At 33.5% G+C, this 72,089-nt stretch overlaps 1 protein-coding gene and 1 long non-coding RNA gene across 2 annotated transcripts; both read left to right on the plus strand.

Moving 5' to 3' along the window:
- The first annotated feature begins 7,688 nt into the window (after positions 1-7,688).
- LOC133174093 (nucleolar protein dao-5-like) lies at positions 7,689-51,679 on the plus strand. Its single transcript, XM_061309135.1, has 22 exons — positions 7,689-7,740; positions 20,535-20,579; positions 21,805-21,861; positions 25,140-25,187; positions 26,245-26,408; positions 28,298-28,375; positions 33,887-33,913; positions 34,061-34,086; positions 35,068-35,200; positions 38,146-38,259; positions 38,894-38,925; positions 39,103-39,235; positions 39,394-39,477; positions 39,917-40,114; positions 40,765-40,826; positions 42,973-43,006; positions 43,364-43,591; positions 44,209-44,436; positions 45,177-45,278; positions 47,937-48,065; positions 50,619-50,741; positions 51,081-51,679. Exons 1-22 carry the CDS (start codon positions 7,689-7,691, stop codon positions 51,147-51,149), a joined length of 2,166 nt encoding a protein of 721 aa, XP_061165119.1. The 3' UTR covers positions 51,150-51,679.
- An 11,386-nt stretch (positions 51,680-63,065) lies between these two features.
- Positions 63,066-65,484, plus strand: LOC133174392 (uncharacterized). Its single transcript, XR_009719131.1, has 2 exons — positions 63,066-63,117; positions 65,081-65,484. It is a non-coding gene; the product is annotated as an uncharacterized LOC133174392 (long non-coding RNA).
- The last annotated feature ends 6,605 nt before the right edge of the window (positions 65,485-72,089 follow it).

Below are 72,089 nucleotides of genomic sequence, written 5' to 3' on the forward strand. Positions count from 1 at the left end.
AAAAATGAAATAATATCAAAGTCTCTTTGAAGACTTCATATACAGTTGGACTGCTTCAAAAATTGAACAATTAGTTTTATTTGCTAATTGCCTATCACCAAACATCAAAATATGCATCATTTGATCAAGATTGAGGGTTTCTAATTTTATTATACTCTGAAGACTTTCAAAAAAGTATCATTCTCTGATTATTATAGGCTGGGCATCCTAAGAAAAAATGATAGTTATCCTCGCTTTGATATCCGCACTTAGTACAAGATGCTGTTTCACTTAAGTACTGATTAAACAGGTGAGCATTTAAATTACTAGATTCATTTCTTAGTTGACAGTGTATAATGTTTTCCTTGCGATTACCATGATTAAAGATCTTGACATTCTTTATTCTATCTATACAGTAGGTCTCTTTAGGATATTCTTAAATCTTGAAAAGGAATCAATAATTTTGTTTCTAATGGTAAATTGTTCCATAATTGTATAGTAGAAGGCAGAAAACTGTTGAAATATGACACTGTCCTTGCTTGAGGTATGACAAAATTAAAATTACCAATATTCCTAAGATTGTAACCATGATTTGGTGAGTTAAATGGTAGGACCATTTCTTGCAAATAGAGAGGGGCTATACCATACACAATTTTATAAAATAACAAGAGTTTAGTCTTTCCCTTCTCTTATTTAATGATTCCCAACCTAACTCTAAACACCGAACATTACTTGATGAAACGTTATAGTTTTGTTTGAATTTTAAATTCAGATCTCTGAATCATTTGTAAATAATAATAATAATGTAGAGAAGACCAAGAAACCTAAAAATGAACTTTTTGGGAAAAATATCACATATCGTAAATGCGCTGTTCCATAATCATTTTAAAACCGATAACCAGTATACGTTGTATATATACAACAGTGATCATATGTGTTGCCTGGAATAAATGACTTAAAGTTCGATCATTGCATGGAGCAATTATATTTTTAAAAAGAACTATCAATTATTACGTCAAATTGATTTTATTTATTACGATATTAAAATTTAAAGCACAGAGCCAAAACATATTTTCCCATCCTAATGAAATTTAACACTTTGTAAATTAATGTATTTAACTACATGCCTTTGTTTTCATGCGGTCTTTCTGGGCATTTGATTGGTTGAAAAAAAACAGCTTGCCTCTAGTATCTTGCACTGGTCACTTCATTTTACATTATCTGTGGGTGGGAAAAAAAATCATTAAAATTTACCGCGGCGGGGGGGGGGGGTAACAATAAAGAATACAAGTTTTTTAAAAAATCTCTGTATTCTATCTAAAAGATAAAATATTCAACCGTTCAAATATACTAGCTGTTACTCTATATAAATTACAAACCGTACATTAAATTTAATTCAGCCCAAAATTCTTCTTTTATTTTATGATTTGCAATTTTTTTAATTAAGTACATTCGTCATCTTTGGTACGATATATAGAGATGTTAATAATTAATTACAATTTAAAGATATAAGATTCGTAATCTGTCGTCTATAAAAGTTATGATAGAACTGAGACCTTTCTGTTATTTGTGAATTTTCGGAATAATTCTGTTTTTGTTTGTTTGTTTGTTTTTTAATCCAATTTAGCATAACAGAAATAAGAAAAAAACAACCATCCTTTCTCAATTTTTTTTATTTTTCCAGAAAAATTTACTTTTTTCCGGCTATATAAGCTAGCGTTAGTTCCTTCATCATATACTTCATTGGGTCTGTATGGCACCCACCATTATTTGTAAATATATCGGGATCGGCATTTCTGCCGCACATGGTTGCACGAATGTCAGACACCTCGGCCCAACGACACCTCGGCCCATTGACATCTCGGCCCAATGACACCTCGGCCTCGACTGGTCGGCCCAATACTGAAGACACCTCGGCCCATACATAAGACACCTCGGCCCAAGCAAATTTTTATTGTGAGGTATTATATATTTCCAATCTGCGACTTCAATAAAATTTTGACCGAAAAAAAGTAAATGATCAAGATTATTTTTAGTAATAAAAAAACCTTCCACAAGCTACATGATTGACTATAATCAAGGAATAAAAAAACAATTAATTATAATTTTGAAAGTACTAACCGATAAACAAACAAGATGCCGCGGCGAATCCTTTGAAATCTCCAGTGCGTGTCATATTGGTGACAATGAGGGAATAATTACGAGGAGAGTTAATTGTGAGACAGTCATTCAGAACATTTACATCCATTTATTTCTTAAGAATTCAACTTACATTAAAAACTAGTTCGAGCCCTGATTTTTAAAAAAAATATATTATTTTTAGCTGTCTGTATTAAACTATGATTTTAAATCAATGAACAAGATGAAACATACGATGAAGTTCAGATCAATAATGCAATTATTTTACGTACTTAAACTATTATTTTATACGATTATTTATACTGACATAAGAATAAACAATAAAATGTCCTTTTTTAAAATATCGATCGTTTAACCGTCAGAAAGAATAATTACATTGATAATAATAATAATTCAGACACTGGATTAATTTTTTATATCACAAAATTCCGCTTAAATTGGGCCGAGGTGTCTTTTATATGGGCCGACGTGTCAATAATTTTGGGCCGACCTGTCAGGGCCGAGGTGTCAGATGTCACGGGCCGAGGTGTCGTTGGGCCGAGATGTCTGTCTACCGGTTGCACCAGGTGGCGCTATTAAAGCCTATTCGAAAGTAGGAGCGTAGAGACTCTCAGACTGTGAAGTGCGAACTAAACATAGAAGTTCTTTGCATCAATAATAGTAATCACCAGCAGAATTAGGATGAAGCGGAAAGGAGAAGGTAATATGAAGGAATTAATGAAAATATACATTACTTTTACAGACCTTTTCATGGTAGCAAAAGTGGGGTTTGTGTCTGAATTTGTAAACACGTGTGCTTGGTAGTTGGTAAGTCTAATCATTCTCTGGTCAAATTATTAAATCCATAGAACAGGTTGGGAACAATTAGCTCATCAATATTCACAGGAACATAGTCAAGCATAACTAATAAACAACACAAAACAGTTTAGTATGAATTATTTTTTTATAACACAGACAGAGAAAACAAAAGTGTGAAATTGTTGAGTGATCATTGCTTTCCACGTGTTGTGTTAGTTTGAGGAGGTAGGCCCTAAGTGTTCGTATTTCAATGACATAAATTCTTAAAACTTTTTTTTTTTCGGTGGCAATGAACAGTTCCACGTTTGAGGACACTTATGATCATGTTGGGATTCTGCATAACAAGTGTAAATTTTAACAGTGCATCAGATACTTTCCAATACAGAGGTTGCATAGGAGAACCCAGGCCCTTAGAGTTTTTTTTTCGAAAAGGAGGGGAGGGGCCTTCCCAAAAATTTGACCAAAATAAATAAAAAGGGTCCAAGGGAATAAACACTTTTAAAGATACGCATTTATTTAGAAAGAAGATTTACAAACACTAACATCATTTTATTATTCCTACAATGAAAATTATATTTTTATTGAGGTATCAAGGGGGGTTGTCACGTATAAGCGATGATTTGCAGGTTATAAATGGCTTCCTGTAAGTTGAGTCATACTTGAAGGTCACCCTTAAGACTATATGAATTAAATTGGCAGTGAATTGAAAATGGTCAATGTTGATAGCTTTTACCATCCATTTGTTTTTGAACTTCGGTATAAATCTAAAGAAATCTAGTAGCCTACCTACAGCATTTGTTCCTTGCAATTGTCATCCCCCCATCTACCATCTCTTGCCGCTGAAAATTTGTAATTTTTCCAAAATAACATGTACAGTCGTATTCTGAGAGCAATACAATAGTATGATCTAATTGAGATATTTTTGTAGGACGAGAAACTGAAATTTACACTAATGGTTTTTTTTTTCATTCACCAGTGAAATATACAACAGAATAAATATATAGAAGATCCTGCAAACATTGACGAGTGTAACAATGAGCTCACGAAATGATACTCCTGCTCCCACATGTGTACATGTATCATGAATAAGTCCATTTGTTGTTATGGGAAAGTCCAAATATCTGTCTGATAAAAAGATAAATTAGGAGGTCACAATTTTAAAAAAAAATCTGTAAAAGTATCATTACATTTTATTTAGTGGTATAAGATTAAGAGGAGTTACTGGTAAGAGATGGGTACCCCAAATCGTAATGGACGAACGGACAGCTTTATAGACAGACTAACTGACGGACCACTCATCACAATATACCCCCCGCTTTTTAAAACAGGGTTATTAAAAAAAATAAGGCGAAAGATTTACGTACATCTGCAATAAGCAAGTTTATTCGTACTGATATTTATCACTTGTGGTCCTCCGTAGAAAGTCTATACAATTGTGCATGATCTTATTCAAATTTCCAAGCTATGCAGCAGTAGAGGCAATATTTTAAAGCAAATATATTGAGATGAGACAATAAATATTTAACAAATCGGTTGACATGCTTCTGGATTTTCCTTTGACAGTAGTTAACACTAAGGGCGAAACGATTACGCATGTAAACGGTGACGTTTCGATTACATGCTCTAAATGTTTACAAATTGAGTAAACGTTTACACGAAGGTCATTATCAATGTCTATCAGAAATAAAGTTTAATAAAAACAAGTTGTTTTATTTCATATTTACCAAAGAAAACAGTCTATTACAAACTGTTTTAAACAATATTGTTTTCTGTTTTAATCTAACCAGAAACTATCTAAATCCCAATAGGTCTAACATATTTAATTCCAATTTCCGAGTAGTAAATACTAGCGATGTGTTATGATTTTAATTTATTTTTCAAAGTATATGTTCTAAAATAAATAACCTTTGCTGTTTCTTTTAATTGCTAAGAAAGTACAAATTATCATGCTTATAACGGTACGATGCTTTTTCTACGTCTGGTATGTATTAATGCGTTATTGGGTGACAGTGAAGAAAGTGAATGAGTTTAATGTTCTTTAGACATAAAAACCAACAAATAAATAGCAAGAACAACTCATACTTACATTATAGTGAAAGAATGGTAATTGGTTTATTAAATAAGTGTTTCATGAGTAAGTAGCCATAAAAATTCAACACAAAATATTCTCCTGTTTAAATGGTACCATTTCGTTTATTGCTGTTCGTTTAAACGTTTACAAAATTCAGTAAACTTTTCACCCTTAGTTAACACGATTACAGATGGAATCGGAATATAAATCTCAGGTTTCCGAGATGTATTTTCTCCCGCTAGAGAGGGATAATCAAGCTCTAGTGAGAGGATCTTTCTACAGGGGAATTGTTCTCAACCTGTAGAACCATCAGATCAAAAAAATAAAATAGTGTGAAAATTAAAGTTTGACCCTTGGAAGTAAGATTGGATCGCAATAGGAGACTTAATATAATATGGGCCGGGTAATCCGAGTTTCCTCTGACTCTAACCAGGGACCTATATACTAGTCTCTAACTCTCTAGTCAGGTGCTCTACCAACAGAGTCGTCTGGTAACTGACAGTAGAACCTGTCTGACCTCTACATTCCTCCCCCAAAGGTCTTTGTCCACAAAGGTTTTTCATTGGCAGGTTTTTCACCTGTCACATCCAGGTCACAGTACCAATTTTAACTGGAGAGGAAAAAATGTAATGGACAAGACAAAGGTTCGAATTCAGGTCCTGTCAATAAATTTTTTCTCCTCTCCTGCTACATTTGGTGCTATGCCATGCCCTGGAAATGACAGGTTAAAGACCTGCCAGGGAAGAGCCTGGGATGATGTCTTCAAGGGCCAGAGACGTTTAGGGAAATGAGGTTTGACTGCCAGTGGCCAGATAGGTCAGTTGGTAGAGCACCTTACTGGAGATTCAGGGGGCCTGGGTTTGAATCCCAATCTGGTCTGTCTCATTTTTCTCCTGTTCTGTAGCAAAACAAATATATGTTAATGGCAAACTGCATTTTCTGACCTTCAATTCTTATAACATATCAGTATATGTAGTGCAATTCTATGATCAGTTTTTTTTTTGTTTTTGTTTTTTTTTTGAGTAGAGGAAGCAAAAAATCAAAAGATGAAGAAAAAGTCAGGTATGTATAAAAATAGTTCTTTTAGACAAATATTAAAATTCTGCATTAAAAGAGGTACTACAGACAAGTAAAATTAGATCTGTATAAAACTAGTCCCCCAAAACAAGTTTATTCAAGTGTATAACATGTATAATCATACATAAATTGGTTTTATAAAATTTTGTCATAAACGCATAATTTTGAGAACTTGAATAGCAAATTCCCTATATGACATGCATATTTAGAGGTTTTTATACGCCCGTCTTTAGACGGGACGTATTATGTTATGGCGTTCATGTCCGTCTGTCTGTCTGTTAGCTTTTCTCGTGTCCGGCTCATAACTTAAATACTATTAGGCCTAGGATTATCAAACTTTGTCTGCTGATACTTCTTGGATAGAAGGTGTGTCGCGCACTAAAAGTAGTTCGCTCTGACCTTTAATTAAGATGCTATGGCCAAATATGGAAAAATCCTGTCCGGCTCATAACTAGAAAACTATTGGACTTAGAGTCATCAAACTTGGCCAATTTATGCATCGTAGGTAGGAGGTGTGTCGCAACCTATTTCAAGGTCAATTGACCTTTAATTTAAGTGAAATTTAAAAATAAAACTGTCTTTTTTACTATTAGATTACACAATCCCAAAAAATGCAAGAGTGTTGCAGTATCCTTATTAAAAATATGTTAAATCAAGAAAATACTTATTTTTTTCATTATATACTTTACAGCAATCTATAACAAATGTAATGTTACAAGAGAAATTCCACCTCTCCCCTGAGTGTAATTATCAAGCACTGGTCAAGGAGAATTTGTTAACAGAAAATTGCATGTCAAATTAGAGAGAAATTAATGAGATTAGTGTGAGGAGCTAACTGGTAGAGCATCTCTGATCAAGCAGGTGTTATCTATATCTCTTGGGAACTGGGCAAAAAGAATCAACCCTGTTGGATTAAATAGTTGGCTAGCCTAACTTTTAAAATGAATTTGGTGAAAAGTAATTAAAACTTATTTGATATTGTATAATAAATTAATTTGATATTGTATAATAAACTAATTTGATATTGTATAATATAATTAAAACTAATTATACTCGGGGGGGGGGGGGGGGGGGGGGGGGGGGTATTGGAATCAGCATGCCTGCTGTCTGTATGAATTGCAGCTTAAAACCAGTCTGACATTAAATCTAAAAAAAATCAAGTACATGTATTTAAAAAATGTTTTAATTATGGTAGATAGTCCCTACAAATCTAAGAGTAATGCAGGAACCTTATTAAAAATGTTACATCAAGATTACACAAGTTTTTTTTTTCTTTTTATAAATCTTTGTAACAAATTAAAAAAAAATGTTTGTTTTCAAATTTAATATCAGAATGACATAAATATGCAGATGGGCATTTGTCAAGCTCTAACAACCATTTGAGGATCTATGAAGTAATATTTGTTATAATTAATGCCTACACCACAGATGTATAAGCAAATATTATGAGGAATGGAAAAATTATTGAAATCCTTGTATCAAGGTTGTATCAAGGTTGACATGATTTTTTTGCACTCTAAACTGTTTATGACAATTGAACAATATATGATGGGCGTATCTTGCTGTGGCGGGGCACTTTATTTCCCCATCTCAAAATGCATAAAGAATTGCTAAACCAATAAATATGATTCCAGAAAAGAGAAATGAAGATGCCAGAGAGGAAAATAACCCCAGTGGTGAGTACTGTGTTTGTATTGTGTGATGGGTATATTTTGTGTAATTAGTTGTACCCTATTTTTGTCTTGATAAGCTACAGCTATATTTTGTTTGTGCCTTTGAAGGGGGGGGGGGGGGGGGCTGCAATAGAATTAATGACAACAGGCAATTAGGCTCTGTGCATTATTTTATAGATTAATGAAGTAGTTTTAAAAGTTTGAGAAGGTCATGGAAGTATATATACACTAAGTTTTGTAATTCCTGCTTTCAAATTTTTCACTATATTTAATTAAAGGGTTTTTATCACGTATCTAATTTTTTTTCAAAATGAAACACTATTATATTCTTGAAACCAGTGTTCGAAATTAGCGTCGGCCCATCGGTCCTGCGCTGACATACAAACGGAAGGACTCACATGTATGACTAAATGGGTCCTTGAAATAATTTTGGGCCGACGATGTTTTGCTACGAAACAAGTTAGTCAATTACATCTTCTCAGACTTTTCCGGCGAGCCTGGAAAAATACACCGTTGTTTTTCATTACTGCTTGTTGGAAAGGCTTACGAAGTTGCGATTGAAGTTAACATACATTGGTTTATGCATTTACATTAATTTTTATATCTTTCCTGCATTTTAACATGTTAATTGGATATATTTAACAAATTTACCAATGAGTGTATATAAAAGAAATTAGACTTATAATGGGTAAAACGTATCAATTCTTCTTTTCATGTGCATTTTAAATAAATACTGAAGGTTTGATTTTACGTTATATTTACGTTATATGTATGCAGTAACAAACTTGTCCGAGTATACTTAAGTACATTTTATCAACATATAGTGGCAATCTAAGAAACTTGCATATTTTTCTACCTGCGGATTTTAAAAACAGAAATTGTAATTCCGAGGAAAAGCATGTTACAGTAATATAAACACGTTAAGCTCATTACGTGTTATATATGGCCAGGTAAGACTGTGTGACAATTAATGTTTACCGTTTCATATTGTTAATACTTGCGAGTTGTAAATACCCTTTATTAAATTGACATATTTTATATAAAGCGATAAACTTATGAGATCATCGATACATAAAAGTTTATTTTTCCCAAATATTTGATGGTATTATTTTGGGCTTACGCTGCCCTGGAACACACTGCTCAACGGGTTATCGGCTATTCGGTTGTTATCGGGCATTCGGTGGATAACAACTTTTGACAGGTTAGTAAATTGTTGCAAATAAACATTGAAATAATAGAAACAGAGAATGTTGATTGTGCTTTTTGTGAACAAGAATGAATAGAGATACAAAAAAAAGCCCCAATATGTCTTATTATAGTATTTGTGAGTCTTGGGAAGACTCTAAAGGTCAAATTTGTTATATTTTGCAAGTTTTTGTCCGATTGGCAGGGATCGACATTAACGGTTGTCCGATTGCCCGGGACAAGTAAATTCTCAGTTCGGGCAAGTGAAATTGTCGACGTACTTGTCCGATCGGGCAAGTGAATTTTTCTCAAACAAATGTACATATTTATTTAGTTTACATTAATTTATAAATAAAACAATAAATTGAAGACTTGATTTCCCCCACGCACCTGACTGATAATGTTTTTGCATTCGAAATTCCTTTGTAGCGTTTCTGGATTATACCGCTCATTTAAAAATCGGGTTCGTTATTTTCTTTCATAGAAAATACGCTCTACCTCTGACAAAATTTTGTTAACTCCTTATTAGGAAATTAGATTATTTATTCAAGCACAGAATATAAGTACAGTGTAACACGATGTATCCTGATCAAGATAAGATGCATGTTTCGTAGCATCTTCCTTAAGCATTGCTTCACAGTTATATCTGAAAATCACGAATCACAAAAGGATCCTACCGAAAATAATTTTTTAAAAATATGAATTTTAATAAAAGGAAACGGAGGGTTATTGTTGCATGCCAGTGTGAGTTAACAGGTTAAGTTTTCTTTTCAAGTACAGCGTTATACATTTATGTACAAATGCATCATGCATCGACATTTTTTTCAGGTAGCTTAACTTGCCAAATTGACAGTAGTGTACTCGTATTTGGTCACATTTTTTCTTATCATAACGTTTACATTGATTAATAATTTTCTTCTTAAGTTCTTTCCTAATTTTGGGCAACCAAGTTTTGCATTCGGACAAGTCAAAATTTTAGATCACTTGCCCGAAGGGCAAGTGAATCTGAAAGTTAATGTCAATCCCTGATTGGCATTGCTGCATATAGTCTCTTTCTTCAAAATCCTTATATTTACCTAACATTAGTTATTGTCCACAATGTGACATCGTCAGAATCTCGCAAAGATGCAATTAAAGGGTAAAAATTCCCGTTTTTTAACTTTTAGGATGTTATCGGAAATACGGTTGAATGGTTCACTTTGTTATCGGAAATTTCGGTTTTTGTTATCGGAAACAAAGGTTGTCATAGGTTAGGAAAATGTGAAGTAACAACAGAAAACTTCATTAAATCTAAATATTTAAAATGGCAGGCACACAATTCGAATTTTTGGCTATCATTTGTCTCTTTTTGGAATACTTAACTTCAACCAAAAAAAAAAAGACTTAGTGTTTTTGGCATTTCTCATAATCATTGAAATGCGTATGATCTTGACCTGTTCGAAAATATGGTATAAGTTTTAAAACCTCTGAATTATAAATCTCTATTGTAACCAAATACAGATTCCAGATTTAATTATTGCGATTCTTACATTGCATTACTCGCAATATAAAAGACTCGCAATAATTACTGAATTCAGAGTAATTCATTTTAGTTTTCTGTGATTGCCTTTCACAGTTACGCACTGTCCTTCGCTTTTGTCTCCGTTTTGCTTGCTTCGTCTTTATTCGTTGACTTTGCATTTTTGGTCTACCCTTAACCACTTAGTACTAAGTACATACATGTTTTAGTTTGGTATAGAACAATTAAAGAATCTAAACTCAAGAGTGGTTTAATGAATTTCCCAAAAGGGTGTTACATGTAAGCCAAATATGACCTAGAATTCTAACTTTTGAGGGAAAAAAAAAGAGATTGACTTTACTAGTTTTCAATAAGCGTTACTGAAGGAAGGAAATTATGAAGATAACGAACAGTAATAAAGCTCAAAAGTCTATTGAAACAATATAAATTTGGAACAGAGAAAACACGGACCTCTAAAAACAGCAGAGGTTGGTTTAGTGACCAAGAAGGAATAAACACCCCCTGTCGATCGGTCACACCCAGTGTGCTCTGTATCATTATCGGCCAAATGGAAAACCCGTAGATAATTCAATGTGTAGGTGGAGTTCATGCCTGGAGCTGGAGAGGGGGGGGGGGGGAGGGGGCGTCGAGGAGGTTCGAACCTCACCTGGAATTTGAAGAGTTATTGAATTTTTATACTCAAGTAATAAAAAAAATATCCTCGGCAGTTATGTAATTGAAAATGCTCACAAATATATCTCTGAATTCACAAATTAATGTATATTTACCCACTGTATTTCTTCAAAGTTAATCATTATAGTTTATTATATTACATAGGGAAAATAATCAAATCTCCAATATATTCAGAAGACGAATAGAAACATCAACTATGCATTTTCTAATTGAAAACTGATCAACAAATATATTTTAAGTTGAAAAATAATAGGTATCCAGGCTTATAGGGAAATTTGCATGTTTGTTAAAAAATACTTTTTGATTTTACATGTATAGGTCTTCTATTTTCTTCCAAAATTTATATAATACATAGTGTAAAAAGCTTGTGCTATCATTGCAAGACATCACAAATCACTTCCAATTTCACATTATGATAAAAAGCTAGGTGTTTAAGGTTAAACTCAAGAAAATCCTATTCATCTAAAACTGTATTTATTTTTTACTTGTATAAGGAACAAATGTCAACTTTTTACAAAACCTTTTCTAAGACTTCAAAAACCTCAAGTCGTATTAAGATGCATAAAATGGAAATTGTTGCATGAATAGTTTTCAATTTCAAGCTACATGTTGAGACTTTTTAAATTAAATAGTAATTTTAAATTAAATAGTAATTTTAAGAGTTATCCTTCATGGCTGAGGATTGCATATCCTTAAAACACATTACGTCTGCTATTTTCAAGGATTGACGGATTATAAATAACTTTTTTTCCCAATCTATTTCTAAAGCTGAAAGAAACTTTTTAACCTGAGTTTCCGATAACGTACACCCATAAAAACCGAATTATCCGGCAACATCAACCTTGTTGACGATAACATGTTTTAACCTAACGAGACATTTTAGATGCCTGTTAACTAACCCTTCATTTGGATTTTTGATCTCAGTCTGCTTATCTTCAGGTATATGATTGTCCATAGAATAAATAAACCGTTTTGTTTTATAGAATAATCTGATTTTGACTTCTACAAAAGCTAAAATGTGATGAAATATTACGAAATTTTAATAAAATATCATTTGAAAAAGCTGTATATCTCTAGAAAGAGAGTGATTTGGTTTGTTCTTTTTGCTGCTGAAAGTATAATCATTTATCTGCCGAAGATCACAAACTTTGTTTGCTGAAGTACGCAATTATCGCTGAATTAAGAAATTTAAAATCGAAAAAAGGTCATGTGACTAGTGACGAAGATGGTCATGTTTTAAGGTAGAGAGGATTTAGTCGATTTTTGGGTATGTAAAGCTGTTTTTTGTGCCTTAAACTTTTGCACTGGTGTTTGTGATCATATTTGCAACCGAATTAGTGCGATTTTGCCGTTTATATTTGTAAAAAGGATTTTTGCTATTCAATATCGCAATGAGTGACTCTAAAATGAAGGGTGAGAACTCCTCACAGGTACGAGGCCCTGGTTCAACGTCTTTACCCTCAGCGGTCACTGGCGCATTAAGCCATATATCTGTAATTGACACTAGCCTACGGGCAATAACGGCCAAGATGGACGCATTTAATACACTACAGGAATCAGTGAACAATATGCAGAAAGATTTATGGAATGAGGATGGTTTAGACGATAGAATAACTTACATCGCCCAACAACATGAAGACAACCAATCTGAAATTGAAACTCTAAAAATGGAAAATGTCACTCTCCGCAAAGAACTCCAACTGTTAAAATCAATCGTCGTAAATTTAGACAGGAGAGTGACACAGCAAGAAAAAGAAATTGTAGACCTGAGAGAAAGATCAATGAAAGATAACATTTTAATTCATAATTTGCCAGAAGAGGACAACGAAAATCTCAATACAAAAGTTCATCAGCTTATTAGCGAGCACTTAAAACTTGATGTCAATTTTATCAAGATCCACCGCAATGGGCCTCGCCTATTAGGTAATAAACCAAGAACCATCACAGGAAAATTGCAAGACCTTAATGATAAGGACCGGATCCTCACAGCCCAGAGAGCAGTGCGCGAGAAAGATAAAAAAGAGAAAAGGGAGAAGAGCACTATACCGTTTTACATTACGCCACAAACACCGGTGCAAATCAACGAGAGTAGAAGGAGGCTACAGGAGATCAACACACAATACAGGAGTAACAACGTTGAGACAAAGATAATTGGAAATAAAGTTGTGTTTCCTAACGGAAATGTGTTTCGTGAAAAAGTTACAACACCCAGAGTTGAAGATCTACTATTTGTGGACGAAGCAGAAGAGGAAAAGTTAAACGAGATAGAGGTAGTGAACAGTGATAGTATCCATGAGGGTGGCAATGTTTTCACTGCGGTGGCAACAAAAGTGAATACATACGCAGAGGTTAGACATTTTTACAAAAAAGTCATGAGTGATCCAAACTTCGCTAGCGCGCATCATAACGTCCTAGCCTATCGAATTCAAGATGCACAAGGAAACGTTCGCGACGGATACTGTGACGATGGTGAATACGACGCAGGGCGGAGAGTAGTACGGCTTCTAGGAGATCAAAGTGCCACCAACGTAGCTTTTGTCATTTCCAGAAAATCGGGAAATCATATTGGGCCCAGACGTTTTGATATCATTTGTGATGCCGTGCTTAATGCTGCCAATAAACTGTGAACGAATATTGCCATAACCCCCCACCCCATTTAATTTATAACATTTTTAGGTAATGCTTACATAGTGGTAAAATATAATGCACAGTTTTTGTTTTTTTAAAACCACAATAATTATGTGGTTATTTGTATGAGAATGAGTACACCCAGAAACCTTACATATAATTTATGTATATATACATGTACATGAAGATATAAATTATATATCTCAATTTTGATACTGTTTGCTAATGTTTTTATATTTTTTCTTTCTCTCTTTTCTCATGCTTTGTTTTTGTTTGTTTGTTTGTTTTTAAATATATTTTCAGTTCAATTCTATTTAAAAAAAAAAAATAATAATAATAGTATAGAATTTATTTTTCCTCTTGTCTTCTGTAGTTTCATAAAAGCTACAACTGTTATTTTTTTTATATATATATAAAAAATATTGTTCATTTGTATACTTAAAGCAACGCAAAATTACTATTTTCCGTTGCTTTTTTTTTCACGGTAAAAAGATAGTGTGCAGTAGTGTGTAATTTTTTCCGGAAATTTATAGGATATTCGGACATTTTTTTTCAAATTATGTTGTAGTACTGCATGTCCGGTTATGAGGGGTGCAATGTTTTGTTGTTTATCTTTAAGGTAAGCCCAAGTCGGCTATTCTTTCGCTTTATTATGACCACATTTGAGGCTACAAAACTTTCTATTTGTAAATATGTTTCATTTTTGTTACACTGTATTATTTTCCTTCTTTTTTCTTTTCTTTTTTCCACTTATCGGGGCTTGACAAAACATATTTACCACGTGTTTTATGGAGGACCATGTTGAGAATAATCAATTAAGAATACTTACTGTTAACTGCCAGGGTCTTGGTGATAAAAATAAGAGAAAAGATGTTTTGAATTATTTAAAAGCTAAAAAGTATAATGTTTATTTTCTTCAAGATACACATTTTACAAGTAGTGAAGAAAATTTTATACAGTCACAATGGGGATACAGGACCTTTTTCAGTTCCTTTAAGTCAAATTCTCGTGGGGTAGCAATCCTTTTTAATAACAACTGTGAGCTAGAAGTACACAAAGTTTGTAAAGATGACAGTGGGAATTTTTTGATTGCTGATGTTACAATTGAAGGTTTAAAATTTCTATTGATAAATATTTATGGTCCAAATCTAGATGCTCCAATTTTTTACTCAAACCTTTTAAAAAAGATTGAAGATTTTTATGTGTCGCAATATATAATAATGGGTGGTGATTTTAATCTGATTTTGAATAAAGAGATGGACTCTATGAATTATAGAAACTTAAATAATCCAAAAGCAAGAGAAGAACTGTTAAATTTAATAGATAGTTTAAATCTTATTGATATTTTTCCAGAAAATAATCCAAAACTTAGACGTTTTACATGGAGGAGAAAAAATCCTATTAAACAGGCAAGACTAGATTTTTTCTTAATGTCTGAATCTTTACTGCCCATGTCACCAGATATTAAATATGAAAATAGTTATCGCTCTGATCATTCCCCAGTAGTTGCATATTGTAAGCTAAATGAATTTACAAAAGGAAGAGGCTTCTGGAAATTAAATAATTCTTTGTTAACAGATAAAGTTTATGTTGACCTAATAAAGCAAAAGATAACTGATGTCAAAACCCAATATGCATGTCCAGTTTATAACATGGAAAACTTGGATTCTGTTAATGATGAAAATTTACAATTTATATTATGTGATAAATTATTTCTGGATACTCTGTTAATGGAAATTAGAGGAAAAACTATTTCGTATTCTTCTTTTAAGAAAAAGAAAACAAAAGAGCGTGAAGCTCAGTTAGAAAAAGAGTTATTAGAATTGGAACAGAACATAACTGAAAGTAATGCAAATGATCTCGCAAATAAAAAAAAGGAAATTGAAGAAATAAGAAAAAATAAAATGATAGGTCAGTGCATTAGATCTCGAGTTAAATGGGTTGAGGAAGGGGAAAAACCGACAAAGTATTTTGCAAGTTTAGAGTCTAGAAATTATATCAGTAAACAAATCCCAAAAATTATCAAAGAAGATGGATGTACGATATCCAATCAAGAAGATATTTTAAATGAAACAAAAAGATTCTATGAAAATTTATATAAAAAAAGAGAGAGTGTGGAAACAGATGATAGTATTTACACTAGATTAAAAGATTATAATATACCCAGACTAAGTGAAAGGGAATCAGCAAGTTTAGAGGGACCAATAACTAAGGAAGAAGTTTTATATTTTTTGAAAAATATGAAAAATGATAAAAGTCCGGGACCGGATGGATTTACATGCGAGTTTTTTAAATTCTTCTGGAAAGATATTGGTACATTTGTGACAAGGGCAATAAATAATGCTAATGAATCAATGCATTTTTCAGATGCAAATAGATTAGGGATTATTACTTGCATACCAAAAGCAGGAAAACCAAGAGAATTTTTAAAAAATTGGTGCCCCATTAGCCTTTTAAATGATATTTACAAACTAGCATCTGGGTGTATAGCTGAGCGAATAAAAAAAGTCTTAAATAAATTAATACATACAGATCAAACTGGATTTTTAAAAGGAAGATATATTGGAGAGAATATTAGATTGATTTATGATATAATGGATTATACAGAATGCAATCAAATTCCAGGATTACTTATGCTTATAGATTTTGAAAAGGCTTTTGATACTATCTCATGGAATTTTATTTACGAAACACTTGATTTTTTCAATTTTGGAACCTCAATTAAAAACTGGATAAAGACTTTTTATAGCAATATTAAATCCTGTGTCATACAAAATGGTTTTATATCTAATTATATATATCCAGAAAGGGGTTGTAGACAGGGGGATCCTATATCACATTATTTGTTACTACTATGTGCTGAAATTTTAGGTATTTTAATTCGCAAAAATAAAGATATAAGAGGTATAACAATAGACGGAGAAGAGTACAAGATTTCTCAATATGCAGATGATACATCACTTATCTCTGATGGATCACCTGAATCTATGGATGGAATTCTTAGAGAATTAGACTACTTTGCAAAGGTGTCAGGACTCAAAATAAATTTTCAAAAAACAAAAATGATATGGATTGGTAGTAAAAAATTTTCAAAGGATGTATATCACCATTCTAGATGGAAGTTAGACTGGAGTAGCACAACTTTTGATCTTTTAGGGATTAAATTTTCAGTAGACTTACATAATATGATTAATCTCAATTATACATCAAAGTTAAGTGAGATTAAAAAAAAATTAAATCAGTGGAAAGTAAGAAAGTTAACCCCCATTGGTAGGTTAACTGTAATTAAAACATTGATTATCCCTAAATTAAATCACTTGATACTTACTCTACCTAATCCATCATTAGAAATTGTAAAAGTATTTGAGGATGAAATTTATTCTTTTCTTTGGGGAAGTAAAGTCCATAAAATAAAAAGAAATACTATCATTCAAGACTATAGAGATGGTGGCCTTAGAATGGTAGATTATTCAGAGTTTATGATAGCATTAAAATCAAGTTGGATAAGAAGATTAATCCATTCAGATTCCAAATGGGTAAAATTACTTCAAGCACAACTACATACAGAGATTAAAAATCTTTGGTTAATGGGTCCAGATTTTACTGCTAAATTATGTAAGAAAATAACAAACACTTTCTGGATAGAAGTCTTTAAAAGTTGGCTTAAGATATGTCTTGTAGAACAACAGAAAGATACAAATTTATTCCAAGAACACATATGGTATAATCCAAAAATCATCATGGGCGAGTCTTCTATCTTTCTTAAAAGTTATTTTAATGCTGGTTTTGTTTTCATCAGTGACTTGTTTGACTTTGATAATAATTTTTTAAGCCTCGACACCCTTAAAGATCTCGGTGTAAAAACAAATTTTGTTGAATATTCTGGCTTGAAACAGGCAGTGTTAGATAGATTTGTGAACAAAAACCAAATGAATATGTTGATTTCTTATGGCCCAAATATACCCAATTCTGTGAAGATGTTTTATATTAATGTGAAAGGATGTAAAGATATGTATAACATTCTTATTAATAGAAAGAAAGAAACAAGTACTTCAATTTTAAAATGGAATGAAGATGGATATTTATTCACTTTGCCTGAATGGAGTAAAATTTTTGAACTCCCATTTAAAGTTACACAAGAATCAAAACTTCAGTGGTTACAATTTCAAATTTTACATAGAATAGTTCCAACAAATTCATATCTTTTTAAACTTAAGATAAAGGAGTCCCCAGCTTGCAGTTTCTGTAAGAATGACATTGAGTCAATTGACCATCTTTTTGTTGAATGTTATTTAGTAAAAGAGCTTTGGAATGATATTGAAGAGTGGTTTCTGTCTAAGTTTAACATATCTGTAGTTTTTGACAGAACAGCAATATTATTTGGTAAATATAAGAATAGGGATACACATAAAGTGCAAAATTTAATTACTCTGATAATTAAAAATTACATTTTTTCAAGTAAATATAAAAACCATCCACTGTTAAGTACAATAACTCTAAAAACAATTATTGTGGAAAGAATCTTGATTGAGAAATTTTTACTATTGAAACAATGTAAATATACAGAGTTTGAAAATAACTGGCAGAGAATATGTGAAATGTTATAATTTATATGTATGTATGCAAATTTTTTAAGGAATGAATGTTGCTCATTACCACCTTAATGTAAAAAAAAAAATACTATGCCCCCTTCTTTATTATATTTATTTATTTATTTTTCTCTTTTTTTTTACTTTCTCCCTCCTTTTCCTCTATTTCTTCTTTCTTCTTTTTCTTCTTCCTTATTAAACCAACTTTCACATAAGTGTATGTGTGTAAATGTATATCTAGGTATGTAAATGTACTCTGTATATGTATTCTTAATATGCACATGAGTGAAGATATACGCTTATTTGATATAAATGTGAAAGCTGAAATAAATATTTAAAAAAAAAAAAAAAAAAAAGAAAGAAATTTAAAATCACCTATGTTTTCTAAATTTTGCTTTCCTTGCACCGAATGCCCGATAACAACCGAATAGCCGATAACGCGTTGAGCAGTGTGTGGAAGGACTCGTGTAGTCCCTTTATCTGTGGGTCCTTTGGACCCATAGAAAATAATTTTGAATTTCGAACACTGCTTGAAACATATAATTATCCTTTAGTTATGAAATAACTTTGAAAACAGTCATAATTAGGCGATAAAATGCCTGTAATATAGAGTTCTCAAAGTAAAAATCTCCACTGATTAGATAGGGGTCACGTGGTACTGAAATGTCATAGGTGTCAATGGTCAATTAGAACTTGTAAAGCTTATCATAAGAAAAACGTATCGAATAGATTTTCACGTTAAATAATATACACTACACAATAAGGTCAGTGGACATTTTAACATCAACAATATTCTTTTACATGTAGTTGTAGACAGTCAATCTTTTATGTATGAACGTCTAGCAGAGAAAAATAACCAAGAAAATATGCCAACAATAGGAGAGAAAACTGAAGACGAAGCCGTTGACAACTCGGGACTTCCGACCAAATAGAACGAATAACTTAAGTTGGATTTCGTAAATATTTATAAACAGGAGAATTTTAAATTCAACTTCATTATTTTAATAAACTATATATAAATATTCTATCTGTTCCAGTGAATATCATGTACTAAAAATGACATTTCTTCAACACTGTTCGTAACGCCGTACACCATTATGAAGTTCACAACATTCCTACTAGCGTTTACTAGATTCTGTGGGACTTTAAAAGTGTGTGTTGGGTATTTTTTTTCCATTTTAAAAAAGGTACCATGTCCTTAAAATATTTTATAGTACAGAAAAAAATCGTGATTGGGCATAAACAATTGTTCTGAATGGAGACAAAGCCCTCGCATTTGCAAAAAAAGGGCCCCCTTTCACTTCTCAACCAAGTCCAGGAAATGTGAAAAAAAGTCTTCCTAAAACCTTTCTTGTGCGTATTTGTGCATCCTAAAGCCACAAATTATACCTTACTAGCTGTCAATTATTACTTATTTATTTACTAACAGGTTAAATAGACACAACAAATGAGCCCTTTTGTATACACAATAAGTACTTTGCTTGACCAGGATTGACACCTATGACATCAGAGCAATGGCACAAAGCATCGGTGAACAAAATATGCATATTGAGAAATTCAAACTTTGAATCACTAACATCAACAATATTAATTTTCTAGCAAAGATTTTTAAATATATGATTTTAATAACATATAAACTTTGTCATAACAAAAAATTTTGAGACATGATAAAAACCTTTTAAGGTCATGCTTTCTCAGATGATTATTTTTGAAATGTAAATGCTAATTAAAATTTTCTTCAAAAATTAAATTTTGAAACACATAGAGAGAAATTGACATGTTTTTTTTTAAGGTAAACTGTATCAAATGTAAATCCAGGGTTTATCCCTAAGGTTTCCACCTATAATGAATGATGTTATTCCATTATTCTGAATTCCCCAGCAACATCTTATTAGGGGAAGAGCCCCAGAACCCCTTCTACTTTTTTAACATCCCCTGCTATTTCGATTCTTTGGGATGTCCCTGTAAATCTATCTATCCACCCTGTAAATCTATCTATCCAAGAGTTCTTTATGATAACGTTGTTATACTTTAACAATCCTTTTTTTCACATAAAGAGAGGGGAGACAATCAACAATCTGGGAACAAGCCTTTCAATCAAAGTGAGTATTGGTCTATATTGGTTTATACATCTCTATTTAATTCTGATAAACTTGATGAAGGTTCATCAAAAATAGCTTTTATATTCATGTATGTCTTTCCAGTTTCAGAGAAGAAGTTAAAGAAAAAGAAAAAGAAGATGAACAAAGGTGATGATAATAAATCCCAATAATCTGGCATTAAATGCTGATAAACTGTAACAAGTATTTGATATAGAGTGATGATAATAAGTGAAAATAATCTGGTATCAAATGCTGATAAACTGTCACAAGTATTTGATATAGAGTGATGATAATAGGTCCCAATAATCTGGCATCAAATGCTGATAAACTGTCACAAGTATTTGATATAGAGTGATGATAATAAGTCCCAATAGTCTGGTATCAAATGCTGATAAACTGTCACAAGTATTTGATATAGAGTGATGATAATAAATCCCAATAATCTGGCATCAAATGCTGATAAACTGTCACAAGTATTTGATATAGAGTGATGATAATAAGTCCCAATACTGTGGAATCATCATTGTTCGTGGGGGATCAATGTTCGTGGATTTTGTGGGTCACCCTTACCCACGAATTTACATCCCCACGAACAATTTTTTTTGTCAACATACTGATTAATTAAATCTACCAAATAAACGAGCTGCCCACGAAATTACATCGCCACGAACCAATAGAATTTTGCTTGCCCACGAACATTGACCCCCACGAATTTAAATGATTCCACAGTAATCTGGCATCAAATGCTGATAAACTGTCACAAGTATTTGATATAGAGTGTGTATTTTTTAGTAGATCTATACTTGATAATACTAAGGAATATGATAGTGCAAAAATTTTAGTCTATTTATATAAAACATGGAATTAATGAATACTGAGCTAATTTTCTATTTTGTACACGTGTTAAAATATGCTGAATGTTACATTTACTTGTTAAAGATGATTTTAAAGAAAGTTAATTTCATTTAATTAGGATTAGGAATGAAATAAAAAGCTGCCAAAGTATGACATAGGTTGGGACAGTTTATGCTTTTTAAACCATGAAGCTATTTATAAAAGGAGTAAACTGTTCCTATTTGGTTATACAAGTATAACTTGGATAGTTATTAAATTTATTTCTTACAATTTAATTTTCTATCATTATGCACCATATAAGTTGTGACAATTTCTCTTCAAATTGTAAAATATGTAATGCCAAGGGGATTGATATGTTTTTGATACAAGTCATATGATGACCTATGTAACATAGATTGTAAAAAAATAATCTTAATTTTACGTCCAATTAAATGCCATGTTACAACCATAATGAAATGATAAAATGATATTAAAAAATCATGTCCACATTTATATTTAATTCCACATTCATTCACAGAAAAAATAAAGGGGAATGAGGTGGAATCTCCAAAAAAGAAGGAGAAAGTAAACTCAGGTACGAAGGTTTTATACTGGGAGTCTGATAATTGCTGGGATTATGAACTAAGGGAGTCCGATAAATGCTGGGGTTATAAACTAAGGGAGTCCAATAAATGCTGGGATTATAAACTAAGGGAGTACGATGAATGTTTGAATTCTAATTAAATTAAGGGAGTCTGATGAATGATGGGATTCTAAACTAAGGGAGTATGATGAATGATGGGATTATGAACTAAGGGAGTCTGATGAATGATGGGATTATAAACTGAGGGAGTCCAGTGAATGCTGGGATTCTAAACTAAGGGAGTACGATGAATGTTTGAATTCTAATTAAATTAAGGGAGTCTGATGAATGATGGGATTCTAAACTAAGGGAGTAGGATGAATGATGGGATTATAAACTAAGGGAGTCTGATGAATGATTGGATTATAAACTAAGGGAGTCCAGTGAATGCTGGGATTCTAAACTAAGGGAGTACAATGAATGTTTGAATTCTAATTAAATTAAGGGAGTAGGATGAATGATGGGATTATAAACTAAGGGAGTCTGATGAATGATTGGATTATAAACAAAGGGAGTCTGATGAATGATGGGATTATAAACTAAGAGAGTCTGATGAATGATTGGATTATAAACTAAGGGAGTCCTATAAATGATGGGGTTATAAACTAAGGGAGTCCGATAAATGATGGGATTCTAATCTAAGGGAGTCCGATAAATGCTGGGATTATAAACTAAGGGAGTCTGATGAATGTTGGCATTATAAACTAAGGGAGTCCAGTGAATGCTGGGATTTTAAACTAATGGAGTACAATGAATGCTGGGATTCTAAACTAAGTGAGTCCCATGAATGCTGGGATTCTAAACTAAGGGAGTCCCATGAATGCTGGGATTATAAACAAGTTTACTGTGGAGGTAGAGGGATTTATTGGAATATGACATTGTTTACCTGTATATTTCCAGACAAAAGCAGAAAAACTCGTAACTCTCAAACAAAAAAATATATTTGAATCTTAAGTATTTCTAATCACCATATTTATATTACATGTACTGAAAGCATTCTTTACATGGAGGATTTTTCATCATGTTAACACCAACCTCTTTCCAAAAGGATAAATTATATAAAAAAATTTGATTTAATTCGTATGCTGCAGTGAACAGTTTTGGTGGAACAAGGATAGACATTAATTTTCAGATTCACTTGCGCTTTGGGCAAGCGAACTCAAACTTTGACTTGTCCGAAAACAGAATTTGGTTGCCCAAAATTTAGAAAGAAGAGAAAATACCGGTAACTTAATTCATTATTGTAAATAAAATGAGATTTAACTTTTTATATGTTTTTGACAATTTAACTACTACACAAAAATCTTAATGTGCTGGTGATGCTACATTTGTAAATACTTGTATACCGATTTCCTGTAATTTACTATCCTGTAACTCATACTGCCATGCAGCAATATTTCCTTTAAATAAATTTCATTTTTTTAAATTATTTTCTGTGCGAATTTTTTTGTGAATTTTGATTTTTTTTTTTCCCTGACAAACTTAAGCTACACTACAGGAAAACAGTGCCATGTTTCGAAACATACATATTCTGATCAGGATACATCATGCGCAGAGAAATTTGTGTTCTTTATATTCTGTGAGTGAATAAATAAACTACAGGTGACTCGAGATCTCTCGAAGTTCAAGGGACCATAAGAAATGTTCGAGAGAACGGGGGGTTCGAGAGATAGAAAGTGAATAAAAACCTGAATTTTCAGTTCCGATCATCATTGTTCTACTATTATACATTATATATTGATAAATTATTACACGTTTTCATTCGTATTTTACAGTTAATTCACTTGATTTAAACAACAATGATCATGTTTTGAATAAATAAAATGATTAATTTAAGTTTCAATATTTATTTGTTCTCATTTCATGATTACATGAAACCTGAATAGCAATTGTCGATTTTGCTTACCCCCGGGCGGGCTTGATCGGTCCTTCACAAGATTGCTCGCAATCGGTATACAATTCTTGAGATAGGATTTCGTGTGAAATGTTTGTGAAACTGGGATTGTGTAGACTCTAATAATATTAAAGTTCATAATCTATGGAAAATTACTTAAACGCCCCTAAATTATTTTCTCAAAATTATCGTCTCATCCAATCAAAATAAGTTGTGAAGCGATTTGTTTATTTACCAATTAACCAATTTATTATATCAACACTTGGACGACTCACAGGTGTAGTATCATCTATGTAATCGCCCAATATTAACATGTCCATCCAAGCCTCAGGTGTTCACTGTTATCCAGGTAAGTCCGAGCTGAATTAATTTTACGCTTGATTGATGTGTATACATGTACAATCAAAACTTCGAGAGATAGAGAGTAAAAAACAATGAAATATATGTAACGGGACCCAGGTCTTGGTTCGAGAGATAGAGAACTTCGAGAGATCGGGAGTGCGAGAGATCATGAGTAAATTTGCTTAGTTATAAAGAGGAAAAAACGGGACTGTAGGTTCACTTCAAGAGATCGAGAACTTTGAGAGATCGGAGTTTGAGCCATCGAAAGTCACCTGTATTTTATAATATCTTATTTCATAATAAAAATGTAAAATAAAGCTGTGAGATGAACTAGCACGGAAGAAAAACGGAATAACAACCAAATTTTTTAATAAACGGTATCATCTAGAAAAGCTACCGAGGAATTTAAATTCTGAATGCAAAAACAATGTCATATCCTGGTAGAAATCAAATGTTCAATTTATCATTTGTTTATAAATTAATGTAAGATAAAAAATCTATCAGAAATATTCACTTGCCCGATCGGACAAGTACATGAGCAGTTTTACTTGCCCTAACTGAAAATTTACTTGCCCCGGGCATTCGGACAACCGTTAATGTTGATCCCTGTGGAAAAGCTACAACTTTATTTGATATTTTGAGATCAGACAAGGATTAACACACTTTTAATTATTTTGAATGTTTATTTTTAGCATTGTATGTGATTATTTCAAATAACTTGTACATTTTCTGGGTAGGGAAATGAAGCCCAGGGAAGCTCCTGAATTTTAGAGTTTATAAGTTTGTGCAAAGATATATTATCTATGAATGCAAGACACTGACAGCTTCTTATAGAATGTGTTTTCCCTACAGTTCAGAAATATCAGTAGCAAGTTTCTCTCCAAACATTCAAGGCACAATGCAGGTTAATATGGGTAGCATGTGGCCTGTGTGTACACTTAATACTAAATGATGAATTTGATTCCTGTATACATACATGTATTTGTCTTTACAGATAAGGAACCAATAGAAACAGAAAAGGAACCAATAGAAAAGAGCCTTGGTAAGCATTTAACAGGTAAAAGTGTAATAGGTAAACATTTAACAGGTAAAAGTGTAATAGGTAAACATTTAACAGGTAAAAGTGTAACAGTTAAACATTTAACAGATAAAAGTGTAACAGTTAAACATTTAACAGGTAAAAGTGTAATAGGTAAACATTTAATAGGTAAAAGTGTAACAGTTAAACATTTAACAGGTAAAAGTGTAACAGTTCAACATTTAACAGGTAAAAGTATAATAGGTAAACATTTAACAGGTAAAAGTGTAACAGTTAAACATTTAACAGGTAAAAGTGTAACAGTTCAACATTTAACAGGTAAAAGTGTAATAGGTAAACATTTTACAGGTAAAAGTTTGTTGTGAAGACAAGGACTATTAAGGGTGGAGGATAAATAATTGGTTCAGATAAATATGGCAAACAATGGCAGTACTTTTATGGTATTATTAGAAGCATTTCTAAAACTGATAATTAAAATTCATTTTAAAATGATTTGTTTGGTTATTTAAGGAATCGCTGTCTAGTTAGTAGAGTATGCCAGGGCATCAACAATAGTTGGAAACATGGGATAATTTGCATAACGGGCAAAGCCCGTCATGCATTAATTATCCCAGGCACGTTTCCAACTATCGTTGATGTCCCTGGCATACTTAACTAACTAGACAGTGATTCCTTATATTTCCATTTCATTGTGAAATAAAATTGTAAATTTAGATTTTAAAAATGTAAACTAATAGATTTAAATTACACGAAGCCTCATGTCAATTTCAATAGTCCCCGCCCACTGACATCAAACACAAAGACAGCGGCACGAGAATTTCATGCATATTAAGCCTCCTTAGCATCAGACACAAAGACAACCGCACGAAAATTACTTGCATTTTAGGCCTTCTTAGCTCCTGACCTTTAGCTTGGCGAAATTTGCATTCCAGTAGAATGATCAAGAAATCAACTCAATTAACTTTCAAAGAGTTATCACAGAGAAAACAAATAGAAATGGAAATATAATGTAATAATGCTTGATTTTGGCATTTGATGTGCAGTCTGGTTTGTATTGTAGTGGAATGGGGTATTGATGAATACAGGTCATTTTTAAACTCCCTGGAGACTGCCATAGAGGGACCATCATTGCAGCACAACCGAATTCCAGATACTGTGTGGGCAGAGCTGGACAAACAATCACCTGAAATGTGCCGAGCAGCTTGGACAAAAATTTGCCAAGTGGTTTGTGTTTTAATCTTTGATTTTCATGCACATAAAATTTAGGGATATTTTTTCTATATGTAAAATTAGAAATAATGAAAAATTTGCATAACATGATCATTTTTTGGCCACGTTGAAAAGAAAAAATAAAGTCCTGTCCTAGGCAATCTTTCCAATGTTGAATGTATGACCTTGAAATACTAAAGTAGCATGACCTTTCTGATAATGTCCTCTTGTCATTAAATCAAGTTTTTAGCTCACCTGAGCTGAAAGCTCAAGTGAGCTTTTCTGATCACATTTTGTCTGTAGTCCGTCTGTCTGTCTGTCTGTCCGTCTGTCCGTCTGTCCGTCCGTCTGTAAACTTTTCACATTTTCGACTTCTTCTCCAGAACCACTGGGCCAATTTCAACCAAACTTGCCACAAAGCATCCTTGGGTGAAGGGGATTCAAGTTTGTTCAAATGAAGGGCCACGCCCTCTTCCAAGGGGAGATAATTAAGAATTGGTGAAAATTTGGTGTCATCTTTTAAAAATCTTCTTCTCAAGAACCATTGAGCCAGAAAAGTTTATACTTATGTGAAACCTTCATTACATAGTGTAGATTCAAGTTTGTTCAAATCATGACCCCCGGGGGTAGGGTGGGGCCACAATGGGGGATCAAAGTTATACATAGGAATATATAGGGAAAATCTTTAAAAATCTTCTTCTCAAGAACAACAAAGCCACAATTAGTCATATTGATATGGAATCATCCTCAGGTAGTGTAGATTCAAGTTTGTTCAAATCATGACCCCCGGGGGTAGGGTGGGGCCACAATGAGGGATCAAAGTTTTGTATAGGAATATATAGAAAAAAATCTTCTCAAGAACAACAGAGTCACAATTAGTCATATTGATATAGAATCATCCTCAAGTAGTGTAGATTCAAGTTTGTTCAAATCATGACCCCCGGGGGTAGGGTGGGGCCACAATGGGGGATCAAAGTTTTACATAGAAATATATAGGGAAAATCTTTAAAAATCTTCTTCTCAAGAACAACAAAGCCACAATTAGTCATATTGATATGGAACCATCTTCAAGAAGTGTAGCTTCCAATTTGTTCAAATCATGACCCCCGGGAGACGGGTGGGGCCACAATGGGGGATCAAATTTTAACATAGGAATATATAGGGAAAATCTTTAAAAATCTTCTTCTCAAGAACAACAAAGCCACAATTAGTCATATTGATATGGAATCTTCCCCAAATATTGTAGATTCAAGCTAGTTTAAGGCATCCCCCAGTGGTAGGGTGGGGCCATAATGGGGGATCAAAGTTTTACAATAGAACATATACAGGAAATATCTTTAAAAATCTTCTTCAATCTCAAGAACAACAAAGCCATGATCAGTCATATTGATATGGAAGCATCCTCAGGTAGTGTACAATCAAGTTTGTTCAAATCATGACCTCCCCCCCCCCCCCCCCCAGGGTAGGGTGTTAGACATATTTAAAATTCTGTTTTAAAGAACAGCAAAATCATGATTAGTTATATGAAGATAGAAGCATCCTCAGAAGGTTTATATTCAATTTCATTCAAAACATGGCACTTTGGGGTAGGGTATGCCTAGAACAGGCGATCAAAGCTTTATATATGAATATATAGGAGAAATATAGGAAAAGAAATCTGCTGACGAAGAACAGCAGGGCCATATTGACTCAGGTGAGCGTTGTGGCCCATGGGCCTCTTGTTTTTCTTCTGAGCACTGATCTGCAACATTGAGGATCCATTTCATCAATGCCTGTAAACTTACTCTACTGTTTTATAACATATTTTTGTAACCTCTCTTGTTCAGTGCAAGAATTTAAAATGTTTTTCCCACTAATTCTGTGTTTTGGATTATTTTAACCATCTTTATTAAAATTAATTTTAGGCAAAGAGCCACATGACCGTCCAACAAATGCTGAACGTTGTCCGAGATTTACTGGAGACAAATAAAAAGGTCACCAAGGTTAGTCTGCATAAATGTAAAGGTCAAGGTTGAAACATTTGATATCAGTCTTTAAAGACAGCATGGGGAATATGATCTTTAATTGATGTGACTAATGGTTTTCCATCCATATTTGACCTATAAGGGGTTTATTATTATTTCCACTGTTTGAAAAGTGGGGGGTATATAATGATAGTGGTGACTGTCCCTACATCATTTCATCTATTCCTTTGTTGCACTTGTGAGAAGCTATCCCTTATCCACAAGTCCTCCTATACCACGGAATAAAATTTCGATTATGCGACTTTCAATCAATCTTTATTACAGTATAATTTGTCCAAACCGGATACCGCCGGTTCCAAATTCCGAAATTTGTCCGTTGTCTGTCATCATTGTTGGCATTGTTGTAAACTTTTCACTTTTTCATCTTTTTCTCAAGAATCACTGGGCCAATTTCAACCAAAACTTGCCACAAAGTATCCTTGGGTAAAGGGGATTCAAGTTTGTTCTAATGAAGGGCTGCGCCTTCTTCCAAGGGGAGATAATTATGATTTCATGAAAAATTAATGGCATCATTTAAAAATCTTCTCAAGAACCGTGATTGGTCATATTTACATGGAAGCATCCTCAGGTAGTGTAGATTCAAATTTGTTCAAATCATGACCCCCATGGGGTAGGGTTGGGCCACAATTGGGGTCAAAGTTTTACATAGAAATACATAGGGAAAATCTTTAAAAATCTTCTTCTCAAGAACACCAAAGCAATAATTGGTCATATTTATATGGAAGCATCCTTAGGTAGTGTAGATTCAAGTTTGTTCAAATCATGACTAGGGGTGAAACGATACACCTCCTTCACGGTTCGATACGTATTGTATAATTTTGTCTCGGTTCGGTTATTTTTGATAGAGTACATTTTGATAGAAGGAAACAAATTCAACGTTGTTTTATGCTTTCTTTTTCTAAATCTAGTCACATATTTTACGAATTTTATTTGCAAATTGACTAGAAGAAATTGATTAAAATTATTTGACTGTCAAAAATTATTTTACAAGCTATCAGTCATCAAAAATTTACGTTTTCTATACTTATTTATACTGAGTAACGTGTTTTACCTTATGCCAAACCCGACTGAATAACGTTCCCGACCGAAAAATGAACAGAACCGAAAATTAGAGATTTTGCACCGTGTACCAAACCGAGAAAAAATACCGCAGTGAATCGATACTGCGGTGAACCATTTCACTCCTAATCATGACCCCCAGGCGAAGAGTTGTGCCAAAATAGGTGATCAAAGTTTTACGTAGGAATACATAAGAAAAATCTTTTAAAATCTTCTTCTCGAGAACAGCAAAGCTATGATTGGTCATATTTATATGGAAGCATCCTCAGGTAGTGTAGATTCAAGTTTGGTCAAATTATGACCCCGGGGCTAGGGTGGGGCCACAAGGGTAGATCAAATTTTTACATAGGAATACATAAGAAAAATCTTAAAAAAGCATTTTCTCAAAAAACAGGGAAGGCATGATTGGTCATAGTAATATAAGAGCATCCTCAGGTAATGTAGATTTAAATTTGTTCAAATCATGACCCCAGGAGAATAGAGGGGCCAAAAGCATCCTTAGGAAGAGTAGATTCAAGTTTATTCAAATTATACCCCCCCCCCCCCCCCCCACACACACACACTTTTATATTTAAACTTCAATACTGAACTGATTTCTGCTTTTTCCTAGCCAAAGTGCTCAGGTGAGCGATGTGGCCCCTGGGCCTCTTGTCCCTTATACCGGGTAGTACCTATCTCTATCCACAGCTCCCTTGACTTTATTGATTTAAAAATTGCTTAGCAGCAGGGGAATTGGTGTCCCATTGTTACATCTAGTTTTTAGGTCACCTGAGTCACTCAGGTGACCTATTGCTATCCGTTTTTGTCCGTCGTCGTCCGTCGTGCGTTAACATTTAAACATTTTCAGCTTCTTCTCTGAAACTGCTCAACCAATTTCAACCAATTTTGGCATATAGCATCTATGGGTGAAGGGGGACAAAAAATATGAATTTCATGGTCCCTGCCCCCCAGGGGCCTGAGGGGTGGGGCTAAAACCACCAAAATTAATGCAATCTTTAAAAATCTTCTTTACTCCTGGACATCAAGCAGTCAAACTGTTGACATGATTGTAATAAGCATTGAGCCCCAGGGTCAGGGGTTCTGGTGCTAGGGCGGGGCTATATAGATCATATAGTGAAAGTGCATTATTTCTTTGAAAATCTTCTTCTCTACTACTGGGTTTTATTGAAACAAATTAAATACATAGTTATGATAAGCAAGGGTGACTCTACCAAAATTGTGAAATTCATGGCCCCAGGGTCAGGGGTTCTAGTGCTAGGGTGGGGCTATATAGATCATATGGTGAAAGTGCATTATTTCTTTGAAAATCTTCTTCTCTACTCCTGGGTATTATTGAAACAAATTAAATACATAGTTATGATAAACAAGAGTGATTCTACCAAAATTGTGAAATTCATTGCCCCAGGGTCAGGGGTTCTGGTGCTAGGGCGGGGCTGTATAGATCGTATAGTGAAAGTGCTTTATTTCTTTGAAAATCTTCTTCTCTACTCCTGGGTATTATTGAAACAAATTGAATACATAGTTATGATAAGCAAGGTTGACTCTACCAAATTTGTGAAATTCATGGCCCCAGGGTCAGGGGTTCTAGTGCTAGGGCGGGGCTATATGGATCATATAGTGAAAGTGCATTATTTCTTTGAAAATCTTCTTCTCTACTCCTGGGTATCATTTAAACAAATTGAATACATAGTTATGATAAGCAAGAGTGACTCTACCAAAATTGTGAGATTCATGGCCCCAGGGTCAGGGGTTCTGGTGCTAGGGCGGGGCTATATAGATCATATGGTGAAAGTGCATTATTTCTTTGAAAATCTTCTTCTCTGCTCCTGGGAATCAAATTAACGAACTAAATACATTGTTATGATAAGCAAGGATGCCTCTTCCAAAATTGTGAATTTCATGGACCCTGGATCAGGGGTTCTGGTGATAGGGTGGGGCTCTATTTATTATATAGTGAAAATGCATTAATACTTTAAAAATCTTCTTCTCTGATCCTGGGTATTATTTAAACAAATTAAGTACATTGTTATGATAAGCAAGGATGCCTCTTCCAAAATTGTGAAATTCATGGCCCCAGGGACAGGGGTTCTGGTGCTAGGGCGGGGCCATATATATCCTATAGTGAAGGTGAATTATTTCTTTAAAAATCTTCTTCTCTGCCCCTGGGTATTATTTAAACAAACTATTAGTACATTGTTATGATACGCAAGGATGCCTCTTCCAAAATTATGAATTTCATGGCCCCAGGGTCAAGGGTTCTGGTGAAAAAGGAGGGGGGAGGGGCTCTATTGATTATATAGTGAAAAAGCAAAATTTCTCTGAAAATATTCTTTTCTGCTTCTGGTAAAAAGCAAAGAAGTTAAGTGTATAGTTATGATGAACAAGAGTGCTTCTTCCAGAGTAGTGAATTCCATGACCCCTGGGTCATTTGTGCTGGTGTGAGGGTGGGGCTCATGATAATATAGTGAAAATGCATTTAATCTATTAAATAATCCTGTCTGCTCCTTAGTGTTAAGCAGATAAACAAAGTGATTACTTATGATGAGTAAACTTCTGGTCCCAGGGTGAGAGGCTCTGGTTTTTCTCGAAAGGGGGGGGGGGGGGGCTCTATTGATAATGTAGTGAATCTGTAGTAAAATGCATTATTTCTTTATTTCTTCTGCACCTGGGCATATCAGAGGCAAAAAGAGTAAAAGTTTTAATAAGGAAGGGTTTTTTTACCAGATTTTTGAACATCTGGACCATTTGGTGAAGTGTTCTGGTCCTGGCTAGGGCTCTATTAATTTGTAATCTACTGAGAGGAGTTATTCCCCTTTGCCATTTACTTTTGATAATTAATCACTGTAAATAATGTACTTGAAAGGTTAATAGAATAAGAGAATTATGCAAGAATTTTTATTGTATAATACAAAAAGTACTTTCGTAGTTTAATGATCAGGTAGACTTGTAAGTAATAGATAAATAAAAATGAGACAAAAATAACTTGTCTTATTCAATGTTCATCAAAGACCAAGAGAGTCCAATGTAAGGGATTTCATTCAGGAATTGAAATAGTACAGAATCACAGATAATTTGTTCATATACTGTATGGTGATAATAATAAACGGGGAACAGATTAGAACCTAATTTATGAACTGTTAATGAACAGTAGACTAATTATTTTGTTGATCCTGATCACCCTATTTTTCTTGCTTTTGGCCAACAAAGCTTCACCTTTCAATTCATTTTATACTCTATGGATCCTCTAAATTGTTGTATTATACTCAGGTGACCGTTAAGGCCCTTGGGCCTCTTGTTCTTAATACTTAAGAAAAGTGGCAATTTTGTTTTGTATTAATGAAAAATATTAAAACTATAACCCAGAAAATTCAGAGTAGAAATGTTCGAAAGCAAAACCCACTCACAGTATTGCAAGTCCATGCTCAGTGGTGTGTGCAGAGTTTTCTGCACGTGCAATACGGGTGACGTCACAATACCCCATATCAAGGACTGGTCCGAAAAAGTTAATTTACTTGATTTTATTTAAATATATATGTAAAATAATTCTTTGATAACTTTTGTGGACTTAATTTTTTCAAATACCTAAAATTGGCTCTATGAGATTTTAAAGAAAAAGTTCATAAACATGCACGAAACATTCTTCAATGACTTTATGGAAACTCGCATATTAAGCATTTTAAATATTTGATAAATAGAATACTACATAGTTTACTGAAATCCATATCATATGTCATATCAGCCCTCGTGCCCCATATATATATATATATATATATATATATAACAGATATGGTGCCACTCAGGCTGATATGACATATGATATGGATTTTAGTATGTAATATGCTCTATGTATAGAATTTTTTGGCAGCTGTAGAATATAACGGAAGAATCTTACAAAAGCACCTTTTCAAGAACAGCAAAATTATGTATAGTCATATTTACATGTATATGGAACCATCCTCAGATAGTGTAGAAATCATGACCCCCTGGGGTAGAGTGGGATTACAATGTGCAATCATAGTTGCACAGTATAGAAATACATAGAGAAAATCTTTTTAAAAAGCTTCTTCTCAAGAACAGCCATATCATGATAAGGCACATTTATATGGATGCATCCTCCTCAGGTAGTATGTATTCAGGTTTGTTAAAATCATGACCCTTTGCCCCACCCCCTTTTGGGGGAGGGGGTGGGGCACTTATGTAATTTAAACTTTTCAGTACTGAAATGATGTCTGCTTTGTGCTTGGTTGAGCCATGTGGCCTATGGGTTTCTTGTTATTTAAGGTGGGAATTCCAAACAGCCATTTTTCTACGGAGGATTCAAGTATGCATTAATACAAATTAAAATGTGTAAGATGGTTGATGTACAGTTAATTTTAAAAAACCTAATTCCTGACCTCTGTTTGGTTACAGCTACTGATTGGAAACAAAGATCCTAATGTAAGTGGAATGCTTCATTTTTCTTTTTCTTTTCTTTTTTAAATTAATTTACTTTTTTTAATGTGTAAGTTATAAATAAATTCTAAATGAAAACAATTCATTTGATATGTTGTTTCTAAATATATTATGCATTGCTTTATTTTTCAGTTTCCAAATGCCCCTTTGTTTCATCGGTGAGTAAGGATTTATTTTGTATTTTAAACGTTTACATGACCTATAAAGATGATTAAAGGATGTCTTGTTTTAGTTTCATGAATGTGGTTATTGTACCACGTAGAATGTGGACATGATAGTGCACATGAAAATGGTCTTCAGATTTTAAGCTCATAGAATAAACTGAATGCCATTAAGATTTTAACAATTTTCTGTTCTTTTCGCTTTAAAGTGCATGATAAATTTAGCTATATTTAGGTAGAATGAATCCCACAAATTCATCAACCAATCAGAGTGCTCAATTGAGCTACACCCATCGTGTGTATTTCAGACTACTCATATTAAATTTTTAGTCCAAAAAAGGCCGTATTTTGTTGCCCCAGACATTAAAGGGGAGATAAATTTTTTTTATTAAGTTGTATATTTTTTAATTAGTGTATGAAATCACTAATATTTGTGGGAGAAAATTTTCGGGTTTTTTTTGGGGGGGGGGGGGAGGAGGTGGAGAGAGCCACAATTTTGTGTCTCATAAAATGTTGACATTGATTTGTCAGTTAGATAATTTGACAAACTACAGTATAATGTTAACTTCCTTAACCAAGAAATCACATCCCTCAAAACAAATATTTTTCCTCAAACCACACAAATTTGACCTGATCAAAATAAGTGATTTTACAATATATGTAAAACCAGTTCATTAATCTTTTAGATTTATAAAATGCTTATTTGTAGCAATTTGAATATACATGTATGTTTCAGAACAAACACATTTAATTTATATACATGTATAAGAAAAATAAAATGAACTTGTATGTTTACAGAATAAAGAGATATAATTGAAATTATGTATACGAAAAATAAAATGTACTTGTATGTTTCAGAACAAACAATTATGATTTAAAATATATATACGAAAAATAAAATGTACTTGTATATTTCAGAACAAATGATTATAATTTAAATTATATGTATGAAAAATAAAATGAACTTATATGTTTCAGAACCAACAGTTATAATCTGTATACCAAGAAAAGACTAGAGGAAGATTCAAAGCCAAGTTTTAAAGAAATTGCAGAAGGGTGGAAGACCCTTTCCGACAAGGAGAAGCAAAAATACGCTGCAGAAGCGGAGAAGGTAAAAATAGGATAGTCATGAAATATAAATAGCTTATAGGGTAGGAATGTACCAACCAGTATCTAAAAATAGAATTGTCATGAAATAGAAACAGCTTATAGGGTAGGAACGTATCAACCAGTATCTACATGCATCAGAGTTAATATAGATAAACAGTATATATATAAATCGTATTATTATTGTTGTTCATGCTGTTCAGCTGCGAATAACATTTCTTTTTTAAACCACAGTTGAAAAAGACTAAATTAGAAATACCGTAAACAAAACATTTATTAATAATAACTTGTAAACTCAGCTGTACACCAAATACTTCTCTGTTTTCCATTCTATAATATTTACATTACCCAATATTTTTCCTTAAGATTAAGTTAGAAAACAGTTCATTTCTCATGAACTTAAATGGACAAGCACGAAAATCTCCATTGTGATACCTAACTTGGCATCAAAACTATAGTGCAAACTGTTTTGTTTCAACAATATTGAGTGACAAAAATTTGTGACAAGTCATCAGACAATGTAAATATAAGAAATGAATTTAATTTTTGAGAATTCATGAGGTACATGTACATGAACTACAATGCTTCACGCCTGCATATTGATTATTCAGCACTAACACGCTTCATGAAATATGCTGGCGTGAAGTGTGGTAGTTCATGTCCTCAAGAATTGTCAAAAATTAATTTCATTTCTTAAATGTACATTTTCGATTTTTATGCATTGACATATAGGATCGCCAAGGCTCGGGGATAAAAAAACAAACAACTCGTTGGATAAAAATCATATCCAACTACAAATCATGGGAGATTCTTTTTATCCCATGTTTAATACTTCACACCCAATGTTTTACACTGTTTTATATAGGACTCCACTTTATTTTACTACATCACGCTAATGCAAAAACCATTGTGACGTCACAACTGCACTTAACTGTGGGTTGTAAAAAAATATCCAATGAGTCATATCCAGGGGATAAAGGGGTAAACATGGGATAAAAAGACGTCTGCAACAGATTCCAATGGATAAATCTTGATCTATACGAGGGATGATCAAAAAGTTCGCAAACAAATTGAATTTCTTCCATAAAAGAAATGAAAAAATGTTTCAGTGCTCATTATTTTTTTAAAGTAGTTCTCTCCAAGTTAAATGCACATCTGCCACTGTCCTGTCCATGCGCGAATCACATGATACAGGCGGTCACGTGACATGCTCCGAAGCGTTCCGTTCACAGAAGCTAAAAGAATTTTCCAAGTTTTATGTTTCTTACCATGCAAGTTATTTTTTATAATAAGAACAGTCCATTTGTCAGAAATGGAATTGTCTCAGCAATAGGAAGGGTCGATAAGGATATCCTTTCAAGAATGAGCATAGTGACCATCACAACCCAAGTCCTCTGTCTTGGGAGCATCGTTTAAATCCAGTGTAGATAAAGTATGGGCGCCTTCTTTGTATCATATCTGATATGTTTAAAGTCTTAAGTAAACGATATTTTAGAGATTTAATAATTATAATATTGTTAAGATATTCAGCTATTTGTCTAACTGAAACTTGGTGGTCTTTCATATACAAACTGCTCAACTAAGGACACATCTCTTCCCCAACTTGCCCTCACTGGGCAACAGAATAAACATCATTTTTAACCATCTTCCTTCCTTCACTAAAACAATCAATCAAATTAATGATTGAAATCCTGGCAAGTTTTTTGTCTTTATAAACTTTGTACAAATTATTATATGCTCCTGCAAAGGAATTTCCAAGATACACATTAAAATTTACAACCGTTCGTTGCTCGACTACGACTGAGTCAATCATTTTTTGTCACAAGTAACCTACCTATCGATGTCATTTTCACATTGTGATGTCACAAACATAGAGCAAAACATTAAATAACATCTGCTATTTACAGAACACATGTATGACTATATGTGTGCCAAATTTCATTTTTGATCTGAATTGTGGTTTTGCAAATACAGAGATGGTTCGCGAACTTTTTGATCACCCCTCGTATTTAAGATTAAGATTAAGATTAAATGTATAATTCTTATCATGCTTATGATACCACATTTTACGTATAATATACAATTCTGTATTTAAACCATCCTTTTGAAAATATTCATTGTACATCAAGGACAGCACTTATCATCTTTGTGAAACTTAACATTCTACAATGATAGAAAATATAATATCAAAATAACAATTAAACAATTTGATTTGCTTGTGCTGAATTTCTTTAAACATTGTATTTTCTAGCTGAGTATGAACTCAAACAAATAGAATCGGCAAACAACTATTATATGTATAATACCCAAGACATTTTACTCACATAATAATGTGTGTATCTAATTCATAGGTTTAGAGAAAACATATTAAACACTCTAATCATAAATAATTCACTTATGCTAATGAAAAGAAATTAAATTTGTAATCAGTTTAAAGTGAAAGTTGTAAAAATGTGATTTACTGAAGATTTATCATACATGTAGTTCCCTGTGAGTAAGGCAGATAAAATTGGGTTATTTTTGTGGAGTTTCCTTCTGGCTGGGAGGAGTCTCATTTGAAAATAAAAAGCTTTATATAATATGAAATCACTTTAATTTGTAAAAGTTAGAAATGGTCATCAGAAAATGGCAGACTGCATCCCGATTTGATAAGAGTCTTGGAGTAGTTCAGCATGTTCACTATCTTCCTGTTTTACTGTATATTCTTTGGGAACTTCCTTTGCTTTTTTTCAAATCTTGTTCTAACAACAAGTACATGTACTTTTGATTTGATCACCCTATATCTCTTGTTTTTAAGCAATATATTTCTATTGGTTTATTTTTCTTTACTTTCATTCTGTGGATCCCTTACAGGGGTGTATCATACTCAGGTGACTGCTAGGGCCCTGGGCCTCTTGTTTAGAGATGATGTGTTTGGATGTTTTTCAACACCGGTTTCATTTATTTCAGCTTAACAAGGAAGCACAGGAAAAACTGGACAATTTTCTTGCATCATTACCTCCGGAGAAAAAGCAGAAGTTTCTGTCTTCCCAGAGTTCCAGCCATAAGTCTGTTAAGTCTGAGGTAAGGCCTAATGTTTACAGCATCAGTAAAATGTAGGAGAGGTTCCATAACATTAGGTAGGATGTTTACAGCATCAGTAAAATGTAGGAGAGGTTCCATAACATCAGGTAGGAATTTAAACAACAGTTACGTAGGAGAAATTCCATAGCATCAGGTAGGAATATAAACAACAGTTACGTAGAAGAGATTTCATAGCATCAGGTAGAAATATAAACAACAGTTACATATGAGAGGTTCTATAGCATCATGTAGGAATATAAACAACAGTTACGTATGAGAGGTTCTATAGCATCAGGTAGGAATATAAACAACAGTTACATACATAAGTTGTTTTCTTAATTCAGGTATCTTAACCAAGTTAATGTCTAGGGGAATATGATTGGGAATAGATTAAAGTTTTACACAGAATATTTAAACTTCTGTAGGAGCAATATTGATTATTTGGTTATATAATAACATAAATTGTTTTTAAAATAATGTTATATTGTTAGATAGTTTTTATTAGTATTAAAGTATAAGTTGTTTATGATCCTGTCTGACTCCTTTAAGGATTTTGTTTTGTCTGTTTTCTATCCCAATTGAAAAAGAGTATTTATCTTCACTGTAATTGAGAAGAGCTAATTTTATTTTTTAGTTTGCTGATGCCCCAAAGATACAAAAACAGCCGTAAGTGTGCCCATCTCTTGATTTAAATCAGAAAGGTTTATCTCGGTGTGATATTGATGTAATGATCTATGAATTAATCATGTCAAAATCTAATGAGTATATTTATATAATCTAACGAGTTTATTTATATAATCTAATGAGTTTATTTATATCTTATTTGTTTCTTTTGTGTTTCAGAGCCAATAGCTATAATATCTACACCAAGAGAAGAAGGGAAAGAGACCCCAAAATAAGCTTTAAGGAGATTGCGGAAAACTGGAAACTTTTGTCGGACAAAGAACGTCAGAAATATGCAGATGAAGCAAAGAAGGTTATAAACTTCCAGTGAAGTCTTCTGTAATGTATCGAGCACTGTACATTGTAGAAGCATATGTGACAATTCATCAAGTTTAATTGATTTATGAAGTTGTGAAAGATTTTGAACTCTGTATTGTGTATTTAATTCTAATTGAATTATTTTTTTTTTAGATCAATGAGCAAATGAGAAAGGAGGTTGAAGAATACGAGCGAAGTCTTAGCCCCGCGAGGAGGGAGAGGTTTAAACAGTATGAGGTAAGACTGTAGGATAAAAGACTGATCGGGACACACATTTCAAATTAATCAAGGCTTTTTTAGTTTTAAAAAAATCTACTGGAAAATACCAAAAAAATGCTCTATCCATTGGAATGCCAATGAGTATGTCCATTCTGTGGTGGGTTGTTTTCAGTGGATAAGGGTTGCAGTGTCTATCCCCTTATACATTGTGATAGATAAAAAAAAAAAAAAGCTGACTCAAATGACTTATACAGTGGATAAGGGTTGCAGTGTCTATCCCCTTATACATTGTGATAGATAAAAAAAAAAAAGCAGACTCAAATGACTTATACATGTATGTTCTTTGAGCTTTTATCATATTTATCTACTTATATAACAAGAGGCTAAATGTATTACATACCCTAATTTGCCATAGTTAACAATTTGATGTATTCTTATACCTGTATGTCATAAACAGAAGAAAATCAAAAGAAAAAATGAAACACCGAAGCCCAAGGCACCCCCGAAGCTGAAGCAGAGAGACTTAAAGAAGGCTGAGATACAGTACATGAAGGAGGAGAGAGGGGAAGTAGTTGAAGAAAATCCAGACCTAGAGGAAGAAGAGGTTCTGTCCAGGCTGTCTGAGGCATTCCGTAACTTAGATTACGAAGAACAGGTCAGTCTGAGGCATTCCGTAGTTTAGATTTCAAAGAACAGGTCAGTCTGAGGCATTCCGTAACTTAGATTTCAAAGAACAGGTCAGCCTGAGACACATAACTTAGATTAGATTTTAAAGAACAGGTCAGTCTGAGGCATTCCATAGCTTGCATTACGAAGAACAGGTCAGTCTGAGGCATTCCGTAGCTTAGATTACAAAGAGCAGGTCAATCTGAGGCATTCTGTAGCTTAGATTTCAATGAACAGGTCAGTCTAAGGCATCCTATAGCATAGATTTCAAAGAACAGGTCAGTCTGAGGCATTCTGTAGCATAGATTTCAAAGAACAGGTCAGCCTGAGGCATTTTGTAGCTTAGATTACAAAGAACAGGACAGTCTGAGGCATTCCGTAGCTTAGATTACAAAGAACAGGTCAGTGTGTACTGACTAGTCTAGGCCAGACTCTCAGTAGAATCCAGGTCAGTGTGTATACAAAACCTTGGTCAGTAGCAGGGGTTTAAATATGTGATGGTCCAAGGCCAGGCTGTCTATGGCTTTTTCAGCTTAAACTTTGATCAAATTCAGCCACTGTATCACCGTGTCATATTGTCATAAGAATGTAAATAGATACTAAACACCACTGTCTCAAATTGCTCATTATTTATTGCAGTCAGAGTACCTTAGGAAATATGAAGCCCAGGCCAGTGAGCAGAGAAGAATAACGGAGTTTTAGTAAGTGTACATGATAGTTATTATGTAATGTAGGCAATGTCACCTTCTTCGATGTGTCTGAATGAGATGTGACCTATATCCAAAATATACAGAACACCCCCCCCCCCATTCAGAGGAGTTCAAGGATGGGGGGGGGGCTGCATTTACTCTATCTGTCTGTCCCTAGATGCAGGGTTTAAGGCCAGATTATAAATTCCTGTACTGGTTCTTATCACTAAGTATCCAATATCACTGAAATAATAATAGTGTTGTGTATACTCTGGTTGACCTACATTTTAGGCTCCCTTGATTCCGACTACACACAAGCTTAGATTTTAGGTCACTAGATGGCTTATCTTCATTATCTTTTGTAATAAGTATGCAAGTGTGCTCTACCCATGGATGCATATTTGGACACTTTTTTAGAATGCAACATTTGACCTATATTTAAGGGTTGACTAATTCCTCACTGGATAGGCGTTATGATCTGTTCCCCAAATTATTCAATGCAAACTTACAAATATATGATATATTACTATATAGATTCTTTCTCGGATGTTTGCTCTGAATGCTGCATCTATCCTGTAACCTCTAACCTTGTGACCTTGAACAAGGACAATGTTCAGCTATATTTCTACTTCTATAATTGATATATAAATTACACATGTACAGTGTGCATTTCCCTATCATTTTATTTAAGAAATAAATAACAAGTTTAAAAACTTCAATGGGAATTGAAGTGGGTGGGTCACGTGATCAAATCCTGTGAAGGCCGAAGGCCTTCTCAGAAGATTTGATCACGTACCGACCCACTTCAATTCCCATTGAAGTTTTTAAACTTGTTAATTATTACTTATATATACATTTGAGACGGACAATCGAATGTAATCGAATATAAATATTGCACTAACTGTACGTCGTAGATTTTGAAAAATTACGCTAGGTGTAAATCGGCTTGAAAAGCGGTTACGCTTCAAATTCATCTGACACAGGATTCTGTTTCGAAGGGAATATTCTGTGAAAGGATACTTGTGATCAATTATAGTGAGCATAATGATGTCTGGGATTTCTGTATTCATGAGAACCCATATTCGATGTTCAAAAACACAAGAAACACGTCCGATGTTTGATAATAAAAAGTTGGAGGAATTTCGGTCGGAAAGGGATGGATGGAGACACTTGTCCGAACCAGATAACTTGAAATCACGTACAAACTTTGATCAAAAACATAAAATCTACGATTTCAGTAAGGCATATTTATTAATTTATGATGTTGACATATGGAGACACTGGCGAAAGCTTACATTGTTAAGACAACGTCACAACCGTGACAACGATCTCGATGATGGAGGTGTGCCTACCGAACTTCCAAAGTGCAGTGTTTGTCAGCTGTTTGTGGCGTGATTGCATTACATTGATATTTTTCAACAGATTTTCAAATTTGTTGTGAGTAAAGTTTAATGAAAAAAAAATTTATAGCATTCAGAGGTCTGCGAGAAAAATAAGGGTAAAAGTTGAGACTATGCAGCTCAGACATGAAACTTATAACACGTAGTTTTCTATTCTCTATGTAAAATCGATCAAGAACTGTATTAAATACTCGTTTACATTGTAAATAAAATTATTATTATTTTACTTGCGTATTTTGTACATTTTTATGCATGAAAACATGCTATTTTGCTTAGTGGAGTAAGTCTTTTTATGTAGATATTACTGCGCTGTGTGATTAGGTCACGTAATGACCTATGACCTTCGAAAAACTTCATACAGGTATGAAGATATTTGCTCTCTACATGTTTATATAATAGAGAGATACCACAAATGTATATATTAGTGATTATATGTGTTATCTTACCTATATTTTATTCTTCATGGATTCAGAAGAAATGGAAAGGCAGAATTTTTCTCAGCCGCAGTGAATAACATAAAATGATTATTTATAAATTTGGTTCATCTATGAATGATATATGAATATGCCTTTGTCTGTATTAGACTCATGGCTTGTTTTGATTTTTTTCATCCAATCATCTAATAATTCCCTGCAGCTCCTTTATACCTATAGGATTTTTTTTTATTCTATGCAGTGTATTTCACTTCTCATTGATTTTTTTTTATTTTGTGCAGTGTATTTAACTTCTCATTGATTTTTTTTTCCTTTTATTTTTAGCACCAAGCACTTTGATTCTCCTCACCCACCAAAGGTATGGATTTAAAAAAATGGAGAAGGAAAGGATATGCTTTTCAAACTTTGTCTTGGCAGTCTAATTTTTTTTTTTCAGATCAAGTACTTCTTTCATTGATTATAGTAGCTAAATTAATAATCATAAATAAAATGGAATGTTTGTAAATTCAGATTACATGTATGTGAATTACATTTTCAAATTAAAGTCAACAAAAGATGCAAAAACAAAAAAAATGATGGTAATACAAGATAAAAGACATTGAGACTTTGTAATATAATTGAGAAAACTTTAAAAAAGAATTGCAGCAGATGTTTGAAAGATTAATTTACATCTAATTGCCATGGCTGTATTAATGCATGATTGTTGTCTTTCCAGGGAAAGAAGTCTCATTCCTCAACAAAAGCACAGAAGTCAGACTTGTCTGAGAGTGACTCGTCACCTAAACCAAGGACCAAGTCCGATGTTAAAAGCTCACCCAAGGTGGCTGTAAGAAAGGAAGACAGCTCTAGTTCTGAGGAATCTTCTGATGATTCTTCAGATGATGAAGCCAACACTACAGTATCAAGATTGTCATCCCCCAGAAAGGTCACACCTGGTGTTAAGGTAGGTCACTATAGTCAAGGTCACATCTGGTGTTAAGGTAGGTTACTAGTCAAGGCCACACCTGGTGTTAAGGTAGGAAACTATTCAAGGCCACACCTGTTGTTAAGGTAGGAAACAAGTCAAAGCCACACCTGTTGTAAAGGTAGGAAACAAGTCTAGGCTACACCTGTTGTTAAGGTAGGAAACTAGTCAAGAACACATTCAGTGTAAAGGTATGAAAGTAGTCAAGGTCACACCTGTTGTTAAGGTAGGAAACTATTCAAGGCCACACCTGTTGTAAAGGTAGGAAACAAGTCAAGGACACACCCAGTGTGAAGGTATGAAAGTAGTCAAGGTCACACCTGTTGGTAAGGTAGGTCACTAGTCAAGGCCACACCTGTTATTACGGTAGGAAACTAGTCAAGGCCACACCCAGTGTTAAGGTAGGAAGCTTGTCAAGGCCACACCTGGTGTTAAAGTAGGAAACAAGTCAAGGCCACACCCAGTGTTAAGGTAGGAAAGTAGTAAAGGTCACACCCAGTGTTAAGGTAGGAAGCTAGTCAAGGCCACACCTGGTGTTCAGGTAATTTACATTTAATTGCCTTGGCTGTATACATTCATGATTGTTGTCTTTCCAGGGAAAGAATTCTCATTCCACAACAAAAGCACAGAAGTCAGACTTGTCTAAGAGTGACTCGTCACCTAAACCAAGGACCAAGTCCGATGTTAAAAGCTCACCCAAGGTGGCTGTAAGAAAGGAAGACAGCTCTAGTTCTGAGGAATCTTCTGATGATTCTTCAGATGATGAAGCCAACACTACAGTATCAAGATTGTCATCCCCCAGAAAGGTCACACCTGGTGTTAAGGTAGGTCACTATAGTCAAGGTCACATCTGGTGTTAAGGTAGGTTACTAGTCAAGGCCACACCTGGTGTTAAAGGAGGGAACAAGCCAAGGTTACACCTGTTGTTAAGGTAGGAAACAAGTCAAGGTCACACCCAGTGTTAACGTAGGTAACAAGTCAAGGTCACACCTGTTGTTAAGGTAGGAAACTAGTCAAGGCTACACCTGTTGTTAAGGTAGGAAACTAGTCAAGGCTACACCTGTTGTAAAGGTAGGAAACTAGTCAAGGTCACACCCAGTGTTAACGTAGGCAACAAGTCAAGGCCACACCTGTTGTAAAGGTAGGAAACTATTCTAGGCTACACCTAGTGTTAAGGTAGGAAACTAGTCAAGAACACATTCAGTGTAAAGGTATGAAAGTATTCAAGGTCACACCTTTTAATAAGGTGCATGTAGGAACCTAGTCAAGGCCACATCTGGTTTGAAGGTAGGAGTAAAGGGCTGCTGGCCTGAATGTTTGTGTTACCCACAAATAAAAGATACATTTTACTGTAGTCAGTAGTTACTTTTCCTTCATTATGCTGTAAGCAAAATATTAGTAAAATTGTTGTGTTTTACATATTCATTTATCAAAGTACTTACAAATACAGTATTTTTGTAAAAGTAAATTTATTTTTACCATGTTTAGAGCATTCCACAATATAGTTGTTTCAGCAATATTTTTGTTTATTTTAACCTTCTTACTGCGACTTTTTTCCCTTCAGCGGAATCAGAGGAAATCGGAGAGTAGCAGTTCTGAGTCGGAGTCTTCAGATGATGACAAAGAAAAGAAGAAAAGGGAGATGTCACCAGTAGTCCCTGTAATTGTATGTGTAACATTTATCAGGAAGGATAACTGTAGATCACGAAATTTTTGCGACACCTTATTTTCGTGAAAAGATATTTACTCTTTATTAGCGAGACAAAATTTTCACGAATTGTGGTGACTGCTCTATACAATCTTAAGGAATACTAATATACAAGAGTATAATATTTACGCAAGCACACTTCCTCACGTTATAATGCGAAAATAAAGTTCTCGTGAATAAAAAGTGATTTACAGTGTCCAATCAACACAACCATACTTAAACATTAGATGACACACTCTTCTGAAACCATGTTTTTATATGCAGTGTCCAATCAATATTGATACATTTAGTAACATTGACAATTTTTTTTAACAAACAAAGAAATAAGGCAGTATTCATTAGTTTATATATCAGCTAAAAAGCAAGGCAGACTTGGACCTTTTCATTCTGTCTGAATCTTTTAGGGGTGGGACGATACACAGATCTTGCGATATGATACGTATCTCGATATTATCCCATGTTTACCCCTTTATCCCATGGATATGACTCACTGGATAATTTTTTCATAATCCACAGTTAAGTGCAGTTGTGACGTCACAATGGTTTTTGCGTTAGCGTGATGAAGTAAAATAAAGTGGAGTCCTATATAAAACAGTGTAAAACATTGGTTGTGAAGTATTAAACATGGGATAAAAAGAATCTCCCATGATTTGTAGTTGGATATGATTTTTATCCAACTCGTGTGTTTTTATCCCCTCGCCAAGGCTCGGGGATAAAAAACACACAACTCGTTGGATAAAAATCATATCCAACTACAAATCATGGGCGATCCTATATTTATAACACGATACAATACGTATCTCATTATTATGATAAATTATAAAACTATTAAAAAAACTTTTGTTTTATTTTTTTTGTCTTGACAATAAATCAACAAATTAATCTATATCAAATCATATGTGCTCTTAAATTAATACTTGATGTTCATCAATATTATTGACTAAAAATTTACAAAAACAATATTACATGTACATATTGCCAAATGTCTATAAACAAGTTGTTTACAAATAGTTGTGTAGTTCATCAAGAACACTGACTAAAAATTCATTTAAAAGAAACATCACATGTACATTTATTATTAATTGCTGAAAAGCCTGTAATCAAGTTGAGTTTAGAAAAAAAGTAATCCCCAATTTGTTTCAGAATTTCAAATTCTTGAAATTAGAGAATCCATGCTTTGTTATGAGCTGTTAGTGCCAGATGGACTAACAATTAATAATATCAACTGTTGTGGAAACGATACTTTCTGTATATAACACGCTTTACATACTGAACTTTTCTTGTCCCATCTTCTGAGGATGCTTAAAAGTAAAAATGTTATACCCCTTATCTACGACTTATTAGTTCTTAAGTGTGTTGTCAATTTCATCTTTTCTATTGTACAAGCCACCATTTTCCAAGGACAAGTACTTTCATTTTCAATTTTTTGATAGGTTGTTTGTGTATTGTTTTGTACCGATATTTTAACGCATCGTATCGTAAACTGTATCTTAGCAGAAAATATCGGTATGTATCGGTATATCTTCCCACCCCTAGAATCTTTGTCTGTGTGGCAGGATTTACAAATTCATGAAATAAAAACTTCTTTTTTTAAATAACAACTCCATAAAATTTTAAAAAATCGTACATCTGAGTTAAAATATACAAATATATCATGGAGTTTCAATGTTAATTCAAGGTCAACATTATGTGTTTGACTGGTGCTACATATAGTTGTCATGAATTTGACAGGTTCTTTATATAGCAGCTGTCTAATTTGAAAGGTGATAAATATGGCTTTATCTATTTGGAATGGTCAAAATATACCGTAGATTCCTTATTTTTTGCAAGTACTTATTATTATGAAATGGCTTTTTAACATCAAATCATGAGAGCAATAATTTGCTAGTGGGCATCTGATCAAGATATTTTATATTGATTTTAGCAGCATAAAAATTAAAGCGAGTAATTTTATATCACAAGTGGTGCTTCTCGCAATATTACACAATAATTAATTCCGCACATATATTTAGGAATCTACAGTAGCTATTATTAATTTGACAGATGCTATGCACAGCTGTTTTATTTAATAACACTATATATACATGTCATTATATCTTTTTGACAATTACTAGACATCTGTTATCTATTTGATAGGTCCTACATATACATGTAGCAATTAAGTATTTAAGGTTCTGCATGAAGCTGGTATCTGTTTAATAGGTTAAATATGTAGCTATTATCTTTTTGACTTGTGCTACATAATGCTATTATTTCTTCGATAGGTGCAACATGTAGTAATTATTAATTTGACAGGTGCTACATATAGCTATTTTCTGTTTGACAGGTGCTACATATAGCTATTCATATCTATTTGACATGTGCTACTTGTAGCTATTGTCTATTGGACAGGTGCTTCATATAGCTTTTCATGTCTATTGGACAGGTGCTACATATAGCTATTATCTATTTGACAGGTGCTACATATAGCAATTCATGTTTATTGGACAGGTGCTACAGATAGCTATTGTCTATTGGACAGGTGCTGTATAAAGCTATTTTTGTTTGCCAGGTGTTACATGAATCTTTTATTTATTTGATAGGTGTTAACCGTATTTTTTATGTATGTGATTTCAGGTCAGTAGTACACAACAGCCCAGTAGCAGCCCCAGGAAGAGGAAACGTTCTCCTTCATTTTCTTCTTCTTCTTCCTCGTCTTCTTCATCGAGTGATGACGAGGATAAAGGAAATAAAAAAGTTGTCAAGGTAACCAGACATGTTAAATAAAAGTGTTGTCAAGGTTACCAGGCATGTTTTATCAAGGTTATCAAACTTGTAACAATTGTGTAAAACACCAAAATTCAGTTTGTACAACATTTATGGCTGTTCCAACCTAGGTTATACATGTACATGTACCTGTATAACTTGACTAGCTATTAAATTCATTCCTAATAATTTAATTTTCTGTCATTAAGCGTAGAAAATAAGACATGTTCTCCTTCAAAAATGCCTTCAAATTGCACATAGTTTAAATGTAACACCAAGCGGATTGATACATTTTTGACGTAAGTCAAAGTGATGTTGGCAACACAGGTTATACAATATAAATTATTTTTTTATCCAATCAAATGGTGCATTGCAACCAAAATTAAATTATTTCCTTGTAAGATTTTACGGTATAATGAACTTTAGTAAAATTCATTTACAGATAGCTATTTTCTAGCTATTTTTGTCGAGTTGATTCTGTATTCCTTAGAGATTGAAAATTACAAATATTTGGTATAGTCATTATATAGAAAAATAAATTTCAAATCAATAACATAAACATTCACTATTGTATTACGTAGATAGTGTGAAGTAAATCTGCAATTCCCTGAACTTAGCTATCACTGAGTTTTGCTGTATAGTGATAAATTTAGCACATTCGTTAACTGACTTTGTTATGATTGCACTGTGGTGCAATTCCCTGAACTTAGCTATCACTGAGTTTTGCTGTATAGTGTTAACTGACTTTGTTATGATTGCACTGTGGTTATAATCTATTGGTTGCTACATACATGTACTTAGTGTATGGAAGAAAACACATATTGATTTAGAGTGTACAAGGGTTGTCCCAGAAAAACGTGAACTTTTTAGATATTTCATAAACTGCCTGACCAAAATTATTCATTTTTGGCACAATGTTGGGAAATGATATTTTCGTCCTTTTGACTAAGTAATTTAAGGTTGTAATGTTATATACATTTTGAAACAACATTTAAAGGGTATTAAATATCACTGGTCTGTGCACAGCAATTTCTTGACTTTCAAAAATTGCATTGACAGCAATGTTTTCTTTATTATCAGACTATACGGAAATATAATTTGACAAAATTACTTCCTTAGAAACTATGATCTAGAGTACTGGTGTGTAAAAAAATCAATACTCAGACATTATAAATAATAAAATATGACATTATATGCACAAACACTATTAACTGGATACTGTCAAAAACGGCGATGTCAGGTGATATAATGCAGCGCACCAAATTATCACTCAGTACTGTGTGGAGTGAGGTATGATCCCTGTTCATACGGGAAAAGAGCTGGGAACCAGGGAACAACACAAATACATGTATCGGTCACATTTATACATAGTAAAAGAGGCACAAAAGTGACAACTGAAAAGTCTAGAGCTGGATGTCATACCTGGAGACCGCCGATAACTATGCGAGCAGTTAGATTTATGATTGGGAAATTGTCTTTTGAAAGATTTAACTCCTTGATTTATTCTTAACTGTAACTTAAATGTGTGAAATGGATAACTCAATAACTAAAAGAAAATCAAATGCAGTATTGAATTCATGCTTCAAACAAATTTTCAATGATGCATGTTTCCGGAACAAAGTAAAAAACTCCACAAGCTTCGTTTTGACGTCGTCAGTGTTGCACCGACAGCTATTTTGAATGGTTCGTCGATCAAAGATAAAAATGTAATATAAAATAGGCCAAAAAAATTAATCAATAGTTTCTCAGGCACCGCTGCATCAGGTCAAAAACTGCTGCATTGATCAATTTTATTGACATTTTGAAAAGGGAAATAACTCAATTTTCTATTTTTCCAAGTTGAAAAAGAAAATCGAGTTATTATCCTTTTCATAAATGCTAATAGATAGATGTTTTTATTAGAAAACAATATATTTTTTGTTAATACTGTATATTATGAATTAACTTTTATTAGATAAACAATATGTTTTTTGTTAATACTGTATGTTATGAATTAACTTTTATTAGATAAACAATATATTTCTTGTTAATACTGTATATTATGAATTAACTTTTAAACAAATGGTTGGAATTACATCATTTAAAGTTGAATACATATTATAATTAACGTAAGAGAACAAAAAAGTAAGAATAAGTTGATATCATCATTTTGTTCAACAACTGACATGAAAAAAAGGTATAATACCTGCTTCAAAAAAAAAAAATAAATAACCTGCCTGCCGCATTGAATTTTGAAAATTTTGGCCTGAGAAACTATTAATTAATTTTATTTGGCCATATATAGATATTGTATTGAAATTTCAGTGAATTATGTAAAAAATGTTGATTATGGTGCATACCAATTTTTAACTTTATGATATTAATGAAACAAAAAATATTGAAAATGTCAGCGTTTTTCTGGGACAACCCTCGTAAATACTCAGATCTTCCTTCAACACTATTGAATTTTATTGATTTTTTTAAGTAATGAGTTGCTCTACAGGGGAAACATGCAAACCAATCTTCATTATTAAAGTTACTACCTTCCAGTGCAGCTGTTGGTCATTTTTTCAGACAAGTCCTAAGAAGATGGTTTCACCCCAAAAGAAAGTGCGTTCTTCCTCAGTCTCGGATGATGAAACTGACGATACTTCTGACAGTGAGAAGGCCAAAAAAGATAAAAGGGGCTCCATAAAGGTTAGGTTCCAATCAAAAAAAATAAAGGGGGGATACTCCATCTTGAGAAGTTACTATATTTGAGCATTAGACATGTTACACTTATGTACATCTGAAGATGAAAATGTATCTACATATGATTAAAATTGTTTGGATTGCAATATTTTAACAGTATTTACTGTAACTCGTGCATAATGTAAAATTTGGCTGAATAGATTTTGTAAAATTATCTGGGTTTGATTACCACCTTTACGATGAATTTCATTCTCATCTTCAGAAGTGGGATAATTGTGTAGTTGTTTTGTCTTCTTCTTTTTTTTTTGTCTCAGTTTTAGCTTACTGAATTTTTCTCAATTCTAGCCAACATCTCCTCAGAAGACAAACATAGCAAGCAGTCTTAAGGCCTTCAAAAAGAAGAGGGCTAAGTAAAACAGACTCCCAAACCTTATAAAATCAGGGACAAACTTATGTCAGGGATGGGTGTCAGAGAGTAGGAATATGTATACCTGTGGAAACATCAAGCAACAGACTGTTTCGAAAGTTTTACTAGAATAATAGACAGTGTAAAAAGGTTTAGATTGGTAGAAGCTGGTCGCTAATTGTTTACAATGACAATTTAGAGGAGCCTGAGAACTGACAGACCAATAAACAAATAAACTGAAGTATTTGTGTCACCAATTAAATGACATTGAGGCAGCTGAAACCAAAAACTGGAGCACTGCTAGTTTAATCAAGATTCACTAAGGAAAAACTATATTTCTCGTTGGAAAGAGAATTTAAGACTTGTATAAAAGATGTATGTATCTCTAACATATATATATTTTATCATTGAAAGTAGACTTTTCATTGGTTTTACATATTTTATATAAACACTGTAGTTTGCCAAAGGAAACTGGTGTTTCCTATGCATTTATTTTAAATTTTAAGTTTTATTCTCGGCAAAAATCAAAATAGTTAAAAGTGATGTTCTAGATATAGTTTGGTTTTTTTGTAGATAAACTATTTTGGAGAAAATTTATTGTGCTTCTTAACAGATTATGATTCTATTGAAAATATTTATAATGCATGTCATTGACATTTTTTAATGATTTGTTTTTTTACTGGATACGATCATTTTACTGCAAAATAATGCAAGTGATGGCCATTGTCACAATTTAGCTAGAGTATAGACTTCTTATGATGTGTTCAGATTATAAATGGCAGCTGTAGAGAGTATAGATATTGTTTATGTACAAAGAATTTCTCTGATGTTTGTAGATTAAATTGTGGAGATCCTATGATTAATATACTGTAAACATATACTGTGTATTCTTTTTAGCACCTTAGGCAGAAAGCAACTTCTGCTACTTCTAGTACAATGCTAAATGTCTTACACATAAATAAGAACATTAAGAAATGTGCTAACTCAAATCTATGCTAACTTGTTTAAAACCAATTTCTGCTAAATATTGTACATGCTAAATGTAATACATTTACAGTAGTGTGTACATAGAGGTGTTTGTAAACAGATTTCACAATTGACACATGTTTTGGACTTTGAGACCATGATTTTACATATTAAATACATGTACGAGGGGTTATCAAAAAGTTCGTGGACTAGCGTCATAAAATTAAAACCACTTAAGATACATCAATGAATTTTTAAACATTAAATAAGCATCTTCTTTTCTATCCGTAAAATAAACTATAAATCATAAGTTTTATTTTTGAGTGAATCGTAAATGTTTTTGTAAGCAATGGTATGTCAAGGCGGCGCAACCTCGAACATGACGTATTTTCTACCTGAGTGTAACTGAGAAAAACTCTTCTAATATGAGCATTTGTCATCCGAAATTCCCATTATTTCACTCATGTGATATGATATAATTTTTCCGTAAAAGTTGCAATTTTTACCTGATTCTATATATTCTATGAAATTTTATCGTAAATTTGATAGGGAATGTCCAAACAATATAGGGGTTAAAAATGACGTCGAAGGGGGGTAGGGTGTCATTTTACAACATTCTATAAAGTTTCAGCCCCTGGAAAACCTGACATAGACCTAGAAAATGTTTAAACAGGCTACAGAGAAATAAAATACATCCAGAGTACTTGTGTTTAAATACCAAGACAGATTCAGCAAGAAAAGAGACACACGGTTAATGTCGATTTGTAGTCAGGGTGTCCAAAGTCAGACACGTCGAAAAGTGACGTTGATCATTGGTTGACATTGAACACCGGCAAGAAAATTATGCTGGCAAATCAAGCGAGGATCTTTTTCTATGTATAGATTTAATATTTACAATATTAATGCATTGAAATCAGGTGTTCATAACACTGTAAAGTCATATAAACAAGACGGGTTTAGGTCTTTACTTTACTCAAGAGAATCTCATTAAGATAAGTGTATTGAGGCAGAGGGAGCGGGCATAGAGAAATAGTGACGTTGTCGGACGTCATAAAAATAAACGGCGACAGCGCCGGGTGATCATATAATGCTCTTTTTATTTAATGATAATTTGGCAAATTATCAACATATCAAGTTGAAATTTCCAACACTTCTTCAACTTTTGTTGTTTTATGTTCCCTACAAATTTTGTAATCATCAACTACATAGTATTAATTTTATCGCATCAGTCCACGAACTTTTTGATAACCCCTCGTACATGAAAACTTCCATTGTAACTATATATAATTTTGTATACATTAAATGGTTAAACTTTGCCTTCAGAATATTGTCTCTTGAAACATTTTTTTCCATGTATGATAATTTGTGACTAGAACATTTAATTATGTTTTATTCAGTTTTAACCTAAATTGTACAACTCATTGTAAATCTTTATATTGTTATCACTTTTTTCACATTAATCATATACAGTTGAACTTCCGTATCTCGAACACCGATATCTCGAATATGATAGATATGTTGAAGTGATTTGGAAGTCCCAACCACACATTACTTTAGTATTTTACCCTTGGGATCTTGAATCCTTGGATATCTCAATTTTTAGCTCTACTGGTCAGAGACCAGAAGAGCTTATGCGATAGTAAGGTGTTGTCCGTCTGTCTGTCTGTCCATCAGTCTGTAAACAATTTTTCAAAACGCTACTCCTCCTCCAGTTTTGGTCTGATTTCAATATAACTTGGCACACAAGTAGACTACACTGAGATACATAATTTAATGCATCGTTTTTTGATTTCGATGAATTGTGTTGCCATGGTTACTAAAAATAGAAATTTCTGTGAAGTTCCTTTAAAACGCTACTCCTCCTACAGTTTTGGTCTGATTTCAATATAACTTGGCACACAAGTAGACTACACTAAGATACATAAAATAGTGCTTTGGTTTTTGATTTCGATGAATGGTGTTGCCGTGGTTACAAAAAATAGAAATTTCTGTGAAGTTCCTTTAAAGCGCTAATCCTCCTACAGTTTTGATCTGATTTCAATATAACTTGGCACGCAAGTAAATTACACTGAGATACATAATTTAGTGCCTCTGTTTTCTGATTTCGATGAACGGTGTTGCCATGGTTACTAAAAATAGAAATTTCTGTAAAATTCCTTTAAAATGCTACTCCTTCTACAGTTTTGGTTTGATTTCAATATAACTTGGCACACAAGTAGACTACACTAAGATACATAATTTAGTGCATCGGTTTTTTGATTTCAATGAACGGTGTTGCCATGGTTATTTAAAATAGAAATTTCTGTGAAATTCCTTTAAAATGCTACTTCTCCTACAGTTTTGGTCTGATTTCAATATAAATTGGCACAAAAGTAGACTACACTAAGATACATGATTTAATGCATCGGTTTTTGATTTCGATGAACGGTGTTGCCATGGTTACTAAAAATCAAAATTTCTGTGAAATTCCTTTAAAACGCTACTCCTCCTTCAGATTTGGTCTGATTTCAATATAACTTGGCGCACAAGTAGACTACATTAAGATACATTATTCTATTTATTGCTGCATGTTGCAAAGTTTCAAATCCAAGTGCTACTTTTCCTTTGTTATATGTATAGACCAGTAGAGCTACAGTCTCATCAGAGACTTCTGGTTCTTTTTGAATTATAATTATTCTACTTGTATTCTTCTATATTTCGTTATTTATATTGTATAATTTCCATTTGTATTGTAATAATATATCATTTGCATTTTATAATGTTGCAATTTAAATTGTAGGTGAATTCCATTTGTATTTGACAGTGAAATGTATTTGTATTATGGTACATAAAACAAATACAAATCAAATTCACATACAATACAAATTAAAAATTATAGAATGCAAATGATGTATTACATGTATACATTACAAATAGAAAATATACAAAAGGAAAATTATAGAATACTAATAGAAAATTATAAAATAGAAATGAAGAATTATACAATACAAATGGAAAATTATAGAATACAAATATTAAAAATGAGATGTGTTTGTGAAACACTGATGCCCCTGTATGGCAAAGGTTAAACTTTCTCAAATGCAAATCAAATATGTTGGTACCCAAAATAAGGTCTTGTCTCGAGGAATATACCTGTGAAATATGAAAGCCCTAGCAGCAACCATTGAATAGATATGGAAAAGGTTAAAGTTTTTCAAAAGTAAGTCAAACATCAAGGTCAAATGGTCAAAATTAATGATACGTAAGGAAAGGTCTTCTCACAAGAAGTATACAGGTGAACTATGAAAGCTGAAGAACCAATCGTTCAAAAGTTATGACCAAGGTTAAAGTTTTTCAAAAGTAGGTCAAACTCCAAGGTCAATGGATTACAATTGTTTGGTATCCAAAGGAAGGTCTTGTCACAAGGAAAAAGCATGTTAAATATGAAAGCCCTAGCAACAACTTTTCAAAAGTTGTGTCAAAGGGTTTTCCAGAAGTAGGTCAAAGTCCAAGGTCAAAGGGTCAATGTTGTTGGAATCCAAAGAAAGGTCTTGTCACAAGGATTATATATGTGAAGTATGAAAGCCCTAGCACCAGCTGTTCAAAGGTTATTGCCAAGGTTAAAGTTTTCCAAAAGTAGGTCAAACTGCAAGGTCAAAGGGTCAAAGTTGTTGGTATCTAAAGGAAGGTCTTGTCACAAGGTTTTCATATGTGAAGTACGAAAGCCCTAGCACCTGCTGTTCAAAAGTTATAGCCAATGTTAAAGTTTTTCAAAAGTAGGTCAAACTCCAAGGTCAAGGTCAAAGGGTCAAAGTTGTTGGTATGCAAAGAAAGGTCTTGTCACAAGGATTACATTCGTGAAGTATGAAAGCCCTAGCACCAGCCATTCAAAATTTATGGTCAATGTTAAAGTTTTTCAAAAGTAGGTCAAAGTCAAAGGGTCAAAGTTGTTGGTATCCAAAGGAAGGTCTTGTCACAAGGATTACACATGTGAAATATGAAATCCCTAGCACCAATTATTTAAACGTTATGGCCAAGATTAATGTTGGGAAAAATTTTGCAAAACTGGGTCAAACTCACAAGGTCAAAAGGTCAAATATGGTGGTACCCAAAGAAAGGTCTTGTCACAAGGAATACACATGTGAAATATGAAAGCCATACCTCCAACCAATCAAAAGTTATGGGCAATGTTAAAGTTTTTGCGGACAAACAGACAGGGCGGACAGGGCAAAAACTATATATGTAGAACACAGATGGAAAATGATAGCATACAAAATGAAAAATTAATAAAAATTAGGGATGTCAAATCGGTCAATTTTTGATAATCGGTTACTCGGACGTGATTCCGGTCGAGTACCCGGGTACTCGGAAAAAATGAAAATACAAGACAGTGTGTTAATTTTCTTGAGCCCGGTAAAGCTCTGTTAAATCCCAAAGCTGTTTTATCACGTTTATAAATGTATATAAACAACTGAGTCAAAGGGAAATGATTTTTTGGTACCAAATTTATTTATCAAATTAACTCAAAAGACACAATTAATACATTAAAAAAATAAAAATGGTTTACAGTTCTTGTTTAGGACCTATTTCATCAACGCAAAAGGACAATCTGTTCGGCAGTTTTGTGATGTTAGACAAACGAAAGAGAAGGAAAAGACGTTGTTGGGATCGCTAATCTAATTATTTCATAATTTGGTTGTTTCCCACTAAACTTACTACGCAAACTGACTTTCAATTTTTTTTTTAAATCTTTAGTTATTTCTAAATATTTCTTCACTTTTGAAGTGGGTAGCGGTATTTCTATGCATGTCCGATTTCGCCACCGTATATTAATTAAATAATTTAAAAACGATTTGACTATAACATGCCATACAAAAGCTACATGTATCATCTGTAACTACAGTAATACTTATATTAAAGGCAAAGAAGATGGGTGAACAAGGTGAGCCAAATATCTACAGTGCAACAAACAAGAATGTGAAAAATTAAACCTCAGTTATATCAAAACTTTCTTTGATTTTTCATCTAACATTATGGTAGATGGAAATCTCAGTGTTCATACAAATACATTAGGAATTAAGATACATTTAGTTTTAGCTTCATAATCTTGTTTTTTTTTTTTCTTCAAATTTTTGTAGGTGTGCAAAGAATATGGATCATTGGGTCTTCCATACTTAAGTATGCCTTTCATCATACCAGAAAATCACTATTTGGCACCAACTAAGAGCTAGACCGGCATAATGCTACCATATATTGGCAAGGCAAAGGGGGTTTGAAGTTAGAAGAGATTTTACACCTAATGTAAAATCTCCACTATTTGCAAAAATCTCACCACAAAGAATTAGATTGAATTATTTGCCTATGAAATGGCATACCCTCACTGGAAAGGGCAAAAAAGGATCATTTTCTTATATTCGATATGAGTAGGTCTTCGCTCCTTTTTTTTTTTTTTTTTCTTTTTTTTTTTTAAGTTTATCCTTAAAGTCTGTAAATGTGTTTAAAAAAAAAAAAGATATACATTTTTAGCTCTTCTGAGCCAAAGGCTCAAAGACTAATGCGATGGCCATTTGTGCGGTGTGCATAAACTTTTTAGAATATAGGCCATAACTCAAGAACCCCTTGACCAATTATTGTTTTTACTAAAACTAAGGTTGTGACCCTTAAACAAGGGGAGATAATTAGGAAAATAGAAACAAAAGTACTGTTGCTAAAAAAATCTTCTCAAAAACCACTGAACAGATTATCACCAAACTTGCACAAAAGGATGAGGATATGTCGAAGATTAAAAATTGTTCAAGGCATCACCCTGAGGCAAAGGACATGGTCTCAAGGTCACTTCAAAGTTGACCAAAAATTACATTTTATTAAAATGTTGATATTTTGCTTACTATAAGAACTAGGATAATCAAATCTTGTCAGTTGATGCATCTAAGGACCTCATATCGTTGACTCAAAAGTAGGTCACGGTGAACTACTTTTATAATTTTGTGGCCATTCTTTTTAATAATTGTTTAGAGGCATATTTTAATGATTAAAGGCCTATGATCATCAAAATTTGTCAGTTGATGCATCTTGGGTCCTCGGAGTACGTCAACTAAAAAGTAGGTCATCTTGACCTACTTTTTGAATTTTATGGCTAATCTTTTTCAAAACAATTAAGGTCATTAATTCGAATACTGAGAGGTTTAGAATCATAAATCTTGTAAGATGATGCATCTTGGGGGCATAAAGCATATTTATTTCAAAAGTAGGTCACAGTGACCTACTTTTTGAACTTTGCAGGCATTCGATTTCAAAGCGTTTTATAGGCATAATTTGGACATTTTAAGGCCTATGATCATAAAACTTTGTAAGTTGATGCATCTTGGGTCCTCGAAAAACGTCAACTGAAAAGTAGGTCACCGTGACCTACTTTTGAAATTTAATGGCTATATTTAAGTATTTGGGTAATATTCGGCTTAGATTCATCAAAATTTGTCAGTTGATGTATTTTGGGTCCTCAGAGTAGGTCGACTGAAAAGTAGGTCACGGAGACCTACTTTTCAATTTATATGACTATAATTAAATATTTCAGGTACTAATTGGCTTAGAATCATCAAACGTTGTCAGTTGATATATCTTGGGTCCTCAAAGTACCTCAACTGAAAAGTAGGTCACCGTGACCTACTTTTTAAATTTTATGGCTATATTTAAATATATTTGGGTACTATTTGGCTTAGAATCATCAAACTTTGTCAGTTGATGCATCTGATCCTCAGAGTAAGTTGATTGAAAAGTAGGTCACTGTGACCTGATCAAATATGTTTCAGGTACTAATTGGCTTAGAATCATCAAATTTTGTCAGTTGATGCATCTTGGGTTCTCAAAGTATTCAACTGAAAAGTAGGTCACTGTGACCTATTTTTGAAATTTTATGGTTATAATTAAATATTTCGGATACTAATTGGCTTAGAATCATCAAACTTTGTCAGTTGTTCATCTTGGGTCCTCGGAGTATGTCAACTGAAAAGTAGCGCTAGTTCAACATGTCCTACTATTGAAATTTTATGGCTTTATATAAATATTTCAGGTAATATTTGGCTTAGAATTATCAAACTTAGTTAGTTGATGCATCTTGGGTCCTCGGAGAATGACAAGTGATAAGTAGGTCACCATTACCTACTCTCAGGTACTAATTGGCTTAGAATCATCTTAAGTTCTCAGAGTGTTTTATCTAAAATGTAGGTCATGATGACCTACTTTTGGAATTTCAAGGCTTTATTTAAATATACAGGATGCTTAGAGGCTTCAAATAGAAGTGATACTGGTTGTACAATTTATCAGAAAAGCGATTCAAGGCCCTTGGGCCTCTTGTTTGGTTTTAAATTTGCTTTTATATCACAACATTCGCATCTTTCTGAGAAATACTAGTACATTAAGTCAACGGTCATGTCACAAACATGATTTATTAATACCAGTATTCATCAGGAGTTGTGTAGCGTAGTGGTAAGCATGTTATTCTCAAAAGAAAATGATAGTCAAGATTTTTATTGCCAGGTTCAAACCCCACGAATACCACATTACTTTTTTAATAAAAGAATAATTTTTACCGAGAAAATCTTCCTTAGAAAAGTTTTGTTTAATATCACAATTTCATAATATCAATAATCAGAACTTTATTCTTAAATAATTAAATTCACAAATTGAGTATGATTTTTATATATTGGAATCTATAGGCATTCTGCACGCCTTGTTCGCCCATCTCCTTTACAATCATAAAGCAATATGAGCTGCAGCTTTGATGTCAGAAATTTTTGTTGCAAAATTCTACTTAACTACATGTAAACTTCTGTTGTTCATATTTGCGATGGAAGAACTATTTATAAGCTTTGATTGAAGCAAAATTACATTATAGTCGTCCTGTACAATATTGATTTCTTGTATAATACAATATATTTGATTATTCTGAAACAATTTGATAGTTTATTTCTGTGTAATTGATCAAAAAGGTTTAAGTTACATACAAATTAATCATAATAGCACATTTTAACAGCAAAATAAAATTCTCCAAAATGCTACTCATGTTAATGTTTATCTTTTAATGAATCCCCATACCTTTCTCTGCAATATTTCTAGATAATCTTTGGTAAAAGAAGGTACCCCTTAATTCGAATTTTGATGGCACTTTAAAATTATATGTCAATTAACATATATTTGACTGAATATGAACGCGTATATTTATGGTGATTTTTTTTCTCAAATAAATATCTTTCATTTATTCAAATATATGAATATTTATATTTGCTTATTCTAATTAGTCAAAAAAAAAAAAAGAGTTGTGTCCGATTATTTTGGACAGGCTGCCAACCGGTGCCTATTCATGGGCGCGATCCCACTACTGCAGAACACGGGGACCTCTGTCTGCTGTGTTTCCACCCTAGGCCGTTACGTCCCTCCTTAGACAACCTGGACACCCTGGGCTCCCCTGAGGTGACCATATTGATTTAATTTAAACAATATTTTATTATGATTAAACATAACTGGATTGGACAGCAGGCACTGCCTATATAAGTTCTCTCCACAATACATGTACAGGTCAAATCATACATGTTACAAGTAAATATTAATTACATAACATTGAAAAGATATATGTGTATATTCCAAAGAGATTTATATATAAAAAAAGACAAAATAAGTAGGAAAAAAATATAAATGAGCTGATGATACTATATAAGTTTGCATTTTGACCTTTGATCATATTGATGCCGTGCTTAGTGCGGACGCTCGATCGACATAGGTCGCCGGAGAGCAGGACCCCCGCCCTCAAATCGTCCACCAACTCTGACCTCCGAGTATACCTGGATTACAGGAGCACGCCACAACTCCCAGTCGATAGTTTGAGAACATTTTATCAATAAAAAAACTTCCTATTTCCTAGTTCCAAGCTGTGCGTTTCCCATGTTTCCATTTATATATAATATATAAAAAAAAAATTATCATTTTTTTTTCTTTAAAAGTACATGAAGTGCAATCCACTTTTCAATTTAAGAATCTCTTGTCTTGTAAATTTACTACGTCAATAAACTTTCCAATCGGAAGTCCTATAGCCCCAGGCTTTCTGTTGTACATGTATATACTTTAGCTGCTATGTAGCCCTCTCCGATTTTTTTTTTTTTTGGGGGGGGGGGGGGGCTACAACTCCTTCGGATCTCCGTAATAGTGCAAATGCAGGAGTGATTCACAATCACACAGATTTCGGCTCAAATTATCAGATTTAAAAAAAATCGGAGAGGGCTACATTATTGCAACTATATGTACTATAGGGCTGTGTATTGAGCAAAAAATTTCGATACAATACGATACGATATTTTTTAAAGCGATATGCGATATATTGGATTCTTGAACAAGTCTACCAAAAAAGTCTTGTAAATCATTTAATACATACATTTTATAAAAACTGAGTGTTTTATAACCCATTTCTAAGTTCTTGTCTCACTGTCATTACAAAATACGCTTCAAATTTAAACTTTTTAATGACTGTAAAACCAACATGTGAAAATATAATTGTCAACGTATTTTGTAATACTTATTTATTATGTGCTATCTCCTAAATGTTTATATCATTATTGACCTGTTTTAATTAAAAACAGTTAAATATAATCTTTGGTGATTGAAATGCCCAACTTTTTCACAGAATTATAAGAAAAACTGCCTGCATGATACATATTGAAAGTTATTTTTTCGATACGGTACATTCTTGAATATTGATACGTATTGATATATCGATATATTGATACAGCCCTAATGTACTAGTATATCAGAGTCTATACATTTTTCTGCTCGCTGATTTTTTTTTTTTCAGTTTGGGATTACTTTGGGGTGTATGGGAGCTTAAAAAGTAAAATTTAGTTGATCCGTTATTACTTCTGACACCAAAGAATCAGTTCGTACGTATAATAATGAAACTTATAAGCATAGATTGACTGAAAAAACAATGATGCATGGATATTGTTCAAAGACTCCATTTACTTCAAAATATTTTCCCTTTGGAACACTGGTAAACATAATCAATATCCGGGAATCATAATCAATACCCGGTGATCATAATCAATACCCGGTGATCATAATAGCCGATTAAAACAATTCTGCATTGTAAAGCAGTATTTTTCTCTCAAAGACGTATAAGAAGGTGAAAATGAGGAGTAATTGATATAGTTCGTTTCTATAGATACAATCATGATGCAAAATTAAAATATCTTGATATTTTGATTTCAATTTGCATGTTAATCAGAAAATTTACCAAAAAGGCATGATTCCATACATAACTTTCGGTCATCAACTTACCAATTTACAATCTTCAGCTAAACGTATTCAAATAATGAAAATATCTTTTTGGAACAAAATAAAATCGTTTTAAAATCTATTTTTTTTTTTAAAAAAAAGTAGATTTTTTTCATTTGATGTTTTCATGTCAAAACAACTTCAAAACCCATTAAATGATGCCCATGTCTACAAATTTCTGACTCAGAAAAGGGGATACATTCTTCCTAGACCACCAGATCACAACTCGACCCCCGACCCCCCCCCCCCCTTCAAGAAACCTGGCAACAATTTTGCTCAAGTCCATCCCGGCATAGTTTTCGATGTTGACAAGAAACATCAAATTAAATCAAACCAGTTTGATCTTCATACTGAGAACCTTGTATTTCACATGGATATTCTTTATTATTTTTGTGTCAGAATGTTTCCTCCCATTTGGTTTTTTGTTATATCGGGATCGGTGTTCTCTAGCGGGATCGGGATACGAATTCAATTCTTATTTGAGGTATAATATGTATGTTGTTTTGGATCTCGTAACCAGCCTCTATAACCAGGCAGAGCGCATGCGTGAAATAATTTTCCATCGAGATCGGAAAACAGCAGAGAGGAAATTCGGAATATATAATGGAAACTAGTGATGCGGAATGATACTATAGTCAGAAGCAGAAATTTTTGCATAATTCGATCAACTTTTATTTAAAAAAGCAGAAGAATAAATGAATCAACTTTACAGTTAGTTTTTATTTATTTATTTATTTAATTATTAATTAATTAATTTATTTATTTAATTCATTTATTTATCATTCTTATAATTAATTAACTAAGTAACTGATTAATTTATTAAAAAATATATATTTGTATTTTTTTTAATTCATTTATAACATTCTTTCCTTCATTTATTAATTATTCCATCCATTAATTAATTATCGATTAATTAATTCATTGATTTATTAATTTGTATGCATGTTTGTTTGTTTATTTATTTATTTATTATTCTAATAATTAAGTAATTGATTAATTCATGAAGAAGTTCATTTATTTGTTTATTTATTTATTATATTCATTCCTTCATTTATTTCGTATTCTATTAATTAATTTATTTATTTATTTATTTATTTATTTATTATTTATCTATTTATTTATGCATTCATTTATTCGTATTTTTATTAATTTCTTTATTGATTGATTGATTTATTTTTGCATTTATTTATTGATTTATTTATGCATTTATCATATATTTCTTTTATAAATTAATTATTTTTACAGGGTTTGTATACTGATTACCAGGGTCTGTTTATGTATTGCCATAGTTTATATACCATCACCAGGGTCTATATACCTATCACCAGGGTCTGTATACCTATCACCAGGGTCTGTATACCTATCACCAGGGTCTATGTACCTATCACCAGGGTCTATATACCCATCACCAGGGTCTGTATACCCATCACCAGGGTCTGTATACCCATCACCAGGGTCCGTTTTATCTATCACCAGGGTCTATATACCTATCACCAGGGTCTGTATACCCATCACCAGGGTCTGTATACTTATCACCAGGGTCTATGTACCTATCACCAGGGTCTATATACCTATCACCAGGGTCTGTATACCCATCACCAGGGTCTGTATACTTATCACCAAGGTCTATGTACCTATCACCAGAGTCTGTATACCCATCACCAGTGTCCGTATTATCTATCACCAGGGTCTTTATACCCATCACCAGGGTCTGTATACCCATCACCAGGGTCTGTATCCCCATCACCAGGGTCTGTATACCCATCACCAGGGTCTGTTTACCCATCACCAGTGTCTGTATTATCTATCACCAGGGTCTTTATACCCATCACCAGGGTCTGTATACCCATCACCAGGGTCTGTATACCTATCACCAGAGTCTATATACCCATCACCAGGGTCTGTATTATCTATCACCAGGGTCTATGTACCTATCACCAGGGTCTATATACCCATCACCATGGTCTGTATACCCATCACCAGGGTCTGTACGAGTACGTATCACCAGGGTCTATGTACCTATCACCAGGCTCTGTATACCCATCACCAGTGTCTGTATTATCTATCACCAGGGTCTTTATACCCATCACCAGGCTCTGTATACCTATCACCAGGGTCTGTATACCCATCAACAGAGTCTATATACCCATCACCAGGGTCTATATACCTATCACCAAGGTCTGTATACCTATCACAAGGGTGTGTATGCCCATCACCAGAGTGTATATACCCATCACCAGGCTCTGTATACCTATCACCAGGGTCTCTATACTTATCACCAGGGTCTGTATATACCCACCACCATCTATAACTATCATCAGGGTCTATATACCTATCACCAGGTACTGTATACCAATCACCAGGGTCTCTTGACCCATCACTCGGGTCAGTTTATCTATCACCAGGTTCTGTATACCAATCACCAGGGTCTATATACCCTTCATCACGGTTTTTTCTTCCCTCGTGCAGGGTCTAGTTCCCATCTTTTTAGTAGGGTAACCTTCAACATAGTTTGCATTATGAAAATGAATCCAATTACTTTTTAGGGTGTCTTCATAAACGTAACATCTTGTGGAGAACGTATGAGTTGTTCAATGAACTATAATGATTTTATTGTGATTAAGATGCATTGACTCTAATGTTATATTGATCTTATTTACTTTTTATTTTGTAGTGTAAGCCTGTCAAGGAGGAAGCAAAGGATATAGAAACTTATAACAATGGACAAAGATTTATAATTGTGTGGAACTATCTTTACATTGTAAATGCCAATGTATCCTGATTCCTCTATTGCATAAATCGAGAGAAATCTAATAATTCCATTATGTTGTTTACTTGTTCCAGAGAAAATGTGAAGATATACATATCTACATAATTAATCAATAAAGTGTGAAATTTTAAAAATTATCATAAAAGAAGAGCAACCAACACAAAGTTCAAATTTCTTCTATGTTCATGACAGTAGAACAGTAGGATAATAGTGCCAAAATTTGTGTTCTACAAACCCTAGCTGTCATGTTGTCAAGAAGGAGACCCAGTGTATTTTCACTGCATGGAAATGATATGGAATGTCTTTAATCGTTTTTTTGTTGTTGTTTTTTTTCTTTTTGGTTGGGATGCAATCGTCTATGGCATATTGTGACTGTCGTGGCGGCTCATCATATTTAAAATTATTATATATTTTTAAAGTGGGATGTTCTGTTTAAAAGCTTAGGACCAAGGATCGAGTTACTATAGTATGATTTGAAAGTCGATCAAACTTCAATGTCAAGTTTATGAGGTTAAAAATCAAAGTATATTTGGAACGTCTTGTTAGAGCTATGTTCATGTACAAGAAAATATTAAAGTCCTGTCTCATCAGGTACAAAGCTTTGGCCAGGATTAAAAGTTTTGTAAAAAGAAAGTCAAATGCCAAGGTCAAAGATCTTAGGCTATATACATTCCAGTGACTTGTTATAGTTTTGTCACGGGTATTGCACAGGTCAATTATGAAAACATATATCTCATTCCATACTAAGCTTAGGTCAGGGTTATTTTTTTTTATAAGTATATCAAATTTCACTGACAAGGTCATAAGATAAAAAAAATAAATTCAGAAAGATTTTGTAATTCGTAATTCATATGTGGAATATGAGAGTCCGATCTTCTCAAAATTATTATATATTTTCTATTAGATGAATATTTCTTGAAATTGATAAACTAAACAAAAAATTATGACCAATGTTCAAATTTTTGTGATGAACAAACACATAGACTGTCCCGGCGTATTTGCTTTAGCAATGGAGAATAATTGAATAAAATTCCATGAAAGATAAATTGATAATTATGATAAAACGTTTTATTCAGCCCCGTAGGAAGCAATTTCAATTGGGGGGGGGGGGGGCACAGCCAAACATTTTTCAGTTGACAGTTGAGGGGGCACTACCAAAAATTTTCTGACAAGCTTAAAAAAAAAAAAAAAAGGTCGTCGACTACTAAATATTCCTTGACAAGCAAAAAAAAAAAAAAAAAAAAAAAAAAAAAGGTCATCAGGCGGTTTTATTGAGGGGGCACATGCTTATAGTATTTATCTTATAGTATTTATGTTTACTATAGTAATCTATATATCGGCAAAATTATTGGGGGGGGGGGCACGGCCCCCCCCCCCCCCCCGGTTCCTACGGCCATGTTATTTGAAGTAGTGATATGTATATCTTTCCAAATTAATTTTATTAGCAATACATATATTCAAAGAGTAAGGCGTAGATAGTGTATTAACCCCCCCCCCCCTCTCCATTTATTTTTGTAAACTTTAAAATATCATGCTGGCAATTTTTTTATGCTTGCTAAGATAAAAACTGATATATGAATAATTTACGGTCTAAAATTATTTCATATAAACACACTGCCCACACGTTAGGTGCCTGCAAACATCTATGTGCAACAGAGGCAATTGATGTTACTTTTTTGTATATATGAGGTAAAAAGGTTTTTTTTTTGTTATAAATACCTCCTGCATTTACAAGTGAGGTTTGAAATATTAAAATTTTATTTTAAGAAAATGCTCCGAATATTCGACTATCGTTCGAATAATGTTATCAAATAGTCGACTAAGGAAAATAAATATTTTGACATCCCTAAAAATACACAGTAACAAGATTTCGAATATGAACTTTTCGCATAATTAAATATGAATCACAGGGATTTTTTAAATATAATTATGAAGTATACACAATTTCAAAAATAAATCACAAGATAATCGAATATGAATTACAAAATTGAGTGTGTTTGTTTCTTATCTGACTATATCTTTGCGATTTCAAATAATTCTCCCATGTATCGTACATTTTTGGGCAATTTCATGATTTTAATCATGTGCAGGCAAACACAATCTGTGATTAATGTGTTAACTGTTGATTCTACTTGTTTTATAAACAAAATATTTCATAGAATTTTCCTACTAGATGTACAATTTGCAACCAGTTTAAGTGTTCTCAATTCTTTAATTTATTGGATAAGATAAATTAATCGAACGCTTTATTCGCATTTTTATGCCCCCGTATCGAAGATTCGGGGGTATGTAGTTTTGCCCTGTCCGTCCGTCTATCTGTTTGTCCGAAAAAACTTTAACCTTGACCATAACTTTTGATTGGTTGGAGCTATGACTTTCAAATTTTACATGTGTATTCCTTGTGACAAGACCTTTCTCTGGGTACCACCATATTTGACCTTGACCTTGGAGTTTGACCCAGTTTTGCAAAATTTTATCAAACTTTAACCTTGGTCATAACTTTTGAAAGGTCGGTGCTTTGGCTTTCATATTTCACAGGTGTATTTCTTGGAAGAAGGCCTTTCCTTGGGCACCATTAATTTTGACCATTTGACCTTGACCTTGATTTTTGACATACTTTTGAAAAAAAAAAATAACCTTATCCATATCTATTCAATCGTTGCTACCGGGGTTTTCATATTTCACAGGTTTATTCCTCGGGACAAGACCTTACTTTGGGTACCAACATATTTGATTTGCGTTTGAGAAAGTTTAACCTTTGCTATAAGTTGCCATACGGGGGCATCAGTGTTTCACAAACACATCTTGTTTTCCGTAACGGTGATTTTTGTACATCAGTATTGGGGGAATTCAAATTCATACTTTAACATAAACTCAGTAGGAGGGAAAATATTTATACAACAAATCAAATAATTTGCAATTATAAAATGTTAACTTGTTTTATAAAAGATAAAAAATTGTAATAACAAATTGTTAATCTGAAATTATAATTCGATGAATTGTAAATACAAATGAAATAAATAAAATCTTAGTGTTTAGGTGCCTTGAAAATCTATAGTGAGGTCGTTATTATTGGTCGACCTTTCCCTACACCTTGATCTACATGTTTAGGCCTTGAAATAAATTCCAAGCAACACATTCCAGACAATTATATAGCCATCCTTCTTTATTTATCATGATAGTTAGACTGACAACACTTTGTTATAAATAGTGACTTTAACCCACTTCCCCCAATAAAAATTCATGTAATCGATAGGTTATACCTCCTTAAATTTAAATTGAAATTTAAACTTAAATTTTCAGTGCAGGCGTTCATTAAAAAATATTTTTACAAAGTCGCAAAGTCCAAATGTAGACTTCAAAGCTAAGTATGCATGAAAGTTTGATATGTTTGATGTCAAAGAACATACCGTATTAATTTCTCGAAAGGTCTATAACATGGTCATTTCAGGCCAAAAATAAATAAACAAATTAGTGAACAAATAAACGTACAAATAAACCTCACTTTACAGCAAAGGACTTTCTCTTCTTTAGTGAACAAAATTATCTAAAATCTATAATGGTTATTATCGAATATTTCAATTTAATTTTGTTTGGTATTTCAAATTAAAACAAAATGTGTTTGTGAAACACTGATGTCCCTGTATGGCAGCTTTTGACAATGGTTAAAGTTTCTCAAATGCAACTCAAACTCAAATATTAAGGACATACGCAACGTACCTTACCTACTGATAATTTTTAAAGATATTCTTAATTTAAGATTATAGTGCCATCAGATGTTCGTAGACAAAAAATCAGCATGCATTACCAGGGGTTTTGAAAAGATATAAATTGATGAAAATTCTTGTATAATTCAAAGAAAAATATACAAAAATTATTAAACATATATTCTAGATGTTTTGTTTATCCAAATTTATTTTAGAAGAAGTGTACAACAGCATATATAGACATTAAAATGTAGCACACAGTTCCTTTAAGTATTTGAAATCCTCAACTCCAGGGAAAAAGACAATAAAGTTCAAACTACGTTGCGTATGTCCTTAATAGCTGAAAAATGTTGTTACCCAAAGAAAGGACTCTCAGTGAATATATCTGAGAAATAAGAAATTCCAGGCACTAACCATTCAAAAGGTTTAGCTCAGGTTAAAGTTTTTTAAATGTGGGTCAAACTGCAAGGTCAAGGTCAAAGGGTCAAATTAAAGGTACCCAGGGTAAGGCTTTGTCATAAGAAATACACATGTAAAACATTAAAGAATTAGCACCAACTGTTCAAAATATATGGCCAAGATTAAAGTTTTTCAAAAGTATGTCTTATTCCAAGATAAAGGTCAAAATTTCAAATATGTCGGAACCCAAAGAACGGATTTGTCACAAGGAATACACATGTGGAAAATAATAGCCCTGATACTAATTTCTCAAGGTTAAAATTTTAAAAGTTGGTAAAACTCAAAGGTCAAGATCAATTTTTTAATATCCGTTCAAAGGTCTTGCTACTATGAATACACATACTAGTATAAAGTATGAAAGCCCTTGCACCAACTGTTGAAAAGTTATAGCCAAGGTTAAAGTTTGGTAAATTCTTGAAAAAGTGGGAAAAACTCAAAGATCAAGGTCAAAAAAGTCAAATATGTTAGAACCCAAACAAAGGCCTTATCACAAGGAATGCACATGTGAAATATGAAAGCCATAGGTCCAACCAATCAAAAGTAATGGGCACGTTTTTGCGGACAGACAAACAGGTGATGGGTATACAGACCCTGGTGATAGATGTACAGCTCTAGTGAAAGATAATATAGACCCTGGTGATAAGTATACAGACCCTTTTAATAGATAATACCGACCTTGGTTATAGAAATACAGACGCTGGTAATAGATATACGGACCCTGGTAATAGGTCCACAGTCTCTGGTGATAGGTATACACACCCTGGTGATGGGTACATACAGACCCTAATGACAGATAATACACACCCTTGACATAGATTTACAGATTAAGACCCTGTTCATAGATACCCAAACCCTGGTGATGGGTATACAGACCCTGGTGATGGGTATACAGACACTGGTGATAGATAATACAGACCCTGGTGATAGTTATACAGACCCTGGTGATAAGTATACAGACCCTGGTGATGGGTATACAGACCCTGGAGATAGGAATACAGACTCTGGTCATTGGTATGCAGACCCTGGTGATAGGTATATAGACCCTGGTGATAGATAATACAGACCCTGGTGATAGGTATAAAGACCCTGGTGATAGGTATAAGGACACTGGTGATAGGTATATAGACCCTGGTGATAGGTAATACAGACCCTGGTGATAGGTATACAGACCCTGGTGATGGGTATACAGACCCTGGTGATAGGTATACAGACCCTGGAGATAGATAATACAGACACTGGCGATGGGTATACAGACCCTGGTGATAGGTACATAGACCCTGGTGATAAGTATACAGACCTTGGTGATGGGTATACAGACCCTGGTGATGGGTATACAGAGCCTGGTGATGGGTATAAAGACCCTGGTGATAGATAATACAGACACTGGCGATGGGTATACAGACCCTGGTGATAGGTACATAGACCCTGGTGATAAGTATACAGACCTTGGTGATGGGTATATAGACCCTGGTGATAGGTACATAGACCCTGGTGATAAGTATACAGACCCTGGTGATAAGTATACAGTCCCTGGTGATGGGTATACAGACCCTGGTGATGGGTATACAGACCCTGGTGATAAGTATACAGACCTTGGTGATGGGTATACAGACCCTGGTGATGGGTATAAAGACCCTGGTGATAGATAATACAGACACTGGTGATGGGTATACAGACCCTGGTGATGGGTATATAAACCCTGGTGATAGGTACATAGACCCTGGTGATAAGTATACAGACCCTGGTGATGGGTATACAGACCCTGGTGATAGGTTTATAGACCCTGGTGATAGATAAAACGGACCCTGGTGATGGGTATACAGACCCTGGTGATGGGTATACAGACCCTGGTGATGGGTATATAGACCCTGGTGATAAGTACATAGACCCTGGTGATAAGTATACAGACCCTGGTGATGGGTATACAGACCCTGGTGATAGGTATATAGACCCTGGTGATAGATAAAACGGACCCTGGTGATGGGTATACAGACCCTGGTGATGGGTATACAGACCCTGGTGATGGGTATACAGACCCTGGTGATAAGTATACAGACCTTGGTGATGGGTATACAGACCCTGGTGATGGGTATACAGACCCTGGTGATGGGTATAAAGACCCTGGTGATAGATAATACAGACACTGGCGATGGGTATACAGACCCTGGTGATAGGTACATAGACCCTGGTGATAAGTATACAGACCTTGGTGATGGGTATACAGACCCTGGTGATGGGTATATAGACCCTGGTGATAGGTACATAGACCCTGGTGATAAGTATACAGACCCTGGTGATGGGTATACAGACCCTGGTGATGGGTATACAGACCCTGGTGATGGGTATACAGACCTTGGTGATAGATAATACAGACCCTGGTGATGGGTATATAAACTCTGGTGATGGGTATACAAACCCTGGTGATAGGTATACAGACCCTGGTGATGGGTATATAGACTCTGGTGATAGGTATACAGACCCTGGTGATGGGTATACAGACCCTGGTGATGGGTATACAGACCCTGGTGATGGGTATACAGACCCTGGTGATAGATAATACAGACACTGGTGATGGGTATACAGACCCTGGTGATAGGTATACAGAATCTGGTGATAGGTATACAGACCCTGGTGATAAGTAAAGAGACTCGGGTGATAGGTATACAGACCCTGGTGATGGGTATACAAACCCTGGTGATGGGTATACAGACCCTGGTGATGGGTATACAGACCTTGGTGATAAATAA

Source organism: Saccostrea echinata, unplaced genomic scaffold (genome assembly GCF_033153115.1).
Source record: "Saccostrea echinata isolate AGI-Se365-2 ecotype Australia unplaced genomic scaffold, CSIRO_AGI_Sech_v1 ptg000057l, whole genome shotgun sequence".
NCBI lineage: Eukaryota > Metazoa > Mollusca > Bivalvia > Ostreida > Ostreidae > Saccostrea > Saccostrea echinata.

Excerpts from the sequence above, each read along its gene's own strand:
- LOC133174093 (XM_061309135.1), top strand. The coding sequence starts at position 7,689 with ATGATTCCAGAAAAGAGAAATGAAGATGCCAGAGAGGAAAATAACCCC. Across the intron at positions 35,201-38,145 it reads ACGCTGCAGAAGCGGAGAAG|CTTAACAAGGAAGCACAGGA; the intron begins GTAAAAATAGGA and ends CATTTATTTCAG. Across the intron at positions 40,115-40,764 it reads ACTTAGATTACGAAGAACAG|TCAGAGTACCTTAGGAAATA; the intron begins GTCAGTCTGAGG and ends TATTTATTGCAG.